The sequence below is a fragment of the Seriola dumerili genome, unplaced genomic scaffold (genome assembly GCF_002260705.1).
Source record: "Seriola dumerili isolate Sdu_G_001 unplaced genomic scaffold, Sdu_1.0 BDQW01000040.1, whole genome shotgun sequence".
NCBI classification, from domain to species: domain Eukaryota; kingdom Metazoa; phylum Chordata; class Actinopteri; order Carangiformes; family Carangidae; genus Seriola; species Seriola dumerili.
The window spans coordinates 3,158,467-3,214,642 of record NW_019174295.1 but is presented as its reverse complement, the minus strand read 5'-3'; the positions used below and the strand labels follow the sequence as shown (position 1 = coordinate 3,214,642).

Genomic DNA, 56,176 nt, shown 5'->3' with positions numbered 1-56,176 from the left:
GCTATTGAAATCAGTAGGCTTACCATATCAGTGTGTTTCCAAAAAATGTTTCTGACTGGTGAGGAGATCGATGTCAGGTTCCATTCCAGTTACAGCCAGTTTCAGAGACTGATGCAGGTGTTGATCTGTGAGACTTGATCTCGTCGGATTTTTTATCAGCTTCATGTGTGAAAAAGTTTGCTCACAGATATATGTGCTCCCAAAAACTGTGGACATCTTTGTTGCGTGCTTTCTTATGTTGGGGTAGGTCTCATTTGCTTCTTCATTGTACATATTCCCAAACTTTTTACGATATTCGTTATTTCAATCTCTCCGTCTCTGTCAGTAATTAATGTTTATCCAGCACAAACCCTCATGTTCACATGTTAAAGACACACTGTCCTCGGAAACTGTGACCAATCCCAGAAACAAAAGAGGAACAAATACAACCCGCCCTGAGCCACTCATCTGCTACTTACTATCGTGAGACTCCTAATTCAGTTAGAAATGGTACATTATACTCCGATTATTCATTCAGAGGCAGCATTCATATGCTAACTAATTATGCACACTTATTAGCGTTTCTTTTCTCTAAGTTACTGTGAAGAATCGTATTATTTCTAACAAGCTAGAGCCGGGAGGGGAAGCAAACCACTGAAACATTTTGAGGCTCTTTGTTTTGGGATATTTTGGGATTGTTTTGGGAAATTTGCATTGTAATACTAGAAGTTATTTGACTTGTGCAGTGTGTGTGTGTGTGTTTACATCGGTTTATTACAATTTGCGTCCACATTTCATATTGAGTTTATTCTTTTGCCTATGAGCTGGTAGGATTTAAGCTTTTTATGTCATTGTGTTAGTTAAAACAGGAGTGTGTTCAGTGCCTTTTTAGAAGTACAGTACAGTGTGACACATGTTGTAACCCAATTGTATATAGATGAATTTCTGAAAGGACTAACTGCTTTGTAAAGGTGATTTTCCAAGCTGAGGTTTTTCCTGGGGGTTTGCTGTGAGTACCCTCATGCAAATATTAAATTTTTCAGTTGGAGTCAGTGAGTGCTTGTTAACAGCATCTTTTTGTTTCTTTGTCGATGTCTATGTTGTCAGAGAGAGAGGCAACAGTCAGACTGTAGAATGTGAAGGAAAGATTCTCTGAGCTTAAAGGACGTATTTGTAAGTTTTTCTATTGCTACATAGCTAACATTAGCATTAATAGCTGTTTACTTACCAGTCTAGAAGAAGCATTGCAAGTTCAGCATCAAATTTCATTACTGTCTCCAGCAGTGGAAAACAGCACCAATGTTAACCCCTAGTTTTGCTTCTGTTTCTATCACTTCTTCTTTCTGCTGAAGTTAGCATGCTAACCAGCTCACTTTAGCCTACTTTCCAGTCTGTCCCAAAGAGGTAGCACTGCTCAGAGGGCGTATTATAACATCTTGTCTTGTAAATGCAAGGATAGCTGCAGCTCTTGACAAGACTGGTAAGTAAACCGCTGTTAATGCTAAAGTGGGCTATGTAGCAATGGCAAAACTGACAAATATCTCCTTCAAGGAATCTGGGTATTTTATCATCTTAGAACCAGATCTGAAATGGAACCAGCTACCATCCCTAGTTATAATTAAAGTTATGTTATATTTGATAGAGTACTCCACTGAATTACAATTGAACTACTCTTGCATGATTGATGAAAAAACAAACAAATAAGCAAACAAAAAAGGATCAAAATTGATACAGCAGAACGAGTGTCTTTTATTCCATGCAGGGTGATAGTAGTGGTTGATGTGGCCTCAAGCTGCGAGCCTCATGCAGAGTTGAGGAGCAGGCTGCAGAGGTTTGGTTAATTTTGATGTCGTGATGGCTTAAATTGTTCAGTAGGCTTGTTGAAAAAGTGAAAAAAAGTTTTATATCAACATTTATAGGTAGATAAAAGAAGTTGACAGCGCAGCTTTCATATGTCAGTCAACCGCTGCCCAGGAATGAAGCTTTGACACTGGTTCCATGAAAATATCAAAAGTATGTGTCAAAAATATGACAATGCTGGTTTTATCATCCTCTATATGAAAAATGGAAAAATATATCTGATGTATCATTATAGTCAGTAATTCCTTCCAGAGAAAAAACAGAGACGCACAGGCCAGTAAAGGACAAAGATTAAAGCAAGACAAAGATACATTTTTAAGATAAAGATGTTCAGGGTAGATTACTCTAGCCTTTACTCTTCTCTTTTAGTTTATGTAGTACTTACTGTTCCCAAGAGTAGTGCTTCACCATGTGCCACAATGGGGCTGTGTGTTTTTCTTTGTCAAAAAGTTGGCTTGGCAACGCTCTCCTGTAGCCTACCATGGAGGCTCATTATCACAGTATCAGTGCAGCATGTCCTGCATTCCTTATTCGTGATCTTCCCTCCTCCCACTCCTCCTCTGCCTCTGCACTACAGAAAGAATACTTTTCACAGCTGAGCTGATGATTAACAATAGATATTATCGTGTTCCTGGATAATAGAGAATCATAAAAGCTCACACAGGATATAAAAATACTGTTGGACACAGAGTGACTTTTTGAGCCAAAGGGTTTCAGAAACCAGAAAGTCACATGTTTGATCCAAGGAAACAGTCACATGTTGCACAAGACAGCCTCATATGAATTCAGATCAAGAACTGTGTTCTCTTATGGTACACTGATGTAATACTGTGTTGCAGCATCTTGCAGTAAAGACTTCAGACATGATGTAGGACCATGAGATCTCTGAGGTCACACTCATCTAATCATATCAGTGCAACACCTGAGTCAGAATAATCTGCAACCACTGCTGTCTCTGTTGGAAAAAACTGTGAGAATGGGAATCTGAAAACAGTATTTATGTACTCCATGTGTGCATCTGCTCATTTATAGAGAATCCATTCACTGTAGCGAACTACAACCATTAGAAATCCATTCCAGGCACTATACTCAACAATCTAAACACAACTTAACTCGGCAATTTAGTGAATACTAATGAGCACATCTTAAAGCCATAATGAAGTTTATTTATTATTATGGCTTCTTAAATTTTTTGGTTGGACAAAAATTAAATATTCTCAGTGCAAACTGATGCAGTCTGCGTTGCCACTAGCCCATTCATGTCAGTGATTGTGGGTGTTGCTGTGAACCACAGTGTTTTCTTTTATTCTGTACTACCTGTGAGGAGAACCAAATTTGGTCATTTTCAACTCATGCACAAAGTGATTTTAACAAGCATCATCTTTGGTGCAGAGCCAAACCAAACTTAATACTTTAACTAAGTCATGAAGAAGTTTTTAGTTTAAGAGGTTGAGGAGAGTCTATTAGAAAATCAGCCTAAAACACCCTTATAACATAACAACCAGTGGTGATGTATTTCACGTTTCTGTTTTGGGGTTGGTGTCACATTTTCCTATTTTTGTGCAAAAAACCAGCCCAACTACACAGTTACAACAAAATGGGATATTTGTAGCTGCAAAACAGAATCTAAATTAGTATCTGAATTAAGTCTAAAGCGATTAAAGTTAACTATTTAGTAACAGTTGCCTATTAGTAAATCCAGGGCACACAGAGCAACATTAGCATTCATTTTGAGTTGTGTGTCTGGCCACCTCAGTCCAATGGCTCTGGCCTGCTAACTCCTGAGGGAAATATCTGGCGTTTCAGCTGCCAAATGCTCAATTTTGTTCACCAGCTACTCAATAACTGTCCTCCCACCTCGTGCTGGTGAGCAGGTAGTGTGTACAGAGTCTTTCAGAGCTGTTTTGCTGAGAAAAGCTCTTTGCTGCAAGTGGAAACAACAATGATCAGAACAGTGACATGAAATAAAAAAAGCTGTGTGCCATAAAGCCAAAGCAATGTAGTGCTGAGGACAACTGCAGTCCAGGTTTGTTACAACAGGAGACTGCTTTCACATCAATTAGAGCAGCTTCACGTTTTTTTGGGACTGATCTCTGCATTGTGTTGGTTTAAATGTGGATTTTGATATGTGCACAGATGTTTACATACTTAAATATGTATCTCCATTACTCTGATTTCCTGATCGCATTGTGTTGGTCCTTCTGGGCCACCATATTCATGTGTTTCCGGTGCAACAGTTGTGGACTAAGATGAAAATTCAGACTTTCGAGCTTGAAGCGCTCGATGACGCACAACACGATAAGAGCACAACATGGCTGACCTCGCTGAAAACCTTTGTATTGCAGGCAGCATATGGATATTTGAATTTTCACAATGGATATGGAAAGAGGCGGTGACAATATTTTACAAGAATTTTGTCAGAATATGTTGGTGGTATTCATTTGCTAACTCTATTAAGGCAGTTTTGTTAAACTTACAAGGTTTGCACATCTGTTAAGCTTAATTTAATGTGAAGATGCGAAGATGTGAATGCGACAATCCCTCAGGATTACAGATCACGAACTCCATTTAGACTTAATGATATAGTGAGTGATCCATCAGAAATGAAATATAATTTGGATTACTGCCATGAGCTTCACAACACTAGAATCCTATTAAAAAACACTAGATATTGTAGAGACATGACTTTTCTCATTTTACAGTAACAACTGATCACTCCACCTACATGTGATTGCAGCACATTCACACCTGGGCCAGCATTCATCTCACCACACAGTAAGAAATTGGTCCTAACAGGCCCAGAGGTCTTAGAGTGAGGTACATTTGGTCGGAGTAGGAGAGAAGCAGCTAATCAATTTTCTCAGCATGGAAAGTAATTCTATCTTCACTTGGATTTGGGAGAGCTCCAGGGCTGTGCTGATGTGTGAGGGCCATCACAGTACAGGTCGTACTGGTGAAATGTTCTGTTGTTTTGTTTAGGGGGATTTAAATACCGCTAAGCCTTTTCGCTGCAAAATACCAACCAAGGCTGGATCATCAACACAGCAAAGCAGACAACCCACAACCCCTGATGCCCCAAAGCCCCATGTTTATTGCATATCATTTGGGTCTACATTCGATTTATCAAATTTCTTTTTGTGTGTGTCATGTAGTGATTACACATAAAACTTAAGAGAAAGTAGTATTATTCCATCATAAAAGTATTTTAAAGCTGCAATCAACATTATTTTCATTACCAATACATATGACATTATTGACGTTATTTTTCTTTGATAATGTTCAGTGTATAACATGTTCTGTAAAATGCCAATGATTAGTCACTGAACCCCAACTGAACATGTTCAGATTGCTTTGGGCCCCATAACTGTCCACAACATACCCTGAATGCATTGGTTACCATGCAGAAAAAAAAAGATGCATGGCCTTACCTAACACTTGTTATCCTCAACTTCTCAACAGACTTTGACGTGTAAAATTGGAGTCCCCCTTTAACAGCTGTGCACTGAGCTCAGTGTTGGTTTCAGTTTATTCCCGTTAACAAATAAACATGTACAGAAACCTTACCGAAGTACTTTTTACTCAGAAATTTTCAAAAGAAATCAAATTATTAAAATGAAAATCAACACATTTTCACATTTGAGAAGCTGTTGTTTTTGTGAGAAAAAAGACCAACGATTATCAAAATGGCTACCAATTTAATTTCTGTCGAGTGATCGATTAATCAACTAATGGTTTCAGTTCTACTTGTATTAAATGTTGGGTAGTCTATAACTAAGCATATGATTTTATAAGATTGTAAGATTGTCATATGTTTTGTTTGTAAAAATCTTTAAACTCAGTAAACTTTTTCAATCTCTTAAAACTCACATTTAACTTATGGCTTTTTCTTGATGGCATTTGATGTAATTGTTAAAATGAAAAGAGTAGCCTAGAGTCCACATTGACACAACAGAAACATTCACACTGAATATACTGGTACTTTTCATAAATAAAAAAAAATCAAATACAGCAAAGATGCAGCATTGTGAACTCGCTAAAGTGAAAAAAAGTTTTAATAAAGAACTTCTATTTCTTCCAGAAAGAGTGTAGGACACTTAATATTCATAACCAACTCTCCTGCTCACTTTAAGAGTACTTCCACTTCTCTTATGAGAAGTTGTTGAGATTCAAAGTGAATTTCAAGTGCGTTCTTGTGAACATAGCAAGTAGAACAAGGGTACACCAATGAACTGAATTACACCTAATCCCAAAATAACTCCAGGCATTTGAACTTCGTGTCGAGATGTTACCATGACGGATGCACAGAGGGACAGATGCTGCTGCTCCATGTGTTAATTAAGGTTTGAGACTAAGTCTGTCTTTGTAAATATCCAGAGTCTTCTCAGGCCTGCCTGTGACTTTTAAAAAGCGACCCGAGATTTGAGATCCTCTGTGTTAATAATCCATGATGTTATTAATTGCCAGTCTGCAGTATCTCTCTCTGTCTCTCTCCCACCTCTGTCTGCCTCTTGTTGTCTTACCTTTGGTTTTGTCTCAGCTATTTTCCTAGTTTTGTATTATAATGCACCCAGCTGCATGTGCACAAGCCTGGGAAAAGATTAAAGTGTCTTTAATTGGAGTGAGACATTTATGATGCACAATCATTATGGTCTAACCCCAGTTTACACATATATGGCTGTAACTGCAGGTAGTGCACTTGGCAGAGGACATTGATTTATTGCAGGGTTTAGTGGTGGGTGTTCTCTTGGCCACATTGTTGAATTGTCTTACTGTGAGCACGGAGCCAAAAGTATCCCACACAACAAATCCCTCTGAGAAGGAGAAACAGCTGTTGTTAGTGTTTGGAAAGGTCAGCCAAGTAGTTGAAAAGTCCAAGTATAGTAGAATTTGTTGTTGTTGTTGTTTGTTTCAGGATAGAATTGCTGTCCAAATACAGCTGAGCAATAACTAATTATATACACCATTGTAACCAAAACTTGACCTGATGCTGGTGCTAGACGAGAAGTGAAAGAATCATATTATTAAGTTATTACAGGGGACATGAATGTCTGTGCCAGATTTCATTGCAATCCATCCAATAGTTGTTGACATTTCACTCAAAATCAAAAGTGTCAACCTGCTGGTGGCGCTATAGGAAAAATCAGAGAATCAAGGGATGCTAGCCAGAGAATGAGGATGAATTAATGAATGAACCAATATCTTAGTCTGGGGGAACTTTCTTTTCTGCTGCATGCTTCTACAATACAGCACACAGAACAATCTGTAAATGTGTCATATACACTGTGGATTTAGGATGGGAACTTGAACTGTGGTATTTCGTAGAACAAGAAACAGACAGTTTCTTCTGGTCAAGTCGTTGTGGGCTTGAAGGCCAGAAGGACATTGATGACGCTGCAGGGAGAGTGAAGCTGACTGACCATCAAGCGGAGCGACATTTTTTTCACCCTAGGCAGCAAGCATCCTTAACATCTGATGGAGCTGGTGTGTGTGATTCTGAGGAGGACAGGGATGTTAGCTTGATCACCAGTTTATCATGACCTGAACTTTGAACTGAACTCCTGCCAGCGGCACTTTATATGTTGACAGGTTAGCTTGTTTTCTTTCCTTTTCAGAGTGATTTTTCTTTCTTTGTTGTTTTGTTTGTTTCCTTCAGGTATGATGGGTTGCTCTTGCTTTTATTTAGGATCAAAGGTGGAATTTGTTAATTTGGGCCTTCACCCTCTGCAACAAAGACCATTTTCAATGCAAAGCAGCACATGGGAGGAAATGGCACCACTGTGCTCCGAGGAGCTATAAAGTGAGTTTCAGCTCCTTCTTTAGCTGTCTGGTTTATAACGTCAATGTTTTAGTTCACTCCCACAGAGTTTGAAACCAGATGGTTAATATTGTTGAGCATTTAACAGCTAAAGAGAGAGATATCTCCTTCAGGAGTTTGATCACAGTGAAGACAAAAATAGAGCAACTGTTAACAAGTTTGCCATATCAACTTAGAAGATGTCTGTATTTACAGCTTTTTTCTGCTTCCTTCAAGGGGCCAAAAAAAAAAAAGATTTCAGGTTTAAGTATAAGTATACCAGTATATTTTGAGGTCGAAGATGGTTTTGCACAAGTGAAACTTGAGCTGAAAAATCTCACATTTGGATTTGGCATGTAACAATAAAAATTGTGGCACAATATATCACATTACACAAATGTGACAAGATGAAGCACGGAGCTGAAAAGTGGATTACAATGCTAATGTGATAGAGCCATAGCACTTGAACACAGCCCTCAGGTTTGGCCTAATATACCCACACTTGTGCATGTTAACAAGTTAGCAAGTGTGTCCCATGTCAGAAAAATACAAACACATCGCACACCTAACCTGAACTTGAGCTTGCACACTTCTAACACCACTTCGAAGCAATATTCAGAGCTGAGTGTATCCCACAATTCACCACGGAGTATTATTCATTCATGTCCAAACATAACAAAGTTATGACAGAACTTCCACACATACCAATCTGTTCTTTTTAATATCACTGATAAGATTATGATTATGTTAATGATATGTTTTTAAGTATCTTATTTTAACCTTATCCTAATGAATCTGTCCATCTTAGAGTTAAATCTTCATCTCTGTATGAAGCTTGGGTGAAAGTTCTCCAGGGAAGATCTCCTCCCTTACTGCTTCTGATTTATATCTGTGGCTGAATCTGATATTTCCTGCTCCTCTATTTTCCCAGTCAAAACAACTTTCCCACGCTCTCAAAGTCCCTGCATTCACAATTTCAACGTCACCATACTTGACCAATGGAACTTGACCCTGCATTGCCTGAGCCAATCAGACCCTGGCTGCTGATTTTGAATATTTTATTGAATATTGCTATCCTTATCTTCATTTGAGCGTATGCTTAATGAAGTTGCTTTACATCGTCAGAGTCTAATTGCCAAAAACTTTATGAAAAGTTATAAATTTGATCAGTTAGGATTCACATAAAGAAGTCATTTTGCTTGCATTCAAGTGCTCAAGAGTCGATTTTTCAGTATTTCCAGGTTATCAATAAGCATTGATAAATCAACAAGTAGTCACAGATATAATTTTAAATAAACAAAACAAAACATTTGATGTTTGGATACTAGTGTATAACCTCTCACATCCTGTGTAATAGTGGTACATTTCTTCTGACAACCAAAACTCTCCTGAAGGAATATCTTGTCAGTTTGACATTGATTAAATTGATTATGGGTGAATTTGTCTGTTGAGTGTGCTCCAAATTCTGTAATTGAAACTGCTGTCAATGCTCCAAACTAAACAGCTTTCTATGCCCAGTTGAGGGGAGGAAGGTATAAAGATGTGTGAGTGTGTGTGTGTGTTTGTGTGTGTGTGTCCTTGTCTCCTTGTCCTTTAAATTTATGAGGAAGAATTTAAGTTTTACATCCTGACCTGAGGACATTTTCTCCAGTCCTTCACAGGGCTGTTTCAAGATTAAGACTTGATTAAAGTTAGAATTAGATGAGGTTGGGGTTAGACATGTAATTTTGAAGGGTAAGATTATGGGCTGATTTCTTTGAGTCAGTGAGGGTTCTCACAGGTATAGTACAAAAGTGTGTGTGCATGAATGCAGAGTTGAGAACTAATGTGCTGTATTTCCTTTCTCCAAAATCACAAATAAATGAGTCATTAGAGTATCACTCTAATGACATGATTAAATAAATAAATAAAACATTTTTTTTACATCTCTATTCATCTTTCATCTTTCATTTTATTTGTCAAGCCGTTAGATTTTTTTTGTTTTTTTCCTATTTAGCACACATTTAGTAATTTATCTGTTTCCCATTTTCCCCAAGCAACATTTCGTATTTTAGTCACCACATTTCCAGTTGTTCTAATGCTTATATGATATTGAGATGGGTGGTGTCCATGTATGACAAGGTTGGTCCAGGAACCAAACATTGGAAAAAACAAAAATAAAATGAGCTGTTGAAGAGTAGTCAAAATAAAAAAAGGAGTGTAATCTAAAAGTTGTTTGCCTTTTTTACCAGCTGATTGGGGGTTAAAAAAGTAGCTCTATATTTCTCTTCCATTTTAATGATTACATATACAATATTATTTATTGATGTATTCAGTTACTCTATTTCCAGCTGATCACGACTTACATTTTGTCAGTTTCAGGGCTCCATACAACACAAACCTGTTGATGAAAATCATGCTAAAATAAGCATATTGGAAAAAATCTAGGCTCATGTTTTTTAATCAACATACTGACTGATTAACTAAATTTATTTGCAGATCCATTGCTGAGATAAAAGAACCTGACTTATGTAGATTTGATGACTAATTATTTATCCCCATCAAGAATGAAACACTAAAAGGACAAAAGAAAACGTCTGTTGAAACATAATGATGAATAATCAGAGATCAGAATTAATCTCTTATTATTAATGTTTTTCTACTCACTGGAGTTCATAAATGTTGATTAATGTAAATGTGTCTCTAAACAGAAATTAAATGGTTTCCTCTTTCAGCTGTTCACAAACTCCTCTTGAGTAAACATCTGTGTGTCTGTGCACATTTGTCCTTCCAAATGTAATCCATTGCAGATGGTGAGGGTTGATCCCTGATAAAAGTTAATTTTTCTGTTTTCACTGTCTATGTTAATTTTGAACCGACAGTCGCTGCATTTTATTTTCCGTTTCTCTGGTCTCTTCAGTGCTTCTGAGCCATCTGACGCTCTCACTGCCGCTGCTCAAATGCAATGGCTTTTCTAATGTGACAATTTAATCCATCAAGTTTTCTGCTTTCTTTATCTCCAGCTAAGGACACAAGGACCCTGTATATTACATACTGAATGTAAAGAAATTTGTGACATAGCCTAAATTGAGGCATGGGGGAAACAAAAATGTGGAATTAGGTCTTGTCCTGCCAAAATGTGGCGCGTCACCTCGCCAACTTCCATTTTAACCTTCCTTTTTTTTTTTTATTAAATTGAATGTTCAAGAGAAACTGTGGAAAGTGCTGATAATCAGTGGTGGAACAAGTATTCAGATCTTGTACTTAAGTAAAAGTAGCATAACTGCAATGTAAATATGTATAAATAATATGCAAAATAACATCTATTATGTTATTATAATTAATACTATCATTAAAGTCTTTCTTTCAGGCTTTTTTATTATATTGGCAACACAAAGCCCCAAATCTCTTTTATTATACCTTTGCTTTATGTTTCTCTTACTGCTCACCTCTCAATATTTTGCAGACTTTGAGTTAAAGCATTGGTCCAGTACACATTCAAATCTACATTTGATTTTTACCTTTCTGAATATTAGCAGTAGCATAATATAACCATACAATCCTAGCCACATCTTTGATCTCAGTGTCCGTAACTTATTAGGTTTAAAGCTGCACTAATCAATATTTTTAAATTAACAATGTAAAAATGACTATATGTTATATGAACAATGTCACTCAAGAGTAAAAAAAACAATATGTAAATTGGAGGGTGGATGCCCAACCCGAGCCCGACAGGACGTGCCAAGACTTGACGGGTCGGGCTGGGCTCGAACAAAAGTTTAGAAGTTTAGTCAGTTAATGTTGGCATTTTGACGGTCACTTGCAAGGTGTCAACACATGTGTGATCAGGGTAAACATGGAAGCTGATATGTCCTTGTTGTGTTCACAACTTCCAGTAACCCCTCAAAAAAATCACATCATGCATGTTTCATGGTGTTTCGATGAAAGTGCATGTCTTCTTTTTGGAACTGAAGCAAAGTGCGCTTTTTGTGACTTCAGTGGGGAAACACACATATCACCGAGTACATTTTCATCTCCAGGCCACTCGGCCAGACTGAAAGAAAGAAAGCACGAGAACAACTGTTGCTCCACAGTGTCATCTCATCTCATCTCACATGCACAGTGATGTTGCTCTATGCCAACTCATTTCTCCTGTGTTGCGTAATACTGCTACACAGTCCTGACTCACAACATCATACAGGCGTCATAGAAATCTGTGCCAAGGTCAGAAGTGACAGGACATGCTAAAGCTGAGGGTTTTTCCTACCCTGTTTGAAATATTAAGACCTTAAATCCTGAGTTTGTTCTTAAATTGATAAGGTGAATGATAACACAACAAATGCAAGAGCCTGAAGAACAAAAAAATTGGTAAGAATAAGACAAGTTCCAGCTTTTATCGAATAACAAATAAGTCTTTCTTCGTTGTTCTTTTATCTCATCCCATTTTAATCTGTCTTTAGACACACACACACACACACACACACACACACACACACACACATTAAATCAAGAGGTAATTCCAAAGTTTTCTTTCAGTGACATTTCTTTCTCTGTATTCTACATTTGTTGGGTCTGAGTTTTGCTTTGTTTACCTGTTCATAAAAAAAATGGCTGTGTCACTTAAATGAAAAAAATTCAATGTCATCATCTGAGTGTAGTGTAGTGTAGTCTGTCATATGATCTAATGGAACTAAAATAATATATTGTAGAAAATCAAAGCTTTGTAAGGTGATGTTTACTCATGAAATTGCGTTTGTTTGTGCCACAGAAAGTTGACATGTTAACCTATTATCCCATAACAGTTTAATTGTGAAATTTTTTGAGTTACTTGTGGCCTAATAGCTCATATGTCATTGCATTTAAACTCTAAATCTTATTTATTTATTTATTTTGCAAATTGAACACTTCAAACAGTACAAAATGTTCACATCCTCACACGTGACATTCTTGGACTTGCACAGCTGTCGGTTCACAAGGGCCGGTTGCTGTAATTCTTTAACAATAAAAACACTCAGTTAGTGTGACCTCAGTTGCCAATGAAGCTTTGAAAATAATTAATCCACGATTTACATGTTCACTAATTGAATCCAGGTTCGCAAAAGTAGGACCATCACAGCAGAAACAGGCTGCACAGCTTTAAAATGGTGTCGAAGAAAAGAGAGAACTTTTTATGGAGAATACAAAGAGATTACAAAAAGCGGTTCTTGGCTAAAAATTACTCGCACATCACAAATTGCTGGAAGGCATTTCTGGTGGTGGCCAAATATTTAGATTTTACACTTATGCTGATAAAAACCAGCAGGCATATACATGAGAAACCATTCACTGTCTGCAACTTCTAGCAACAGTCCAACCAAGACAGGATGTAAGAAAAAAAAAAACGTAAAAAGGTTTTGCGAAATCTCATCTGGAGTATTTAATTAATAACGAAGAAGACATCTGTCCTCGCAGCATGCACGTCTTTCATTGTGGTTTTACCTTTAATGTACCAGAGTGATTTATATTCAATGTGTAGCTTATTATGTGTTTTATGTGTTGCATGTGTCATTTAGTGCCTGATAAACTGTCTATATAAAAAGTATAGTCTTACATATAGATGGATGTTAAAAACAAAAAGTTATTCTCTGCTGCAAAAGAGCTGCCCAGTGGCTAACAAACCTGCAGCAGAGAGGGCAGAGTTCAGAGTATGCTGTAGGGGCATGTTGACTAAATGGCACAGATCCATATCAGATTTTGTCCTTATTAGTCCAGAAACAACTCTGAGCCTTTCAAGCAAAATAATGAGCAGCACGTAAACATGTGTTCAGTGTTTATACTGACTGCATTTGCAACTCTGCTGCTGCCAGCCTCTTCAGACTACCTGTTTGTCATATGATTCCTAATAAGCTTTTGTTAAACACACTTGTAACAAATCTTCTTGTTGAAAAACCCTATGCTCTCAAATCAATAAATATTTTTTCTCTTTCTCTTATGACCCTTGGAATATATTCAAAACTTTTGTCTGTGGAACTGTGGAAACAAAGCTGGACATCATACTGTCTAAAAACGGAAATGACAATGAAAACTGACTCAAAAAAACGGATGGAAATATGAAAATATGATCTAAAAATAAAATGAAAAACAAATTGTATCCGATCCCATTACACCCAAAAAGAATGTATGCTTTTTAAGTGTCAATGAAATTTAACACATAATGATTATGACATAAATGTCTTCAATTATATCCAGTTGAGCTCAACTCAACTGGCAGCTTTTTCAAAGTAATAATGGCTGAAATCCTCTTTGTACTGTTGTGCTCATGTGGCCAAACTTCATCTCCAAACTGAACCGTGCTGGTCGCAGAGCATATGAGAAATGTTAATGATCTGGACAACTTCCACTTTTTCTGTTTGTCTAAAAACAAGAAGAATTTCATTCTAGCCATTCATTCCAGTTACACTGTTGTTTAGTGTCTAATCTGTTTAATGAATCGCCTCTCTGAATGGGATGACAACTCACTGGGGATTTATAGGAATAGTTGGACAAGGCCATTCTCCGCCTTGTCCCTGGCAGCTGGAGTATGTCGATTGGGGGCACTGATGGATCTCTCTGGAGAGGGAGGGCTGGTTCATCTTATTCCGCACCTCAGCCAAGACCACAACTGAATCTGATTGCCAATCTCTGATGTTCGTGCCCTTTCCTTAGGGTCTTGGATTGGTTTAGGAAGGGATCAGGCCCACAATGGGCCAGCTCCTTCTACCCCAGGGGGCCAACCGAAACTGGATCAATATCAGTCACAACATGACAAATAGTGTTAGAAACATGGTGATAATGGTTACGGAGATGATGTTCATACTAATAATTAAAAAAACAAAAACAATAACAGTATTGTTGACTCCGCTGACCTCATCTTTCCCCCTGTTTTCTCTCTCTCGTTGTGTTTTATTGGGTTTTAGAGCAGAACCTTCATCAGTTAGTGTGTGATGTTTCTGGTGAAGCTCCAGGGTTCATGGGTGACCTCTTTCCAGTCTGACAGTGTAGAACATAACATGAAATCAACATTTGATGTTATTCCCTTGTCCTTTAAAGGTGCTATATCTGCACACCCTCGGGCTGGGTGGTCCTTTGGGCCTGCAGTCCAGCAGGTGCTTTAAATCCTGCAGGTGGGCGGGTGCAGCACTTCTTTTATCCCTTTATTTCACACTTTGCTCAGCTTGGGGGCAAATGACTGAGCCTCTCCAGGTGTGTTTGTGTGAAAAGTAAAGAAGACGAGACCGACGATGAAAAGATATATCTTAAGAAAAGAAGGGAGGAGAAGAGGGAGCCTTTGTGGACCCTGTGTTCCTGGATGTGCATTTGTGTGTGTGTGTGTGTGTGTGTGTGTGTGTGTGTGTGTGTGTGTGTGTGTGTGTGTGTGTGTGTGTGTGTGTGTGTGTGTGAGAGAGAGAGAGAGAAAGAGAGAGAGAAAGAGAGGTAAGGACACGGTGGCTCTAACAGAGTCTACAGAGATATGTGTGGAGAGGATGTGGCTGTTGCACCGTTTTACTTTCAGTGCTGCTACTTGAGCTGATCCACCGGATGGTTATAGTCCCCCCCCCCCTTCTCGCTCCTTTTTAAATGTATTGTTTGCTCTAACATATTGTACTGACTAGGACCGGGAATCTTCTGCTGACTTATCTGTCGATTGTTTGGCGGGTTTCACGGGGGAAACCTGTCCTGGATCGGTGTGAGGCGTTACAGCCGGAGCGACATGAGCGCAGGAAAACTTCTGAGGCTCCGGATGGACGTACCTGTCATCATTTTGCTCATCCACTTGACCCACACTGAGATTAGAGGTAAAGGCAGATGGAGGGTGGAGAAGGTGATGTGCTTAAGACCCACTGTAATTTTCTGTAATATTTTGCTCATATTTTATTTATAGGATTATTATTGATTATTTACACCGATCAGCCGCAACATCGCAACAGATTTGAATGTTCCGGCTGATCTGTAGCCTGTTTTGAAAGTGATAATGTGATTTAAAACTTATTCTATAGTTTCAATCATTTTCCATGGCTTCGTGGCTCGACTAAGTGAAAGAAATACCCGATCAGCAACGTTATGTTTGTAATGTGGGAGGCGTATCTCATTCTGATTATATGTCATTGTTAAAAAGGATTCAAGTTTTTCATTTTAGCTCATGTAACTTGTTCGGTGGGTTTTGAATTACGTCATTTTATCTCTGTTTTACGATCATTCTTTCTATTTTCATGTGAACAATTTCCTTTATTGTAAAGCACTTTGATCTGTATTTCTTGAATGGAACATGCTATGTGAAAATAAGATGTATCATAATTACAGTATAATTATTAGTATTTATTATGTGTGACTGTCCTCAGAAGCTTAGAAGAAAAATATCGATTTATATTTAGGATGCTCTTTAATGAGCTAATTACATTTAAATGAATCCGTTTTGATAATTTGCTTAAATGAGTATGTAGGTTAGCTTGTTCAGGCAATTGAAACATTCAGTAGGAAACATTCAGTGCTGCCTCCACCTCTCAGTCTGTGATTCATCTTCAGGTCTCCTAATTGTGTCAGGTGTGTTTGGCTGGATGAGGTCTTGTATGAGCATTTTCTTTGACACACAAAGATGCAGAGAGACAGAGACATGACAGATATACTGATGTTCTGTTTCACACTCAGTTACTGTTGTTGTTCAATGTGCAGCTGAATCAAACAGTGTTTCGACCATGGGTGGAGGACTCTCTCAGGACTTGCTGTGAAATCAGTTGTGATTGTTGACGTTACAGGACGGCCACAGTACCAGTTTTTGATTTTGTTCTCTCTAGAGGAATAACAGATTTGTTTTTTATTGCATCACAGTTATTTTGTAAACTTTGTTCAGTGTTGGAAGAAGTGCTGATATTTTTCTTACTTGTAGCAGTAACACAATGAAAACACACAAGTGACAGTCCTGCTTACGTAAACATACTTAGGTACTGGCAGCAAAATGTACTAAAAAAGTAAAAGTACTCATTTTATAAAATGTTTGTGTTATCGTGCAGTGAATATATATATTATTAGCATTAGCATGTTAATGTCAAAGTAGAGTTAATTTTAAAAACTGCTGTTGAGTAGGTAAATCTATAACAATGCATATTTTATAAACTGACCTTATACTGATCTGAGAAGTAACTATAACTGTAGAATAAATGTAGTGGAGTAAAAAGTGCAGTATTTCTCTGTGAAATGTAGGGGATTAGAAATAAAGTAGCATAAAATGAAAATACTCAAGTCAAATACAGGTTTCTCAATATTGTACTTAAATACATGCACTTCACATTCCACCACTGATTTCATTGGTTTTAATAGCGCCGGACAGTTACAGTCCCAGTTCAGGATTGATAAGACAGTGTTTTGGATCACCAGAGTCAGTGACAGAGCAAATGAGGAGTCACATTTTCTGCGACATGCGGAGGAATGGCAATGAGGAGGAGGCCGCAGTTCAATGTTTTTCACAAACATTTCAGATCATGTATTCAGATAGTGTAATCTCTGTCAGATAGCGATTGGTTACATCTGTCAGATCAAGTCTTTTCTGCCATAATGGATGGGGAGCGGTTGGCTCACCCGCAGGAAATATCCAGTTGTGAGACCACAGAGATCCTGGCACAACAGAGACAGCAGAACAAGGATCAGGATTCAGACAACCATGAATATTGCTAGAGGATTTATGTTTTTGCTTGTCACTGTTTGTCTCCGTGATTGATACAGTATTTTGGCCTGATTATATTACAGAATAGTGATGGATAGTAATGATGATGTGCTGACATTCACATAAAAGCCTAATCAGAGTAATGTTAAGCTAATACGTAATTTAGTTCATGATTTAAATCAATGAATACATTTGAAAACAGATATTTAGCTGTTAGTGAATGCAGAACGAAAAGCTTCAGTGACGCTGCAGAGGATCTGAGAGAATCTGAAAATAGACAACAACAGACTAAAAACCCTTCTGTTTAGCCTGGTTCTTTGTCAGACACTTTGAATTGCATTTAAAGGTGCAATATAAAGCCCATAGGTGAGAGACAAATTGAGGATTTCAAACAAGTTATCAGGATTTTGACTTCTGGTAAATAATCAACCAATATTTATCCCATGAGCACCTAGATATGGTGTAAACAGCCCCCTGTCTGGAAACTACAGAGGCCGGCATCATGTCAGTTTACATCACTCCTTGGCTTCAGTCTCTGTGTGTGAAGGTTTCTCTGCCACACACAGAGGTGTTGTGTCAGACTGAATCTGCTCTTTATGGCTGGGAATAATCTTGAGATACTGGTGAACTGATTCAAATAGTCTTTTCTAATATTGACTCAGTGTAGGCGGAAGCTTTGCCAGATGGTCTCAGTGATCGTCCCATTTTCTTTGCTCAACTGAAACAGTCAGTTACAAATTATATCTGTTTATAATAAAGTGAAAGGAAACAGAATATGGAGCGCTAGCAACTGTGGAAGTGGCTAATAACTCTCTCACAAAGCCATTAATTTACTTTCTGTGGGCTGCAGGGAGGCGATCTGCTCTGTTATCCTAACCGGCGCCACCTACAGGAAAGGAAAGTAACATCAGCAGAAGTTTAGACCTGCACATGTAGATATAGTGATGACGCCACCTAGACAAAAAGAAAAGAATAGCAGCTGCAGTTTTAACACTGTGCAGCCGGGGTAAGAGCTACATCTTTTCTTTTGAACAGTTGCTTTTTTCTTAGTGTGTGGTTTGGATCTGTTCTCGGGTCAGTTCAGTTTACTCTTCATTGCGGGGAAACACATTCTCTTGAGGTTTAATTTATTCAGATGTTCTTGTTTCAGTGACCTTTCCTTTAGCTTGCGAGCCTTCCCTTGAGCAATTGTGCTATTTATCACAATTTTGACGTTTTTATGACCGCTGTGCTTTTCTTTAGCACGTCAGATCTTGCTGACACCGCTCTTAACAACACGTTCCCATTCATTTGTTATTGTGCTGGCCCTGTTCACCATCACATGGGGTTTACGGGGGTTTATGGGGTTTACGTGCACTTTCCATACTGGTAGATTTTCAGGTCTATAAGTCAAACTGAACTTAAACCTCATAGTCAGTGTTTAATGTCAAATCCAGTGTGCTGGAATGCAGAACCAGAACTCACCGTGCAAACACTTTAGTTTGTACTCCTACTGCTCTGATGTCATATTTGGCACTGGCACAGTATGGCATCAATTTGAAGTTTCCTAAAAGATTTAATAGGATTTAACCTGGACTGTTCCTTCTTCTAACTGTGGTACTATTTTGTTCGGAAAGTTGGAGTAGTAGTACAGCGTTTTTGGAGATTTGTGTTGTCGTATGTAATAAATTGTCTGTTTTTCTGGACACAGACATGTCAACCCTTTATAAGAATGAAGCCGGATGAAAGAGCTGGTGTCAGAACACAGATAATGTTTCGGCTGGAAGATGGATAACTGCAGTAAAATCAAAACATCAACTTTAATGTTATGATTTGTTCATATGAATTTTGCCCATCTTGGCCACAGCTTTTCCATCCCTTGCCTCCTCCTCTGCTCTCACTTTTGCTCTTCCCATTATGTTTCTGTATTTTCCGCTGTTTTGCTTTGTCTTGGTTTTTCCTCACCTTTCCACCAGGCACCCCCATGACTTAGCACTTAGTCAACAGCGGATCGCTGCCTGTGTAAACACTTTCTCCTCATCACCAATTAGTGTCTGCCTGTGTGTGTTGATCTTGATTATGACGCTCTGCTGTGCACTCTGTGGGAACTCCTGATCTAGTTTGTTTGGGCCTCGTGCTGCAAGTTCATAGATACAAATTCCAGCAACTTTTTTAAATGTTGTACACTCACAAATGACTGCTTTACATGAGCATTAATTTGTGCACTTTCCACACAAAGGCAAAGTATTAATAAATATAAGTTGCACAGACTTATAATGATCATTTCTCATAGAAACATCCAGGTCATAATATACAGAGAAATTCCTGCGCATTGAAATATCAACCAACTGGTTTGTATCCAACAACAACTAAAAATGGCATGTGGTTATGGTGCCAAAAAATAAGCAGTTTAATTCTAATTTGACATAGTAGAACTCTCATATATGAACATCCTTATGTTGTTATGTGCCAGCAGTAATGCTGCATGTGCCACTTACAAATATGACTGGGGCCTTTGTGTTAGCTAGCAGGCAAAAATGAGGGACTTGTTTTGGGGTTGTTTCACAGGAGACAGGCTGCAGTAAATGAACTGTGAAAAAAAGTTTTTGTGCCAGCTACAGTCCTGTGTATCTCATTTGTGTGTTGGACATGAATTGTGAAACAGTAATAAATGATTAGTCTTTGAGGTTTATGTGCATCGAAATGATGGATTATGAGAAAATCAGCCCCTGGGTAAAGACAGGTAAAAGACATCCAACCCTTCCTGTGATCCCCAGACTGAAAGAGACATATTTGTAATCATTTAAATCTCTCTTTCGTTCTTTTGCATCTTTTTTGGTCATTTTGTGTCTCTTTTTGGCCCTTTTTATTCAATGGATTAACTCATACTGAAATTTTTCTTGAGTTACAGCCTTCATCTAGAGAATTATGAAAGTTGAAATGAATGATACCACTTTTTCTTGGTTTCATGTCTATCACAGATCTCATTTTGTGTTTCATTAAGTGCCATCATTAAATTCATTATTTATATGTGTTACGTCAAAACATCTTCTGTGGAAAAGGCCTATTACAACGACATAAAACAAGACATTACAAGACTGTGTTTAATGTCCAAATGTGGAAATTCTTGTCAGTGTTTACTTTTATATCGTTGTCATGGAGTCTACTTCCTCCATTCCCGATATCTAACCAATCAATGTTGATATGGAGTATGCTGAAAGGAAGCTACACATTCCTGTAGCTCATGATGTTTGAGAAATGTTGTTCACTTGTGTTTAGTTTTTCTGTTCACAACAGTTTTCTGCAAGGGGACTTTAATTCCCTGACCTGTCTGACCCTTTTAGAGTGTATTTCCCCTGTTAAAATACCTGTGGGTAATTTGTTTCTGCCGAGATGGTGGTCAGTTTCACTGAAGGGAAAATTGATGACGAATGGGTCAAGTGGCACTAATTCCAGAGATCCTCCCTGATTGGCCACAGACAGCAGGTGACAGGGTATCAGGGGGTGATTGGTCTGTTTTTCTCTGTCCAGGAAAATGGAGGGGGGTCAGTGTTTTGTGTAAAGTGAAGATTTTTTTTCACAGTAAAATTATAATTTTTATTCATAATTATTGTCAATAAATTCATATTATTGCTACATTATTTTCCATTCATGTGCCACTGGCAAATCCGAGAGATGACTAGTACTTTCATTCATATGCTGATGCCTGTCGACATCTGCCCGATGTCTCATTTCCATTACACCAAATACAGTAATTGCTTACAATTATAAAAGCTAACACCATGTTCAGTGACAGTCACAGGATTGATGGCCTGAAACATCCTGTCAGTTAATGCTGACAAAACTGAGATGTCAGTGCTATGTCATTTTGAGCTGTTGTATTATATAAGCCTGTGTATTCCATCTTGGGTTTTAAGTTGTGACAGCTGTCACGAGGTTTGTCCCATGTAGCCTATAGTAAGTGTTATTGAGGACTGTAGCTAAGTCACACTTTTCTATCATACTTCAAACAGAAAAAAACTTTATGAAACCTCACTCTAATTCCTCCATCTCTTTTTCAGCTCTGGTGGCCAGCAGCCAGGTGGAAGAAGAGACGGGATGCCCCCTCGGCCAGTTCCCATGTGGGAACATGAGTGAGTGCCTCCCTCAGGCTCTGCAGTGTAACGGACACAAAGACTGTCCCAACGGAGCCGACGAGCGGCGCTGTGGTAAGTCTGTGTGTATGAAGTAGAATAGTGGTGGTAAACAATCAAGGAGGCCTCAGGGAATGTATTATATATATTTACCACAAATAATAAGTAATAGATAGATTTCTATTTTTAGCTTGTAATTTCACATAAAGATTTCTTTGTATTATCGTAAAAAAGAACACAGTACATTTCTTCCCTCTGGCACACAACTAATCTAGTGCCAACTCTCGACCAGATATCAGTGCAATCTTAGCAGAATAAACAAACTTTAGATGAAAAAAACAACAAGGACATCATCCAGCAGGGAAGATCATAGTGATCATTGGGTAACAAAAATAAAAATACTCAATTAATACTGTAAAGCAAAGGATGAAAGTTAAGAATCATTGTTACCTCAAATATCATCTCAAAGTTTCCCCTACGAGCAGAGTCTCAGTGTGACCACATGTGGTCTGAATGAGACCCTCTGAGGTGATCAGCCGGAAGAGAACAAGCACCGACAGTCGATCATGTCCTGTGAAATCAAGAATTATTCAAGTTCTCAAATTGAATTAATTACTTTCAGATTTATATAACTTACACCTATATAAAAGATTGTTTAACCAGACTAACAGCAGGTCAATATGCACAATCATGACTTCACGAGAAACTGGACAGTATATCCAAAAATAAAAAAGAGTGACTTTACAAATGGTTTGGCATGAAGGTGTAAGGGCTGCTACTGAAACCCAGCCTCAAGTAAAGAACACCTTTAAAGGATGTTAGAGATATTTTTTATAGACGCTGTACTTCCATCCATTCGCAGATGAACAGGCTGCTCATCAGCGGATTCATGAGCCCTTCACTGACAACAGCAAAGAACAGCTTATAGACAGTAAGATAAACCAACCTCCTCTTAGCTCATAGACTTCTACCACTCCGACAGTTTATTGTAAAGGTGCAGCACCGGAGTCCCTGTGGTCCGAGGGCGGGCGGCAAGAAATGTCATGCTGCAGCTTCTCAGCCATGACAACTTTAAGGTTGAACAAGATTAAGAATTGAGGATGACATGCTTGTTACTTTATCAAAGACATCAACACGTGTCGTGTTTTTTTTTTTTTTGAGAGCAAATACAGTTATTTTATTTTAGTGACACAACAGACCAACTGCAGCCGTGCTCTCCTGTCGCCTCTCTTGGGGCCTTGGCCATCTAGAGTGTGAGCGACTGGAAAAACCTCCTCACCGCGTTCTCTTCTGTGTTCTTTATAACTGTGAACTAACTGGAGAGAAGAGAAAGGCATGAGCACAGGGTAACACAGCGTGGGCAACTTCAGAAAAGGATGGAGTACACCATATTGTAAAAGATCTGCCCAGTTTCAGAGATCTGTTCAGATTCACATCATCGTTCAAGACCAGGCTCTTTGTCTGCTGAATATTTACTCTTTTGTGGTGGCCATTCTAGTGTTGAATTATCTTTTCTACATTAAAACACTTTTCATAGACACTGAGAATGAGCTATTCTCTATGAATATTTTCCTATTTCTAGGGCATCAGTATTGCCAGTGTTTATCCCTTTGTCTGATAAAGTGAGCAATATCCAAAAACATTTTTCTAGTACATATTATGCTTTGAAAAACATTGTATTTGCCGCAGGATAAAAGCATATTTTCCATATCAGCTAGATCAAGAAGGAGCACAAATTAGTCTCAGCCTGGCTGTGGTTGTGCCTCCATGCCAAATAACCAGAAACCCATTCTGTGCTGAATTATCTCTCCTCTTTCCCATCCTCCTCATCAGGCAGCCTGCACTCACTGCAATGCTGTGCAGCATTGCCATGATAACAAGGATTTCAAAAAAAAAGCTCATCTAACAATGGGCACCAGGCCCTCACGCAGGACGCCATACCTCATCTTCTCAGCTGTCTTGTTTCTGCTGTGTTCCTGATGGTGACGGTTGGCTCGCTGAGCATCTTGATCAGATTGCTGCATACAGCTGATGTCGTGAACATGACTGTAAATTCCAAGTATGTGTTTTGAAGCGGCTGTCAGCGCCGTACTGACGAGGGAAAAAATGTTAGGGCCGCTGTTAATTTAGCACTTTCCAGAACTGTTGTACTGTTTCATAGATAAATGTAAGATAGTTTGGTCCGTGGGCTATAGCCTCCACGGCTGACATGACTGCTGTCAGACTTATTTAGGTTTCACAAAAGGAGCATGGTTTATTATCATTCAGGAAATGAGCAACTGACCATGATGCCAACTCCATCCTCCTCTGCATCGGTCAGCTGAGCTGTGACGCAAATGCTGCACTCACCGGGATTAGCGTGATACCTACAGTGGAGTTGCAGTGCTGGTAATAACACTGGGTACAGAATAGCTCAAGCACCTGTCTTTTTTGCTTGCCATCACCTGAGCTTCTTGTTACTTATCAGCCATTATAAACACACATACCAATTTAGCTGCAATGAGTTTAAATGTGCAAATGTAAAGATGTATCAGTTAGGCTCTAATTTCACCCAACTGCATGTGTTGACGTGTGTGGTCTTCGCTGTCTTCTGTAAAGAATAAATAAAAATGCAGCGCTGCTCCCTGCTACACCTGCTGAATACCTGCTCTTTCTGCCAAGCTCACTGTTTATGAGCTGTAGGAGCTCGAGTGAATGGAGTCAATAAGAATGAAAAATAGAGGACAACTATGGACAGTATGTAAGTTAGTCAACTGGTAACAAGCTCAGGGAAAGTCTAACAGTGTCTGTACAGTAAGTGTTTCAGCTGATTGTGCGTTGGGCTGTGAGCACTGCCAAAGCACAGGTGACCTTCACTCAGTACTGCACCTAATGCGTCCTGTCTAGAGACAGATGTACGACTGAAGCTGCTGCTGCTAACTTTCTGCTCATTCCATACACACACACATATATAAGAGTTTCTTTTTACACCAATGAGCTGAGGTCGGCTTTGTGTCACAGATTAGCACACTAGTGGTAGTATAAGATGGTATGGGTTTGATGCTCAGTATACTGTTGTTTGATATTCATGATCAGCCGTCGAGGAGGACCGTGCTGTCTCTACTACAAGCACAGTAGGTGCTGAAATATCAAAGTGAAAAGCAGCTCCGCAGTGGAGGTTCGCCCAAGAAGATATAATGTAGATATAGATATGAGGTCAGGTCAAGCTGCCGAGGGTCCGGTCTTCGTTTTGCTAAGGGAAGGATTCGAGGTAATTTATGGTTTAGAGAACGGCGACTTGTTAGAGAGCTCAGCACAGCCTGATACATGTCAAAACAATTTACTTTTGGCACATTTCACCATGTGTATTCATACAGTAAATGGCAATTTCATCCTTCACATTTGCAATTTTTGAAGCGGTTATTCTAGGCAATTAGTTCACAAAAACCTTAGAGACTTTATTTCCTGGAGATGACAGCAAAAAAAAAAAAAAATCCATAAAGCAAAGTCTCATAAGCAAAGAAAAATATCATTTCTCCTCATCACCAGTGAGACTTCAAAGCTATTTCTTAGCTGTGTTCACTTAACAGCCTCCAGTGCAGCATCAGAGAGGCTTTGAATGGTAGCTGACTGAAAGGCTGAGGACGGTGCGCGCACTGAATGCGATGGCTTCTTTTCAGACAGCATGTTTGACAGCTACAGTTGGCTCTGCCTCATGGCGCTGATGCGAAACCCCCAACATCCTGCATCTAAACCCCAACATCTACAGTAAAGCCAGTTTGTCTGAGAAAGTTGTTATTAACCCTTTTCAGAGCGGACGTGAGGTACCGCGGTTATGTGCATGAAAGGCAAATAATGAATTGATGCTTAAACCGATGACAGGAATGTTTAATTTGACCCGCTTACGCTTATTAAAGTACCAGTCAGCCAAACATAGTGCAAGGTCTGACCTGACCGTGGTGTAATTATGTGCAACAGTTGTTTAGACAAACTTTTGTAAAGTATATAAGATGTGTGTTGATGAAGTTTTGCAGTAGACATACCAATAGCCTGGAGCCCACGTATGTTTTGATAGAATTGATCTTAATAACAGGACAGTCAGATTATTACATTCAGCAGTATTTACAATGGAACCAAGCCCCCGCAGTGTTTGAAGTTCTGCCACCTGTCAAATCTCTTCCAAGTGTCGTTGAATTGCTGTTGAGTCTGTTCCCAAAATAACTGCATTCTTAATTAAAAGTATTCTCCTGCCCAAAATCTAGAGAAAAGCCATTCAAGGTGCGAAGATATGTCTGCCTGTGCTGCGGTGATTTCACAAAAGAAAATCCCTCTCTGCCGGTGATGATAATTTATCAGGACACAGTGCAGGACAAGATTGTTTTATGCTTGGCTGACTCCATTTTTTACCTTTTATGCATGTAACCTAGCAACCTATCGATGACAGTCAAGTAGTCTACACACACTCGTGTCTCCTGTGATGAACAGATAATTATTGTCTTTTGTTTGGCTTTGCAGGGGACAACATCGGATGGGCGGACTTATTTGGTCAAACGCTACAGAATGCAAATCCTGTGGACCAGTACTTCCTGAATGAGTGTTGTAAGTGTGTGCGGACAGTGTTTATGCCAAAATGCATGAATGTGTGTTATTTACCTCGACCATGTGTGTATGTTTGTTTGTTTGGACATTAATCTGATGAGGATGTGTTATGTGCAGGGGCACAGCACCTTGTTGTTCAACACTGTCTCCCAGAGAGTTACATTCAGAGGCAATGTATTTTTTGAATGAATGTGGCACCACAGCAACAGTCTCCAGGACGTGGTTGGGGGTGGATGGTGGGTTGGGTCTGAAATCAGTCACTCATTCACTTCTCCCTACTCACTATCTAGGGAGTATGTAGAGGACTGTATATTGAGCTAAAAAAAAAAAACACTTTCGCTCAACTCTATTCTTTATTCTTTATTTCAGCGTGAGTGCAGTGCATGATGGTATATATTGCTTGCTTAGTGACCATTGGTTGTACACCACTTTTCAATAATTCTCACTTTACATTTGGACAGCAATACAAAATGGCAAACTGACTACATAGAGAAGTATATATGGAGTAATGAGTGATTTCAGACACGGCCCAGATCTGTCCCACCAGAGATCTGTGTTTGCATCCTGAGTCCTGTCTGTGGTTATGTTTAGGCAACAAAAGCATTTTGGTTAAGGTTACGGAAAGATTATGGTTTTTGTTAAATGTAAATTAACATGTTATATCTGACGACACTGAACTGTTTCTGTAGTAAATCAGACTACTATCTTTCTCTAACCTTAACTGAGAGCTGTGAGAGTCTAAACAAAAACCATAAAACAGTGAAATAATGCTGTTGTGGTTACAAGCAGATATTGTACTGCCAGATCAGTTATTTTGCCAGAAAACAAATGGTTGCCTGAACATTTTACTCATGCATTCACTTTCAACACATTTGCAACTTGCCAGATATTTAACGACATTACAACATTACATGATAATCCTCATTACGTTGATAGAAAACATAATCTCGTCCCAGTTACGTTTCTGGCGTTTCTGTGAACACAGCTGTGAAAATGAATTTCCCCTCGGGGACAATAAACTAACTAACTAACTAACTAACTAAAATGTATTTGTTGTTGCGATTTGTTGTAACAACAAAAGATGAGGCTCTGACTCCATTCTCTGTCCCTCGTTATCTTTTTTTGTATCTGTTACAAAATGATTTACTGTACAAAATAACAAGCCGCTGCCGGGGAACAGCACAGGTGAAGACGATGGGAGATAATGACCTCATATCATTCAGCAGAGATGACACTCTTTGATTGTCTCCCTAATTTGTCTTGATTAACTTGTGGTAAAAACAAATTTCCACTCTGTGGAAAAGGGAGCTGAAACAATTAGTTGATTAATTAAAAGCTGATTGACCAAAAATTAAATCCACAGCAGTTAAGTATTCACCGGGTGTACATTTCCCCTCCCAGTACAGATTCTGGTACCTCAACATACTTTACTTAAATTTAAAAAGCTGTGTGCCACACTACATAGAATTCACTGAGGAAGTAATGTGACACCAGGAGTTGCTGTGAGTCAGTGGCCTGCTGTGACAGAATAAATATTGCTGAAAGCAGAAATACTTACTCTTATAGTGACACTAATGAGCAACTTGTATTTAATGCGGCTTGCTCTTGATAGATGATGCGCTTCATATGGTCAGTATTAGCCCCAACACTGATCTGGCATATATAACTTTGATTTAATGTTATTTGCGGAGCCAAAAAAACATTTACTAGTTTCTGCTTCTCAGAAATAAGCATCATTGTAAATTGGATAATGTTAAGCTCTGGGAAATGGTGAGTTCTCATGAAAGTTTCATGTTGTCTTATACAGCTATTAGTATTCTGTAATAAACCTCTATGTTAAAAATCAATTATGTAACGCCTAATTGTATGCGTGTGTGTGCGTGTGCGCGCGCGTGTGTGTGTGTAGTTTTGCAGGAGTATCCAGAGAGTTGTGACTGCATACAGACAGATGTCAATTGTGTGGAGGTCAACCTGCAGGATGTTCCTCTGCTCTCTCCGAACGTGACCTGGCTGTAAGTGTCCCCTGACTGTAATGTGTGTATGTGTGTGTGTGTGTGTGTGTGTATTTGTGTCTTTGCACTTCTATATTTGGTATCACCAATCTGAGTTTGAAGCCTCCGCAGTCTCTGTTTCTTCATGGATCTATTTCCGACTTGAACCTGACTTCAGAATGGACGGTGTAGGTTGTAGTTAGCAGCAGAGGATCTGATGATGAAAACTTCAATCCTTTTAGAAATTTAAATGATTTTAACACACAGTACAAATCACAGAGATGATAAAAGTAATTGGTTAATTAAATGTGTGCTTCTTAGTGGCTTATTAACAACAGGATCTTTGACAAAGGGCTTTTGCGGAGCAGAGGAATAAGCTGAAAAAAAGCACCAGAATCCAATTACCATCAAATGAATAAAGATCATGGAGATGTTTAAACTCCCTTTGCCATTTGTTGGGTTTTGCTCTCTGCGCTTTTATAATTTTCAACCATCCTCCTGATTTTTGACCTTTCTGCATTGCACTGCTTTCTTATCTCCCCTTTTTGCTCTTTCAAGTCTAAGTGCCAGCCTGGTCTTGTTTGTGAAGGCTTCTTAAAATTAATTTATTTGAGTGTTTTTTTTTTTAATCAGTAGTTAGTAAAGAAAGTCAAAAACTCTCCTGTTGTCTGTGGGTGCTGGTCAGTGTCTCGGCAGCTGAGCTACACCATGAGTCAGATTTTTATGTGATGGGGGGGGGGTAGCTACTGCATCAGTCACAGCCTCAGAGCAATGCCAGAAACCAGGGTTCACACTTATTACCATCTCCATGGAAACCTGCATCCCCTTGAGCCCACTTCACCAGCAGGTAAATCCTCAGGGACTAGAAAAGCACCCAGCATCAGAAGGACAGTCCAAAGAGCAAGAAGGCTAAAAATGAATTCTCTTGTTTTCTGGTCTTTGTTGAGTTTCGTATTTTGATGATTTGGTTCAGGAACAGAAGTTTATCTTAGTGTCCCACACAATGTGGAAAGTTCAGCCTCATTAGGGAATAGGCTTGTCTGGACAACCTTTGTTTTGTGTATGGATTAGACAAGAGATATGTCGTGTTACAGGTGTTGATGGATTTTTTTTAACCTTTAGAGACAGTCAGATGAAGTATTCTCCCCCACCTCTGGTCTTTATGCTTTACACCGCTGTCCACGTAAAATTATTAAATCAATACAGCTCCTTTACTAATCATTTGTCAGATGTAATTGAATTATTCACATTGACAATATCATAATCACAATGTGGTTTTACCTCAAATCAAACTTTGCTATATTATATTAAAGTGATACAATTTCCATTCAAGGCAAACTCCAAGTAAAATTTACCCAATGTCATTTTAACATAAATATCATCATTAAAACCTAAGTATGTCACATTAATCTAATATGTTTTTCATTAAACTAAATATACCAGCATTACATACAAGTCAGTTTCCTTTATCTGTATGTTAAGATCTCAGACCAAAAATCTGCAACCATTTTCTCATTTCAAACAACTCAAACTGCGATTTAGTTTATTTTACTATCCTTTTTATTTAGTGGGTATAGAGTGAAGAAGAATTCTTTAATCCATTATCTATACCTTCTTATAGAGTCTTATAGAGATTGGTGGGTAATTTTACTGTCTCAACTTCTCTGCATCTAAAAACTCAGTTTAGTTTGAGGACTCATTGCTTAATTGAATCATCCATTCCTTCTCAAGTTGGTCTCTCTGGGGGAAGCCTCACATTATTGATCGCTGTGTTGCCTGAGAAACAATAAAATTACTCAAATTACCCACTTGACCTTCTAAAAGTTGTTCATTTTGAATGATTTTGTTAATTGCAGCGTCATTACTTTCATTACTAATTAGCTTAAAAATCAGTTATATCCTGATCACTTTGCCTCATTTACTGAAGTCAGCAAGTTTCTATTGAATTACTGTAGACTGGTGTGGTGGAGTGGTCATCCATAAAATGGCCTTCAACTCTCACCCACACCTTTTAATCTTTACTTTCAGCTTGATCTCCTGATGTCCTGGTGATTTATCAGCCTCAAAGCACAGCACAGTAACAAACTGGACAGACTTTGTTTCACAGTCTAGAGCCAAACACAACAAAATGTTACTGACTTGTCAACAACTGCTCACAGCTAACACCGGGATCTTTGGGGAGTTTACTTTGGCAAATTTCACCTTCTATATCTGTTTTCCTCCTTCTGTATCTGTCTGGCCTGGCTTAGCTTTCGATTTTAGATTAAGATATGACTCGAAATCCACTTGAGCACAGAATTAGGTCCTCTTGGAATGATTTTCCAAAGTCTGCACACAAAAATTGACTGGGCCTTTGTTGCAACCGCACAGTGGAACACACAGCAAATCGGACCCTTTACTTTTTGTGCACTCAAATGTGTTATTACGTTATTTTTCTGCCTTTGCCTAGTTGGTGAGTGATGTGATTTAGATGAACTGTCTTTGTTCTTAGTTGTTGCTCTTTATACATTTTTACCCTCATATGCTGAATGCATGTAATAACTATCATCAGTCCATCCATCCAGTTTCTACTTCTCAAATACACTTACACCTACTTTCCAAATACACTTAATACCTTTTATTAAATTCCTAAGTCTTCACTACATATACTACGAGTCTGGACAGACATGGATGTAAACTAAACCTTTTTTATGGCTGTGGATATTGTCCATTGTGTTTGCACTGCATCTACTCCCATTCAAAACAAGTTTTTTTGTTCCTGTTTGCTTTTGGTGTGAAATATGAAATCTCATGATCTTTATTTTACCTTCTCTGCTTCCAGTATCACTGGATTATTCTGAAGATTTTAATTAGTTTAAAGTCTGCTGTCATCGTGGAGCTTTAGTTTCTGCTGGTTTTGTTTCTGTGGTTGGTTTTAATGTTTCCTTTTTGGCTGCACCGCAAGAGCAGGGCCAGCCCAGCCACTTTTGGTCTTCAAATTATGTGTTTGGTGATTTTGTCAGACAGTTATAAAATCAGGATTTTAGCCAAACAGAGCAGCAGCTAGGAAATGGCTTGGAAGTTAACACGTAGTCTTCATGGGCCATGTTATAGTCACTATTTCAAACTTGTTCTGTTGTCTGACAACATAAACTGAAGAACATGTAAATGAGAACAGGTTTATTGGAAATTCGGCTGTATTGACAGGTGATGCGTCCGTTACTGTGGAGATTTGGCTGCAGGAACTTTTCAAAAGCCGTTTCTGAAAAAAGCAGCAGTTTATTGCACATAATGCTTCAGACCTTTACTCTTCTCTCACCCTTTCTCTCACCCTTTCTCTCTCTCTCTCTCTCTCTCTCTCTCTCTCTCTCTCTCTCTCTCTATCTGAGTGTATCAGCACTCCAGGTGTCTGTTTATGCAAAATGTGTGTCGTTTTTCTAACATGTGCATTTCCTGGTTTGTGTTACAGGTCACTGAGGAGCAATGAGATCCGAGGGTTGTCGGATTTTGTTTTCTCTGAATACTCTGCCCTACAGAGACTGTGAGTATTTTTGTGCTTGTGTTGCTTTCCACATCCTCACAGTGTACACTACTGCTCAAAAGTTTTAGAACAGCTCAGTTTTTCCAGCTTTTATTGAAATTTACTGTGTCAATGCACTCTGATAGAACAAATAAGCAACTGGAGATTAAAAACAGGGCAAAAGTACCAATATTCATCATGAAGTTTAGTCAGAACTGTGTGGCAGATTAAACCCCATCCTAACACTCAGCCTTCTCGGGTGGATTCAGTTGTTCTTCGGTTATTTCAAGACATTTTAGATGCACAGTAAATTACCATTAAACTGTGTTTCTATTGCTCATGTTTTCTAGTTTCTAATGGCACACATTAAACCATTTAATTTGCTGGCACATTAACGTAATGGAGCTTCACTGTTGCTGCCGTTTTTGCCTGTTCGCCTGTTATTCAGTCGTTGAACTCGCTGTATACATTATTGCAGAACTGACTTGTTGACAGTCCCAATGCTTTGTGTAAGATCTGATTTCATTTTCACACAGTAAATCTTTTGACCAGTCGAGCTTTTGAAAAACAGAGACAAAAGCAGTTTGTGTGCGTTTGTGTTTTTCTTGTATTTTCTGCAGAGTGAATGAGACGAACCAGAGGGACAGTTACTGATGTTTCTGGTGTTTACTCTTTGTGCATCACTCAAATGCTGTAAACTCTCAATAACTGTATTTCGCAAATGCATATGTGCATTGTGATTTTGACGACTGTATAAAAGCCACAGTACATCTGTGCTAATTCAAGTTTTATCTGTTTTTATTATTACCTTTTTACATCTATTACCTCTCATAATCTTTGCAGACACAATGTATGTCACTTCAGCTCAATTTAAATTACTTCATCTCATCCTTGTGCGAGGTAGAGAAAGTAGTACACTAACCGGAAAGTCGTTGGTTCGATTCCTGGCTCCTCTAGTCTGCATTTCAAAGTGTCCTTGGGCAAGATACTGGACCCCAAATTGCCCCTGATGTATCAGTGATGTGAATGTGTGTGTTAATGGCTGAATGTGGCTTCCATTGTGGAGCACTTCGAGTGGTTGATAAAGACTAGAGGAGTGCTATATAAGTGCAGTCCATTTACTAAGTGCAGTTCATTCCCTCAGAAGGGGATTTTAGGGTAAGTGAGTCAGTAAACATAAACACTTTATTTAACCATATAGAAATACAGATATGACAGAGCTGAAATTAAGTGTTAGTGGTTGTAAGACTCTGAGATTAGTTCTGCTGAAGAACTAACTAAATACGGGGCTGATTTCTTAAGATACTTAAGTCCTCTCTTTTCACTGCTGATAAATACTGAAAAAAGCAGTGAAGGGGAAAGACATTGGGACATTTTTGCGTCTCACCTCCATGGTGCATGTTAGGTGGGACAGTGCGTCATCATGCAGGCGTCATTCTCTTGAACGGTTCATAGAAATGTCATACGGATCAGACGATCTGGTAAGAATCAGGGAGCGCCGTCATTTTTGCAGAGAGGAGCACTTTCCTGCATCAATCTGCATATTAATGAGAGAACAGTGATTAGCCATTAATTGCTGTAACCAGATATGCCGTATGCAAAGACAAAGATGTTGATATGAAAGTCTTCGCTTATTAATGAGAATATTGATTTAATTAGGAATAAACGATAAATCGAGGAGAATAAATAGTAGAAACTTCATACTTATACCACAGGCGCTCCATATGCAGTAGATGATCTTATTAGATTTTGCTGTTCCTTGCTGCATGAATTTGCATTTAAATGAGGAAAAACTTTTCAAGTATTCTTGATGAAAAACTACTAGTACTGTGAACATATGTGTGTTGTAATGGTCAAGCTCTCAGTACATTTACCCTAATTTAATTTAATTTCCAATATATTATAGCACTCTCACAAATTGGCATGACTTTGTCCTGACACAAATTAAAGAGAATATCAAGATATCAAGAGGGAAAACCAGCACGGCACAAGCATCCTTCACACTCTGTAGTGAAATATAATAAATCCATCTTCTTCAAGATTATTAATGCCTCCTTTTTGATGTCATAAACTGCCTCCAGATAACATTTAACTACACAGCGTAACGACACGACATAATGTACCATGTCATTATGTGACTTACTGGGTATTTTAAGTGAGAGTCAAGACGACACATTATAGGATTAGAAAAGGTCATTTGAGTCATTTTTTTTGTTCAGCTATGAGGCTCAGAAGGTGAACCATAAGTGGATCAAAGAGGTAAAGCTGCCTTTTTGTTTCAGTTGGTGTAAGGTTTAGCACAATAGTCCAGTGCCTCTTCTTTACTCTTCTTTGCACTTGTGCTTAACACTATGCTTAATGAAGTGGACAATGATGACTAGCTCTCTGGGTCTGTCTGCAGAATCCTGAATAGTAATAGCTTCTAAATCATGAGGAGCACACACATTCACAAACATTTTTCAGATTAAAGGTCGGTAAGTGCTGGTTTGTTATTATTGTGTTTTTAAGTGTCATAATTTGCATCTGCTGATGATTGCCCCCTGTGTGCTGATGTGGAGAAATGTGCTGATTAGTGTATTACCCTGTCACTGTAGTATAAAAAGGGAAAGAAAAGACCTTACACCGGTTGATAATTATGATATTACTCGAACAACAGGGAATTAATCACTTTGACAATCTGTTCAAGTCAAGATTGTTTGTATGTGTGTGTGAATGATGTTTATAATCATGAGCGAGATCAATGGCTTGAGTTGTAGCTGGTGGAGTTTGGCATGAAAGAACAATCCAATAGATTTCCCCAATTATGATCCTGATCCTCACTTTTTCTCTTTTCCCAGGTTTCTTCAGAACAACAGCCTCCACTTCATATCCAAACATGCCTTCAGCGGCCTGCACGGTTTAAAGAAGTTGTAAGTAACCTGCTCACTTCATCAAATAACAGCAGTCATCACATTCTGTCTACAAATACCAAAGAAGCTCCTGAGTAAGTTGTAGAGGTTTTCACCAGAGTGAGAAAAGGTGTAGTTATCTGTGTACTATGCCTGCAACTAATTATTTTTTCCATTATTGATTAATCTCCTGGTTATTTTTTCAATTAATCAATTCATTGATGACTGAAAAGATGACATTTTCAGATGTCTTGTTTTTGTTTTTTGTGTGAAAACCCAAAAACCTTCAGCTTACAATGATATAGGAGAAAGAAAACCTCCAAATCTGAGAAGCTGACACAAGCGAATTTTTCTTAAAACATGATACAATTCATTTCTAATCAAAATAGTTTCTACTGTCAGCTAATTGATTGATCAACTAATCGTTGCTTTGCTGTGTTTCATTTATTACTTTCAGACATAATGACTGTAGGTGTGTTTTTGTGCCCTGTGTGTGTGTGTGTGTGTGTGTGTGTGTGTGTGTGTGTGTGTGTGTGTGTGTGTGTGTGGATCAGGTTTCTCAGTGAGAACTTGATATCCTCCCTCAGTCCTGGTGTGTTCAGGGATCTGCATGAGCTAGAGTGGCTGTGAGTAACACACACACACACACACACACACACACACACACACACACACGCACACACACAGACACACACACACACAACTCTTCCTTTGATAAGTATAAAAAAACAAGTGATAAAAGTTTGGTCAAATTATTGCATGTAATGTAATATTATTGTATATTTTTGTTTGTTTGTTTTTTTTTGTTTGTTGGTTTGTTGGTTTGTTGGTTTGTTTTTTGTGGCAGGGTTTTGGATCACAACCCACTGAGCAGCTTGTCCCAGGACACGTTCATTGGGCTCCAGTCGCTCATGTATCTGTGAGTCGCATCATTTTTTCTTCAACATCATTATCGTCTCTATCGAAATGAGGGAAGTATGAGATTTCTGTTGTGCATGTATCTGTGGAGTTACAGTTTGAAGAAAATGAGAATACAGGTAAATAAACGTTTTAGTCAGACCACAGAGATACATCTGTTAGTTTTTAAATTAACTATAACATTTTAAAATGAAATGAAATCCTCAGTTTTCTTGTACTTTATTTTTTTCTTTTCCTCCAAATGATCAGACGAGAACAAGAGCTTGTCAAATGTCTTCCTGATCATACCCTGTTAATAATTTGTGTAGCTAAATTACACACCTCATTTCATGCTCAGTCACGTCTCTGTGTTATGATGGTGATCAAGTATTGTGTGAGTCAGTGGAGTCTTACACAGGGTGACAGCGTAAGTGGCTCCTGGCAATTTAGTTGTGTTTATTTCATAAGACGGTGAGTCCAGTCACGTCACGGCAAATTTATTTATAGAGCACATTTCAAGATCACGAAATGTAAATTACAATTAAAATAATAAAAAAACTGAATAGATGAACAACATAATAGACAATAAGTCTTGAAGCAGTGACTAATTTACATTAGATGATGCAATAATAGCTTTTAGTAACCTTTGTCCTCTTTGTTTTTCTCCATAATTTACTTTATTTACCTGATTGTTAAATGCTTTAGATACTTAAATTTTGCTGTTGCAGACATGAGGTCAGTTTGCTGTGCTGTGTGTTTTTACAAGAAAATGATTGAATGAAATTTATTTATTTATATTGTTTGAGCTTAATAGAATTAGATTGCTGCAAGATGTGCGCGCTGACTTTCAATTTCCTGTTGTCTAACAAATTATTTCTTTAATAGCTTTCTAGATGTAATCATTTACCCTCACCACTTGTTGTCAGCTGTCAAAACGAGCCACGGGTCTTTTGTTTCCGGGTGTACGCGCTGGAAATGAGAGAGCAACAGTGCAGCAGTTCTGCTCTGCAATGGCAGGAACTTTTAATCTCTGTTTTTTTACAATCAAACCTTCTCCTCCTCTCACCAGGTCCATGGTGGACACCGCGCTGCAGCAGCTTCCTCACCCGAGCTTCTGTCAACACATGCCTGGCTTGGTCTGGCTGTGAGTCTGCTCTGACAGTGTACTTGTGTGTGTGCAGGTGTGTAGTGCATGTGTGTGATTCAGTAGATGGCTGTGCTCTAAAGAATTTAGCAGATAGACGGATGTGTGTTTGTGTGTGTGTGTGGGTGTGGGTGTGCGTGTGTATGTGTGTGTGTTTGTGTGTGTGTGCGTGTGTGTGTGTGTGTGTGTGTGTATGTGTGTATTTGACAATATGAGGATGAGTGGTCCTCCTGACTGCCTGAGAGGTGAAGTGTCCTCGGCTGATGTCACCTTGGTCGGTCAGCTCGACCAGCTATTTTTGGTTTGAGTGTGGACTGGAGAGCAGCCGCCAGAAGAGTCTGACATTGTAATGACCTCATGTTATCTGTAGCTTTTATCTGTTTCTGTTTGCAGCCTCTCAGCATTCATACACACTCCGCTTATTTAAATTCTAAAGCAAACCATGTCTGTCACTTTGTTGCCTTCCCTCTCTGTTTTTTGTCTCTTTTATCACGCTCAAGCAAACACTAGACAAATAAGATATTTTATTCCTACTTTTATGACATTTGGAAACAGTTAATTTAGTTGAAATCGGATGAACTCAAAGAGATACAGAATATTTACATCTGATCACCACATGTTTTTCTGTGTCATTTTTTATTCTGCTTTCAGGGATCTTGAGGGAAACATGATTCAAACTCTCAACTACTCTATCTTGAAGACCTGCAGCAAGCTTGAAGTTCTGTGAGTTTCCTTCCTCTTATAAACATAATGAAAACCAAAACACTTCAAATAACAATCGCTTTTAAGAGTTTACGAAGTTTCCATTCCATTTAGGGAGCGTTCTGAAGTTGCCCAAAAGATAAACTACAAAATTAGGTGCTTTTCCATCAGCTGGGACGCAGTACATGAGTTGGTTTTCTAAATGCAGCTACATCAGACTCCCTCGCCACATCAATCGGTTACTGAGCCATTGTGTGCCACTTACACCATATTGTCTTCACGAACAAAACACTTCATCTTCTTCAAGTGTTTGATATCAATTTTCCATTATCTTTATATTATTATTACATGAATGAAAGATTACATTATTATTCAGTGCCATGTTTTCACTGGTCTCCTGTTTTCATGGTAATTTAAAGTGAGTTATTCTTCTAAAGAAGCTGGCAGTGTATCTGAGAGTGTTATCAACTTTTCTACAAAGGTTTACATTTTGATTCAAATTCAAGTAATTCGATGAAACTTTGGAAATATCAGACTTCGAGCCGACTGTGACTCCAGCAGCTTCAGTATTAAAACCATTGCATATAGGTCAAGAGAACTCTTGCGTATAAACACACAGTTATTCAATTATTACATTTTCAGTGTAATAGGAATTGATCAATTACCTTGTGTACTAACCCTGGGGAAGCTTTTAATTGCTCTGTGTATCTCCTCTGTGCACAAACACAATCTGGGTTTGGTGTTTCTGTTCTGTTTCATGTTGAACACTAAAAGGTGTTAAGGTGGTCAGCTTGATATTCATTCCTATTGTCTGAAGTAATAATGTTCCAGACACACCACTTAAACCTGAATGTTTTCTCCACTTTATTTCCGATGCAGTTTCTCCATTTCTCTCTCTCTCTCTCTCTCTCTCACTCACACACTCATGCAAGACACATTTGTCTGCTTTTACATCATTTCATTAGTGAACACAAACAAGAGCAAACACTCGGCAAAGTGCCCAGTTCCATCACATTTCTAAGACGTGGGTCAAACGAGGACACAAATAGAAAAAAAATCTTCTCCAAAAAGTGGTGAGGGGCAAAAACTACAGACACAGCAGAGCCCTGCAAACGTTCGTTTTCACACCAGTTATTCATTAATGTGAAATCTTCATTCACAAAGCACTTTTCAAAACAAGGGTAAAAAGTTTGCAATTTCAAAATTACACAAACAAAATAAAACCGTGTCTTCACACAGATATTAGAGTAACTTTTAATTTCCCCAATTTAGCGTAAACTAATGTAGTTGTGTCAGCAGATAGAAGTGTTTATTAATGTGCCTGCGACACCCGGAAGTGGATGCTGTTGTTTAAACAGAATACATAGTTAAACCTGCTCGTACAACAACATGCCACAGATTAATAAAAAACTAACATCCAATAAATGTGGCAACAAGACAACACTCAGACTGAGTGTAATGTGCATATACCTAAAAACCTTTAAGCACAGAGTACACTACAGTGCACAAGTAAATACAGATGAAACACCTAAAATAAAGCATAAAACATTAAAACATACAGAGCTAGACTTGTGGCTTTTAGAGACACATTAAAGTAGTAAACTTCAAAAGCAGTGGAGCGGGTTTGAGCCCTGTCCGAGGGCCTTTACTGCATTTGATCCCCTCTCTCTCTCTCTCTCTCTCTCTCTCTGTCTCTCTCTCTCACTGTGTCCATCGAAATAAAGGCAAAAATGCCTGAAATAATAACTAAAAAAGATCGGTTCCTTTTTTGTCATTTCAGCAACTTGAAAATGTCACAATGCATTTACTTGGAACAAACTTTGATTTCTGTAATTCCCCTGAAACTGCACTTTGGAGGGAAAATATCTCCTGCCTGCAGCTACAATACGAATTGCTGCTGTCGGTGCACCAGTCTATCTTTAAATGTGGCTGTACTCCTGTGCCACAGTGTGACTGTACAACCTCGTCACAGTGAACATCAGAGGAAAAGCCAGAATCTAAAACTACACCTAAATAAAAGTCATGAAGGCATCCAGAGTTCACCTGTAGCTGTTGATAATGTTCCAAGAAACAAATTGAAGGCTTTCAGGGTTGGCGTCATTCACCTGAAGGACATTTGCAGACATGCAGCACTTAAGACACATTTTCATCATCACCAGGTTTCACCATGGCTGCCAAACAGAAATACAAGCTGTCTGCTTTGATTTGCAAGCCGTGTGACGACATTAATGACAGGTGTTTAAAAACCTTTGTGAGGTATGCTTTCACCACCCTATAAAAGTACACCCCACTCCCAAAACATGAATGTCTCTGTAGTAACAAATTCGGTCTTCCTGTAGTTTTCAAGCCACCCAGTGATCACAAAGCTCCCTCACACAAGCTGGTGTAGAAAGTCGGTGCCTTTATAAGTCCCAGTTATAACATCCTCAGAAACATTTACAGGCCTTGCTGTCGTCTTCTAAGGGTTTTTTTTATTACTAGTAGCAGAGAAATGGGTTTTTGAACAAGATGTAAACCTTTTCTCACTGGGGACAAATTATAAAGAACAAGATGAGTCATCCAGATACACTGACATCTGTGTGTGTGTGTGTGTTTGTGTGTGTGTGTGTGTGTGTGTGTGTGTGTGTGTGTGTGTCTGTGTGTATTTTACTAGCCAACTCTGTCTCTGTGGTTATGTCTCATCTGCTTTCCATTCAAGAACTAAACCAATGTGGCGTGTCTCTTTTATTGGAGACATTTCCGATCATTTGTGACTTTTATCTGCACCATGTCTAAACCTAACATGGAATATGTGGCCATAAATAACAGGAAGTTCGACAGTTTGACCCCGGGGTAACAGCGGCTGTTTGTCTCTTATTGATGCCGTTCACATGTCCTTGAGCAAGGCAGTTATCTGCCATGTGCCCAGGTGTTGATGCTCTGTAGTGTGTAGTGAGTGTGAATATGGGAATGTGTAGAAGGCTAAAAAATGTTTTATATAAAGTGTTGTTGAGTGTTGAGTCAGTGTTAACGTAAGGAGCATTGTGGGAAATGGTAACCATATATCTCTGATACTGCTACAAATGAGATTGTATCCAGTCCCAGCAGGGATCCACCACGGGGGATCGAAACAACACTTTGTAGCACTCTGCATGGTTTCTGACAGCAGCTCTGTCCTGTTCAGATTGCTGATGGACAACAGGATACAAACGGTTCCTGAAAACACCTTCCAGTCTCTGTGGAAACTGGCTGAACTGTGAGTTGACACCACATCTTTCTCATTCTGCTCACATAATCAATTAGATTTAAATCCTCTGAAAGTAGATAATAATAGGCAGTTTAATGAGTTACTGGGTTTCAGGGAAAATTTAAATGTGTATTATATAAAGGTCTATAGTGGAGTTTCTTGCCGCTGACTGAGAATGGATTTTTCTCAAATTTGGTTAGTTTATAAACTAGCAGTAGAACTTTTTCCAGCTCTATCTAAAATATCTAATCATGAAAACATCATACAACAATTCATTGTTTTCAGCTATTTACATAAAACACACTGATCAAACTATGGGAGCTGCTGTTTATCATTACTTAGTGGTTAGGACGAATCAATTCCCAAAATGTTAGAGAAACCACATGAGGTCTGGATTAGTGAATTATGTAAATTACATCTCACCATTTAATGAAGTTAAAGTTGATTATGTTAATTCATGGATGGATCCCACATTGGCCACATAGGAATATGAAAGCAGTGAGTTTGTTTTAACTCGCACCAAAATGTGTGTGATGTTAGGATTCTGAGATTTTCTGAGCAAGTAGGATGAATAAACAACCACAAATAACAAATGGTTTGGATTGAAATGATGACATATAGGAAACGACATTTGAAATGAACATAAAAGGATAAACGATTCATATAAAAGTCTATATAAAAATAGAGCGCTGTGTTAAAATGAAGCTGATGGATAGAAATGCGACAGAAGTGATGTTAGCTGAGATTTATTTAGTCAGTATATGTTATGGATAAATCCCAGCAAGGCAAATAAAACAGTAAATGCTCAGATGATTTCCCTGCTCATGATGAACAGTAGTGTTTCTTAATTTGATCCCTTGTTCTCAAAGACAAGTTGGGAAAGAAAATTGTGTCATTTAAGAAGAAGTTTGGTTCATTTTATGTGTGAATTAAGTGTCTGTGTTTTGATTTAAAGACTGTGTTGTTAACAGTGCTTTGCACGCGTTTTTCATTTTGCTTGTGTCCGTTTTCCTTCTCTTTTTCTCTTTCATCCTGTTTAGGGATCTATCCAGCAACAGGATCAGGGAGCTGCCAAAAAACACCTTTAAGAGCCTTTCCAAGTCGCTCCTCAAACTGTGAGTAACTTGTAGTTTGTGTGAGGATTATAACAGGAGAGGATTAAAGTGAAATGATAGACACATCACTCGGATCTCCAGTTTTGAAGTTACATTCAGAGACCATGTCCGTATCTTACTGGTAACTTTGCACTTTATTTGGATAATTGTGTACTTTACTCTCCTACATTTATATCTGACTGTTAAAGTTAATAGTTACTCTACAAATTAAGATTTTACATAGTAAACACACATTTTTCTTATGATATTTCATATTAATTTACTTTTACGCTGTAGTTTTGCACCTTTTACTTAAGTAAAGGCTCTCAATACTTCTTCCATCTGAGTGGCCAAGAACCAAAATATCAAAAATGGAGCAGTCGGTCCCCACATGATGAAAACTGTGCCGTAATCTGCATCTTGTTCAAAACAACATAAGGACAAAAAAAAATGGATGGATGAGATGCTTGTGATGGAAATTTGCCTGCAACTATTAACATTTCTGTTACTTTTCAGTAGAAAGCTTAACTAACAGCTGCTCGCCAGCAGAGCTAGCAACACTGCCAGGCAGAGCACTGCCTCATGAATAATACCATTATAAAGTTAATGAGCTCCAAACAGTTTCATTAGTGTTGAGCGTGAGGCGCTGCAAAACAAATTACATCCAGTAAAAAAATATCAGATGTGTTTTATAGACATAGCGTTGTTATTCTTGTTTGTCTTAGGACAAACTCCGCTGTCCTAAGAGTCTGAGTCTGAAATGACTTTCACACAAAGTTTGAATGATCTTGACAGAAAGAGTTTTTTAATGTGTTGCATGTTCAGCTGTGTCGTGCGGCGGAAGAGTAACCTGTGGGTCAAAGTTGTAGTTTCTGGTTGGATGGTTCACAAAGTTAGTTGAATATGTTTTTTTTTACTGTGGCTTCACCTGAACACATCCTCCAGCATGTTGAGAAAAGGCGCGCTGCAAAGTGGAATAATGCAAAAAAAAAAAAATTATTTTACTCCAATGTTTCATCTCAGTGATCTTACACCGCTTAGTAATTTCACAACAGTTTAAGGCAGAACTCTGGTCTTCTCTGGTCGTCTGGTTTTGATGTTTCTGCTTTAACACAGCATGACAGTGTTGAAATACCCACACAGAGAAGACTGTGTGATTTGTGATTCGTATATGGTTTTAATTCGCCCAATTTTTACACATCACTGTTAAAACTGTCAGTATGTTGCACTGAATCAGTTTCTCTTTCAATATGCGAATTTACAGGCTGATATTTTGACAGCACAGATGTTTCATATTGTGAGAATAACTCAGTATCAATTTGGTCTGCGTGGTGTTGGTGCCAGCAGCACTTTAGAAGTTTGAATGCAGTGACAGACCCTGCAGAAGAGCCCCGGGGTGATCTATGGCCGTACGTGCGCTACATGATAATGAGGCACAGACAAATGCTTTCACAGACCCAACGCTCTCAATTAAAAAAAAAAAAAAAATGATGTGAATTGGTTTAGAAGTGTGTTGAGGAAATATGAAATCTTTCAAAATATCTGAGTCGGATATTGCAGGGGTAGATGCTGCTGCAAGAGAATAGACAATATAACAACAGAGGGGATATTAAACTGTGATCGAGAACTTTTTGTGGCTTTGCTTTATCTGCAGTGCTGCATTAAATTACTTTTTTATAATGTTGGGGATAATAAGCAGAAGAAGTAAAAATAAATCTGAAACCTACAGCAACACCAACTAAAAGTATCCATACGCTGTTCATTGGTGGTTACATACAGATATAGATTCAGTTTTATTACATTGAGTTTTACGCTGTAATTGTAGACAATTAGGACATAATGCGTTAAGTATACAGTGTGAGGTTGGACTGAACATATAGAAATCATAGGTTGGTTTTCTATTCAGCGATAAACAAAGACCATCTGGATTTTACCGTCGTTTCACCACGTGTTACATTTCATCCTGACGAGCTTCACTGAGTTCGTCATTGTCTGTTTCTTGTTGCAGAAACGTCTCCCACAATCCCCTTCTCCTAATTCACCCCAGCCACTTCCACCACCTGGCGCATCTTCAGTCTCTGTGAGCACACGCACACGCACACACACACACACACATACACACACACACACACACACTTACCCACCCCTCCACACTGTTTGCTGCAGCCTGTGCGGTGATGAAATATTCTCTGTTTTCTACAGGGCGCTGGAAGGGATAGAGATCCCAGATATTCAGACTAAGATGTTCCTGCCAATGAAGAACCTGTCTCACATGTACGTACGAGCCCACACAAGAATCATAACCGCTCACATCTATCACTGAGTAATCACGATGTCTCTTCATCTTTCTATCTCCTCCAATGTATGTGTCATTTTTTTGTCTTTCTTCTTCTCTCTGTCAGATACTTTAAGGAGTTCCAGTACTGCTCTTACGCACCTCACGTCAGGTCCTGTAAGCCCAACACAGATGGCATCTCATCCTTTGAGGACCTGCTGGCTAATATAGTGCTGCGGGTGTCCGTCTGGGTCATGGCCTTCATCACCTGCTTCGGTAACCTCTTGGTCATCGGCATGAGGTCACTGATACGAGCGGAGAACAATCTGCATGCTGCTTGCATCAAAGTGCTCTGCTGTGAGTAGCCGCACGCATTGGTTCGGTCTGATTATCAGGCGAGGAGGCAAATACTTTGATATTAAACACACAGTATGTAACTTCTGCCTCTAGGGGTCTCTCATTCAAAAGAATAACAAAAGACGGCGCTTGGTGACGTTGTGACGTAGCAAGGGATCGTGGGAGTCAACCTTCATCACCATTGCCATCAGCTTCTCCCAGTTTGAATTCCTTCAGTGTCAGATGTTCAGGAGAATTTTAGCGGGAGCTGAATTATCCACAGAGGTGGTAAAGTAGTACTAAAGTAGCAATAATAGCAGTTTCACATTTAAAGTCAGTGTTTTGCCGATGGTGTACGATGGACACATGATGTCAGGGATGGGCCGGGCGCTAACCTTTGTTTCAGTTGTTTCTCTGATAACTTATGATCCAGACGTTCAGGTTTTTACCAGCAGCTGAATTATTCACAGAGGTGGCCTTTTGTCCACGGCCGACAGACCAGGGGATTAAAACCGGTAGAAATTCAGTATTTCATTGACACTCTTCAGTGAACACGGGACATCAGGGCGGAGCGGGGAGATGAACTGCCTAACATTTGCTTGGCTTTTTTCTCCGTTAACTTAAGATCCAGACATCAGATAATTAAAATCCTTCATCCGGTTAAAATATATAGTTGAAAATGACCAAAAAGTGTATCTTAGAAATGTGGCTTAAAACTGGAGAAAAAGTTAATTTTGACCTTCTGGCATGCCGATCCGTGTGTGGAACACTGCGGGAAACACTCACAGAATATATAGCATAGGTCTAGTTGTTTTTAGGCATTTTAATGTGGAAAGGTTATATATTTATAGCTTGAATAAAGTGGAGGCTGTCCTAGAGTCAGGAATAGCTCAACTTCAGCAAATGCAGCAGCAGGGATCAGTGGGTTTGTAGGCCAATAAAAGCACTGTTATCCAGACTGGTGCAAGATCAACCACCTGTTTTATTGCAATAAAAACATTTGTGAAATGAGGCATCAGGTGGAGCAAAACTGCACCATCTGCGCCTGACTGTGTAAGCAGTGATCACAGTACTTCATGTATGAATTACTTTATCACACAGGCAGAGGAGTGAACTGCTCATAGTGTGTGTCGTAAATAGACGCTAATGGTTCAGCCTTTTCTGGAGCTAAATGCAACGTGTGATAGTATATGTTAAACACCTTGTATTAACGCATTGATTTCATGTGAGAAATACCTCTGAATAAACTGAACCATCAGAGGGAAAATTTGCACGGAACAGGAACCTTTAGGTTATGAGCTTTAGCGGTGATTACATCAGGATTTATTATTGATCTTGAATCTTTAGCAGCAGTATTGTTATTAATATCTCCTTGAGATTACAGCAGTGAACTGGATCTGTATAGTTCAGCATTCCTGGTAGATTTTTCTCCTGTCTCCTGTCACAGTGATTCCTCCTTGTTTAATGGAGAGTTGTGCAGGTAAAAAAAAAAAAAAACGATGATCAACAAGATTGTTATTGTTGTAGTTGCCCTGTCATTCTTACAGTTATAGTTATTATTACACAGCTGTTTTATGTATATGTGAAAGATAAAAGACTGAGGGACTGTAGCATCAAATCAAACACTCAGGTGATTGGAGTGAGTGGAAATATCTTCAGGTTTGCTAGTTTTATACCTTGTATGAACACAAAGACAGCACAGCACAGCAAGGATTCATTTCTATTTCATTTTGGATAAGTAATTCACAAGTATATAAATCCAGTTTGGAAAGGGATAAGAAGGGATAAGATTTATTAAAAATGAATGGAAATGAAATTCAACATAGCACAGAGGGTGTGCTGTATAAATCAAAGACGAGCACTTCAAAAGACTGATCCTTTCTGACAGGGATGTGAGTGCGTTTAAGAAAGCTTTTCTAAAAAACAAAACAAATCTACTCACCTATTGTAACTCCCTCATCGTGCACCATTTGTTTCCTCTCTTCTCAGTTCCTTATTCTCACTCAGTTCTCTTTTTTTACTTCTCTTGTCAGCCTCAAACCTGTCACTCTCTGACCCTCCCGCTCACTCCTCTTCCTCCTTTGGGTTCTGCTCATCCTCCTGGCTTCACCTCCCTCGCTCTGCTCTCTCACCTTTTCATTCAGGTTATATCTTTTAAAGAAAAAAAAAAAGTAGTGTGAACCCTTTGTCCTATTATTCTTATTTTTAATCTTGTTGTGCAGACTCTCAGTGTGGCAGGAAAACTAAAAAGAAGAGTCACGGTGGCTTCCTTAAGTCTTAAATTGACTGGATGACTCATCGACTTTCTCACCCACCCACATACAGTGACAATCAATTATGCAGTGCGTGTGTTAGTGTCCCATACAAGTGATAACTCCTGTCTGCTCTGGAGGGCAGAAATAATCTGTTATGTGCATTTTAATGAGAAATTTTGGGCTCTGGCTACAGGAGGTGCCACCAGCTGAGAGATGGACCTGAACACCTGCAAACCCACACAGAGCACTTCTCTCCGTAAATGTGCTCTTCTATGTCACTATCTCTTGTCATCCAGGTGCAGACTGCCTCATGGGTGTGTACTTGTTTTTTGTTGGAGTGTTTGATGTAAAGTTTCGCGGGCAGTACAATCGTAACGCCCTGCTCTGGATGGAGAGCGTAGAGTGTCGGACCATTGGATTCCTGGCCATGCTCTCCTCAGAGGTAACTTAATATAGATTAATATATATTATATTCCACACATGTTTGTGTTTTTTTTAAGATCCTAAAATCTGCTGAACCTGCTTTTTTACTGATATCAGCCATTACTGCTGTTGGTGCTTCCAGCATTATGACAGCCCAGTCATATATTCAGCTATAGACGCTGAATAAAGCTTTAACAAAAGCACCTGAAGGCGCAGACAAGGAGACTGCATTTGTACACACTGGAAATCTACCACAGCAATAAATCAGATTAATGTTGTTGCAATTGTTTATCTGAAGCAAGTTTCAATCCTCCTTAGAAAACAATGTCTATGTGCAGGGAAGGAAAATGATCTATACCTAAGATTATAATGAGTGTTTTCCTTCAGGTGTCTGTTCTCCTCCTGACCTACCTGACTATGGAAAAGTTCCTGGTGATCGTCTTCCCCTTCAGCAATCTGCGCCCGGGCAAACTTCAGACTGGGGTGAGCTATGCTGCTAATACAGGAAAAGAATCTGATAAATCTGCTACATGTCTTATTTTCACATGAATTTGTTGGAGTCTTGTTGTTGTTTGTTGTGTAAAATAATCATTTGATGTGAAAAAATTGCATTTGCTGCTGTGGGAGTTTGCGGAAATGTGCTGTTCCGCTCCAGTGGGCTCAGTATGAAACACACTGAACTGTAGATGTAGCCGCATTTAGAAATAGACAAATTACATGGAGAGCAGATCCTAATTACAGCAAGGTAGAGCCAGGAAAGCTGTTTAATTTGTGGAGGTGAGGGATCTCAGCTTTGGGTCAGAGAGTCTTTGCTACACTAGCTTTATGTTTGGATAAATGCAAAAATGCAATTGAAAAATTCAATACAAATGACACTACTATAACTTTATTAGTACAGCTGAGGCAAACATGCTGTCACTTGACTCTCCTGGCGCATGTGAAAACATCTAATTAGGAACTCTTTATAAAGATGGAGATTAAAAGATTAATAAAGATCCTCATCAAAACAGCTCTTCATTTTTTTTACCTTTTAGCTTCAGGAAGGAAAGAAAACTCTCAGTTCAGCTCAACTTCTTCAAACACTGAAAAACGTAATGACCACATAAAGATCACAAATGATCACAGACATATTCATATATGTCTAAAGCATAGTGTAACTTCAGCTGTTTCATTTGCGTTTCCTGCCCCAGCCTCTTCTTTATTTGCTATATTTCTGTTATTTTTGAAGAAACTGAGATCAATGTTTGTTATGGGGGATTAGTTCTCCAGCAGAATCCTAACTGCTGCTTGTTCTCTGAGCGTTCCCTTAAAGAGCAGAGCATTTTCAGCCAAATCCAACAGTATAACCATTTGCTTTAAATGCTCCTGCATCCATCTGACTGAAAGAGAGTCCGTCTGCTCTGTGAGGAAGTGCAGACTGCCTCATGGGTGTTTTTTGTTGGAGTGTTTGATGTAAAGTTGGAGAGGTGTAGAGTGTCAGACCACTGGATTCCTGGTCATGCTCTCCTCAGAGGTAACTTGATATAGACTAACATCCCACTCACAACCACACACACAAACGTTCAGGCAGACACATCGCACCTGCTCTGTAAAATGGAATCTGTGAGACACAAAAAAACGTATTCACTGCAATGCATATTCCACTTATGTCTGTGTTCTTGTTAAACTCTTAAAATCTGCTAAACCTGTTTTTTCACTGATCCCATATCAGCTATTACTGCTGTTGCTGCTTGCAGGATTTTGTCAGCCCAGTATTCAGCTATAGGCGCTGATTCTCTCCAGGGAGAATTTGACTGTCACCCATTTCTGCTAATAAAGCTATGTTGCATGCCTACAGGCAGTGATGGGTTCATTTTAGATTTAACCCTTACATACCTTAATTCATTCTCGATAAATCTAGGGATGCAACAATCTGCTTTTTATCCAACCAATACTGATTGGCCTCAAGGCACAGAGTCTGAGGATCCAGTACTGATCAAACACCGGTGCTCTGCTTTGTGTTTGCCAGATTTAAAGTCTGTAAACTTCACTGCGTGGAACTGATGCCATGCACAGATTTCTGAGTCAGTCTGTGCACAAAAAACAGTGGACTCCTTTATCTAATAGATAAACAAGCACTTTTCTGAGCAGTGATCAATGGAAATATCCCACTAACAAGTGAAAACATCTAATTAGGAACTCTTTATGGAGATGGAGATTAAAAGATTAATGAAGATCTTCATCAAAACAGCTGTTAATTTTTTGACCTTTTTGCTTCAGGAAGGAAACAAAACTCTTGCAGAGCCCTCCTTGGTTCAGCTCAGCTTCTTCAAACTTTGGAAAACTGTATTGATATATGTATAAAGCATTGTGTGGGCTCAGGCATAACAGTTGTTTCATTTGCTTCTACTGTTGTAGCTTCCTCCACAGCCCCAGCCTCTTCTTTAGGTGCTATATTTCTGTTATTTTTGACATAACTAAGATCAATGTTTGTTATCAGGGATTAGTTCTCCAGCAGAATCCTCACTGCTGCTCGGATTCTGAGCACTCCCTCAAAGAGCTGACCATTTTGAACCAAATCTAATTCATAGCCATTTGCTTTAAATGCTCCTGTATCCATCTGACTGAAAGAGAGTCCGTCTGCTCTGTGAGAAAGCTCTGCCACCTACTGTTGGCTTTCTCAGTGAGTCCAGATGGAGGTACAGCCCGAGACGTCCCATGTCAGTCAGAAGGAGACAACTAGACTGAACTTAATGTTTGTAGTAAGCTCAGTCAGTGAAAATGTGGAAATCAAAGTGATGAATTTTCTTAAATTATTTTTCATTGTTGGCTTTGAAGAGTATCCTGGTAGAAATTCTAACAACATGTTTGTCATTCTGCTGCTAGGTGGTCCTGGCCTCTATCTGGTTACTGGGGTTCATTATTGCTGCTGTGCCCCTAATGAATGAGGACGTGTTTGGAAATTATTATGGACGTAACGGAGTCTGCTTCCCCCTGCACTCTGACAGGCAAGAAAAACCTACTGCCAAAGGATATTCCACAGGGATTTTTCTGGGTAAATTTAAGAAAACAACAGTTGTTTTTTCCCCCAAAAAGCTTATTTTACAGTCAATACAATATTTAGCAATTAAAGGTTCTATATGTAACATTTAGAAAACCCTTGTTTTCAATGTCACCAGTGGCCGATGAGTGAACTGCAGTCAGCATCCTGTTGCTCGCACACATGTGTAGGTAGCCACAACTGAGCATTAGGGGCATTGACCAAAACAGTGACATGATGATCAGACTGGGAGAGAAATTCTGCCCTGTATAGTGCTTGGCGATTTAATGATTACCAGGAGAAGAAGAATGAGCAGTCTACCCTTCTGTTGCTTCCAGACCGCAGAGTTTTGAATGGGTTAATTGGGACTGAGAGACCAGTGGCAACGTAACGGCGAGTGCATGGAAGGAACTTCTATCGTGGCAGCGGGACTCCCTGGACATATCCGCTGGAACATGAACGCAACACTCTATCATGCGCACCCTGAATGACAGGCACACAGGGAGGGCCAGTGAAGAGGCTGACGGGGATGGTAAAAACTCTCCAGTGTTGGCACAGTGCTAAAATGTAGTGTGGAGATAGGTCTGCTTATGCGAGACTATAGTTTGACTAATGTTCTGTTTTTTTGAAATGGGATTTATAAAGATGTTGATGCTGATGTAGACCCTAGTTCTCCCCAGACGTTCCCATTTGGCCAAAAGGGCTTCACTAGATAAAACTTTTTTGTGTTTTTTTGTGCTTACATGAAGTTTGTGTTGGAGTCTGTGTTGTACTGGGAGCCAGTTGTTTGTTGACGTTAGCAGACTCCATTTCTAAGCTAACGTTTGCTAGTGTTGTTCACTGTTGGCGCTGTAGCGGGGCAGAAGAGAGGCATTGAGGCAAGGCACTTGGGAGTGAGCGTAAACGTTACATCCTTCCGATTTTCTCAAAAAATTTGGCCAGTCCTTTACATAGAAATCAATGCACAGGCTGTTGTCGTGGAAGGTTGGGAAGGTTTTATTTTTCAAGTTGGTTTACAATTCGTTCACACATTGACAATAAAAAAAAACAATTACTACATGTAAATTGCTTCACATTCTTACATATAGTACCTTTAACTAAAAAGTTGGTTGTAGCTTTTTTTGGTTTGTTTTTAGCATTTGAGGGAAATTGACGTGTTCCGTTATTAATACAGTACTATGCAAAAGTTTGAACTGAATAAAAATGAGCTCAAACATACAGGCAGAGCCATGAAGAAGAAAAAGGACTCCTGCAACAGATGGTATGGCCCCACACAGAACCTACCAGCTGAGCACATTGTGTGCCAGTGTACCCAGGAGAGCTGGTGCTGTTTTTAAAGGCAAAGGGTAGTCGCATCAAGTATTCATTTGATTTGTTTTTTTTCTGTGTACTGCATTTTACTTGATTAATAAAAAATATTGATGGCATTACTTTTGGAAGTATCTTCACTTTACTTTTAGTTCCTAAAACTTTTGCACACCTTGGAGTGATTAAATGCACAACACACTGTGATTAGATAATGATCTTTTAATCCAATAAGCCATGCTGTGTCTTATCATGGAAACATGGAAATTAAAACTTCTGTAAAACACTAAATGAAGGAAACAAAAATACTGCATGATTTGTATTTAATAATGTGTAGGTAAATACGATGCAGTTTTTTTTTTGTCTTGAAAGTTCCAAGAGAAAACTGATCTCACTGTAACTGATATTGTTACACATTGTCCCTGTATGCCAAACAACTACCAGAACAGGGAATAGCATTGCACCTTAGCTTAGGCTGTTACACAGCAAAAAGCATGGCTCCATCAACAATGCATGATTAGTCTGGGGTCTTATTACTCAGTGTCCTCACTGAGAACCAGTGGAAGTCTGTCTGGCAACAGTGATGAAGATATTCAGTCTAAAATGGTGCCAGCGTTTATATCACAAGGCTGTTAAAATAAGAATCCTGTGAATTAATATGAAGAGGTGCTGCTTGTTGTTTCATCACTAAAATCAGTTTAAAGTGCATGCGTGAAATATTCAAATATGTGTATGTGTTTGAGGAAGTATGCTGTATATACTGTACTTGTGTCGTATGCACATCCATGTAGTGGTGGAATGTAACTAAGTAGATTTATTTTACTTAATTACAAGTTTGTATTATTATTACTTGAATATTTCAATTTTATGTTACTTCATACTTATACAACTTTTCAGAGGGAAATATTGAACTTACTGTGGTTGCTAATTATGTAAGATTACATTTTTATAAAAAGTAAATAAAAAAAAAAAACAAGAGAAGATGACCTTATAAAATACAGTGGACTGTTAAAAAATAAAACCAGTGGATCTCTTTTGGCCTTTGACCCTTCACACAAAAGACATAAATAAGTAAATAAAATAATATCATGATTATGAAAAAAAAAGTCCAAAAATTTCATACAAATGTGTAACAGATTGGTAAATCTAATAATAATAATTATAATAATAATAATAATGATAATGTCTATCAAAATATCAGTTTCAGGGGCCAATGTTCTGCAGAATGGACACTCTGTACACTTTTAAGTACAATTTGCTGATGATACTTTTAGTTAAACAGGATTTTGAATGAGTGACTTTGACTTGTATTTGTGATTTAACTGAAGTAAAGGATCTGAACACTTCTTCCACCACTGCATTTATGTGTGTGAATAGCATGTGCCTTTCCTTAGGTCTGAACCTGGTGGCATTCCTGGTGATCGTCTTCTCCTACTCCAGCATGTTCTACTCCATCTATAAAACTGGCATCAATGCGACAGACCTGAGGAGCAGACTTCACAGAGATGTGGCTGTGGCCAACAGGTTTTTCTTCATAGTGTTCTCTGATGCCCTCTGCTGGATTCCTATATTCCTGGTGAAAATCCTCTCACTGTTGAAGGTGGAGATACCTGGTAAGAAATGAAACATAACTTGGTGTTTTAGGCTACATTTACATCTTAGACATTTTACAATAATTACTTTCACATGTCACTATATCACCCTGCCATCAGTGTTGTATTGTTTGAATCCTTTGGTCATAGAATGGTATTATGGAAAGCATCCACTTCTAAAAAATTTTTACTACTTTTCTCCTGGTCTCCTTTAGGAACCATCTCCAGCTGGGTGGTCATCTTCATCCTTCCCATCAACAGCGCCTTGAACCCCATCCTTTACACCTTGACCACCAGCTTCTTCAGAGAGCAGGTGGAACTCTTACTCTGTCGCTGGCAGAGGAGACACATCTTGAAAAAAGACCGCAAAAGCCTCACCTCCTCCACAATCTTCATGGAGATGTCACGGGCTCCTTGCTACCAGCAGCCAGCCTACCTCCAGCGGGTGTCGCTGACCGGCGCAGATCCTCGCTATGCCTGAGGGAGGCCACAACTTTCCTGGTAAACTACGGGTCAAGGGTCTAAAACTGCTAGATCTTACGTGACAATTGCACTAGCACTGAGTTTGGCTTCCAACTGGAACAAGATAAACAATCACTGAGCTGTCTCATTCTGTTCTGACATCCTCCACATTTTGTAAAAAAAATTACAACGATTAGACGCTTTTGTCCAAAGCAGTTTACCGTTTTTCTTCAGTGTCTCCATCCAGGGAGCCAGAGATCAAACCATCAACCGACCCACGTGAGCTACAGTCGCTTCCATACTTTCATGCTTATACGGCCATACATTTGATATTGTTCCAGGGGAACATATACAACAACAAATAGGAATAGCAAAGAAAGGGGGATGGATGAAAGAATAAATAAATAAATAAATACCAACACGTAGTGTACAGTGACGTAAAATGTCATAAGTCAAGCAAGATTCAGTTGTTTTGGTCGGATTTTGGAGCTGGAGCAGGAGGAGGAACTGGGAGACCAGCAACAAAATGTCTCACAGACTCCATTTTCTATGGAGTGACTGGAGGATGAAGCTCGCTGAGTCACAAATGTGAAGCTCATCAGATGCTGAGCTGATAGATTCAAGGATTAATGGTTTCAGTCTCAACAAAATCAAAGAATGACTCTTGGACTGCACAAAATGTAGCACTCCGACATTCTTTATGGAATTATAAAGCTTGCTTGCAAATGAAAATGAAAACCAGCTGTTTCATTTAATGTGTGCAAAAATTAATACATATTTGAAATCCAAATGCTAAAACCCGGTTTTAGCATTTTTTATTTCATCCAAATGCAAATGCAAAGTCAACTTTACATGTCATTACAATATCTTCCATGACACAATTCAGATTCAAATTAATGCAGTTAACGTTATGTGCTCACTATGCTATCCAAACAATCCATTACAGTTATGATGCCCTCTGCTTCCTCTCACTGTATTTCTGCTCTTCTTATTCTGTCTTCTCCTTCTGGTAATTTCTCATGCTCCATCAGATGTTGGGTTTACAGGCCTGATTACCTTTTCTGGTTGGATTTAATTTTGAATACGCCTCTTCTAGATTCTCCTCCTCACAAGAATGTTGAAATGAAGCTGCAAAGGAAGGAGTGCATTTGCATTTTGGCAGGTTTGATGTATATATCCAGCAAAATTATTATATAAATGCAACAAATGTTTAATTCATGAAACAAATCTGATTATGAAATGTTTAATGGCACATTAACTGATAATGTTTTACACAAATTATGATTTTATTAATGATAAAGTTTAAATAGTTTGTCCATTAATTAAATTTTTGACAGGTTCGTGTTGAAGGGCAGAAGAACATTAAAATTTTCCTACCAACATTATACTAAATGTCATGGTAAAACAAAAAAAGAAAGAAAATGACTATGTAAACTGGGCTTTTGCATTTGCATTATGTCAAAACATAAAAATTAAATCTAATTAAAAATGTGAATGCTAATGAATTATATAACTGACTTTAAACTGATGCCTATTTTTGCTATATTTTCTATGTTGTGCTGACATAAGGGGAATAATCTGAATTTTTCATCACTTGTTTGTTACATTTCATTTTGCACACTCCATCTACATCTACATCATGTGCTCGGACTATTTAGGAACCTGAGCCGATATGCTGCAGCATTTTGATACTGTTAAATCATCCTTTTTTTTTATGCAGACCACCTGCGTTTGTGACTGACCTGGACTGGATTAACACATTTGTTTGAATTACTTTTAATTGACTAATCTATATGGGAATTTGTTCCATTTGTTCCAGTTTTGCTGGATATATATGTATATAATACAGTATGGTTTTTCTTTAAACTGTCCTTTACTTTCATTCAATAGCAGTTATCAATAACTGAATGATGGTGAAAGAGGAACAAGACAATGGATGTTATGAAGAGATGGGATGTCACATTTCTGCAAAGGAACCCCCTCTGATGAAATAAGGACTATCATTCCCTATTAGGCTGTGCAGATGTGCATATATTTGTTTTTGTTGTATAATATTTGGGACAGGATAGGGTCTTGTCAGCTTATGTTCCTTATATCATTGTGTTTATTGAAGACAGGTTGGAAAATTATGTGTTTAATGGTCTCCCCACAGAGATGACACTTTGTCTGAAAAAATAAAATAAAAAAAACGGATGGGAACAAACTTATATATAAGTATTTTTGCCCTTTTTGTGAACAATAAGAAACAGAAAAAAGCTTCCTGTAACCTAAAAAAGAACACAGCAAAAATAAGATAAGCCGGGATGTAAATTCAGAGGAACAAAGCTGACAAAGTAATTCTGTTCTAAAATGATTAAAACGACTAAAAAAAACAAATTCAAACACCCAGCGGAGAACTGAACTGCCCCACTTCCTTGTCTCTTTCATCTGTTTTTCTGAAAAGACATAATAGCAGTTTATAATAGAGTTTTCTATTCATATTCCAATCTAAATGGACATCTTGATATTGCACGGGACAGTAGCATTTTAGCAGGTTTTTATTTTAATCCAGATAAAACTCATCATTTTATTCAACACTCCATTTCCCATGAGCTATTAAGACCTCATGAGAGCTGTTAGTTGTTTAATGCTGCCATATGAGCATTAATAAGTAATGCGATCGCATGTTAAATAGAAATGTATTAATCAAGCAGAGTCCATTGAGTTATGGATAATGACATTAAGAGGTTTGCAAGTAACATCAGTTAGAGGAGTTAATGGACTGAGAAATTTAAATAATTTAAAAATGTAGACTAAATATGTGACACAGTAAAGTTTTGGTCTTCAGATGTACCATTAGGAGGCATCTGATGGTTCCCAAATTCATTCTGAAGCATGACAATGACCCCCAAAAGTTTACCAAGGAGAAGTGGTGGTGTTTTAAAGACAAAGGGTGATTACACCAAATACTAATTTTACTTTGTTTTGTTTTTGTTTACCTTGTTGGAAGCAAATTGATAAATGAAAGCTATTCATGGCATTATCTTCAACGCATTCTCAAATTTGCAGAGTACTTTATGTGTAAATATGTGGAATTTGATTTTAAAAAGT

The 56,176-nt window shown here is 38.6% G+C and overlaps 1 protein-coding gene across 1 annotated transcript; it reads left to right on the top strand.

The window, feature by feature from the left end:
* The first annotated feature begins 19,973 nt into the window (after positions 1-19,973).
* Positions 19,974-53,105, top strand: rxfp2 (relaxin/insulin like family peptide receptor 2). The gene is made up of 20 exons (XM_022738697.1): positions 19,974-20,010; positions 21,329-21,475; positions 25,895-25,978; positions 27,885-27,990; positions 31,418-31,489; positions 34,306-34,377; positions 34,911-34,982; positions 35,204-35,275; positions 36,323-36,397; positions 37,049-37,120; positions 40,263-40,334; positions 41,366-41,440; positions 43,428-43,499; positions 43,622-43,693; positions 43,822-44,051; positions 46,582-46,727; positions 47,096-47,191; positions 49,574-49,742; positions 52,427-52,645; positions 52,840-53,105. The coding sequence occupies exons 1-20, from the start codon at positions 19,974-19,976 to the stop codon at positions 53,103-53,105; spliced, it is 2,226 nt and encodes a 741-aa protein (XP_022594418.1).
* The last annotated feature ends 3,071 nt before the right edge of the window (positions 53,106-56,176 follow it).

Coding starts and splice junctions, on each gene's coding strand:
- rxfp2 (XM_022738697.1), top strand. CDS start 19,974: ATGGATTATGAGAAAATCAGCCCCTGGGTAAAGACAG. Junction 34,983..35,203: donor CTGCATGAGCTAGAGTGGCT/GTGAGTAACACA, acceptor TTTTTGTGGCAG/GGTTTTGGATCACAACCCAC. Junction 46,728..47,095: donor TGGCCATGCTCTCCTCAGAG/GTAACTTAATAT, acceptor GTTTTCCTTCAG/GTGTCTGTTCTCCTCCTGAC.